This window comes from Strongylocentrotus purpuratus, unplaced genomic scaffold (assembly GCF_000002235.5).
Source record: "Strongylocentrotus purpuratus isolate Spur 01 unplaced genomic scaffold, Spur_5.0 spur5_contig_859, whole genome shotgun sequence".
NCBI lineage: Eukaryota > Metazoa > Echinodermata > Echinoidea > Camarodonta > Strongylocentrotidae > Strongylocentrotus > Strongylocentrotus purpuratus.
In genome coordinates, this window is record NW_022145567.1 from 635,327 (window position 1) to 707,415 (window position 72,089).

The 72,089-nt window shown below is 38.2% G+C and overlaps 4 protein-coding genes across 4 annotated transcripts; 2 read left to right on the forward strand and 2 right to left on the reverse strand.

Annotated features, from left to right (window-relative positions):
* Positions 1 to 2,036: 2,036 nt before the first annotated feature.
* On the forward strand, positions 2,037 to 11,656 carry LOC105441122. The gene is made up of 2 exons (XM_011671982.2): positions 2,037 to 2,128; positions 10,741 to 11,656. Exons 1-2 carry the CDS (start codon positions 2,124 to 2,126, stop codon positions 11,408 to 11,410), a joined length of 675 nt encoding a protein of 224 aa, XP_011670284.2. The 5' UTR covers positions 2,037 to 2,123; the 3' UTR covers positions 11,411 to 11,656.
* A 3,568-nt stretch (positions 11,657 to 15,224) lies between these two features.
* Positions 15,225 to 30,828, reverse strand: LOC593143 (cysteine and histidine-rich domain-containing protein 1). The gene is made up of 10 exons (XM_792633.5): positions 30,623 to 30,828; positions 25,998 to 26,104; positions 25,259 to 25,345; positions 24,598 to 24,659; positions 22,962 to 23,056; positions 21,034 to 21,098; positions 20,518 to 20,588; positions 18,673 to 18,804; positions 17,540 to 17,702; positions 15,225 to 16,270 (listed from the first exon to the last, which is right to left on the reverse strand). The coding sequence occupies exons 1-10, from the start codon at positions 30,807 to 30,809 to the stop codon at positions 16,166 to 16,168; spliced, it is 1,074 nt and encodes a 357-aa protein (XP_797726.4). The 5' UTR covers positions 30,810 to 30,828; the 3' UTR covers positions 15,225 to 16,165.
* Positions 30,829 to 31,060: 232 nt separating this feature from the next.
* LOC757293 (chromatin assembly factor 1 subunit B) lies at positions 31,061 to 52,025 on the forward strand. The gene is made up of 13 exons (XM_030998270.1): positions 31,061 to 31,174; positions 33,413 to 33,535; positions 33,954 to 34,086; positions 34,585 to 34,693; positions 39,147 to 39,250; positions 40,165 to 40,261; positions 41,247 to 41,334; positions 41,993 to 42,162; positions 43,357 to 43,517; positions 48,164 to 48,329; positions 48,759 to 48,884; positions 49,777 to 50,157; positions 51,435 to 52,025. Exons 2-13 carry the CDS (start codon positions 33,413 to 33,415, stop codon positions 51,907 to 51,909), a joined length of 2,133 nt encoding a protein of 710 aa, XP_030854130.1. The 5' UTR covers positions 31,061 to 31,174; the 3' UTR covers positions 51,910 to 52,025.
* A 1,529-nt stretch (positions 52,026 to 53,554) lies between these two features.
* LOC754004 (spermatogenesis-associated serine-rich protein 1) lies at positions 53,555 to 59,787 on the reverse strand. The gene is made up of 7 exons (XM_001184069.4): positions 59,290 to 59,787; positions 58,528 to 58,666; positions 57,802 to 57,908; positions 57,152 to 57,319; positions 56,100 to 56,226; positions 55,619 to 55,681; positions 53,555 to 55,170 (listed from the first exon to the last, which is right to left on the reverse strand). Exons 1-7 carry the CDS (start codon positions 59,333 to 59,335, stop codon positions 55,059 to 55,061), a joined length of 762 nt encoding a protein of 253 aa, XP_001184069.2. The 5' UTR covers positions 59,336 to 59,787; the 3' UTR covers positions 53,555 to 55,058.
* Between the last annotated feature and the right edge of the window lie 12,302 nt (positions 59,788 to 72,089).

Sequence of the window (72,089 nt, forward strand, 5' to 3'; positions counted from 1 at the left end):
AAAGATAACAAAGACTTGATATAACCTGCCGTCGTCCAGGGAGCTAGCTATATCCACATCGATTCATGTGACAGGATAGTATTAAATGGTGAGCGAGTTGGTGTATACGTAGTATATATCAGCAAGAATGAATCAATCGTACGCTCTACGTATAAATATCACTAAATTGTGAAATTATAGTTGTTTGAACGTACTTCCAACGTTTTGTTTGCCTATAGGATACAAACTATTATGTTCATGTATTGCAACACTTTTCATCACTGTACTTTACTATCATTATATGTGTTTGGGTAGCGAACCGTGCCAAGAAATTTGAACTTCGTCCTCTTTTTTAAATAAGAGAGGGAGAGGTAGGGAGGGGAGAGAGAGAGAGGGAGAGGGAGGGAAAGAAAGAGAGGGGAGGGGAGAGAGAGAGAGACTGGGGGAGGGAGGGAGGGATATCTAGAGGGAGAGGAAAGGGATTTTTGTTAAAGGGATTGAAGTATATTTAAAGAGGGAATGTTTAATTAGGGGATAAACATATTTGTATCCATGCAGAGCAGTTAGAGGGGACATTCTAATTGTAAGATATATATTATATTGAGCTTGCAGACTATAGCCTCATTTCGTTATGGTTTAAATAATGTTGATTTACTTGATGCCAGGCTATCAGTTCATGCATGTATGCCTAGCCAACATGACTTCCTGAAGATCTTTTTTTTTGTAGTATTGTTTTATTGTATTCATTCAGTACAAAATACAGCTTCATTGATTTACATATATCAAAATATAAAGAAAATTGTACATCTCTCAAAAAATACTTAAGATAGTTTAATACACAGTACATAATGTTTACATTTAATTATACTGAACGAATATTATAAATCAAAGAGTTACCTACAGACAGACAGACACACCACACACGCTCACATACTCAGATACACATACAAACTGACATATCCCCCTCCCCCTTCATTCCAAAGGTCAACGAATCCCCCCTTCCCTTCCCGAGCATTCACATCTACATATTTGTTGGAAATCCTGTCTCTTCCTTTTCCTTAAGACCAAATTATATATTTTAAAAAAAATTCTGAGTCTGAGAAAGAAGTTTTTGCCTCGCCGTCCTTAACTGTGGAAGTTGTCCCATTTTCTGAAGTGAAGTGTTAAAGTGCCTCTCTCCCCCGCTAATTCCTTTTCTTCTTGCCTATTTTCTATAATTCTTTTTTTTTTTATTTCTTGAGGAATTGGGGGTCTATATCTAGTTGAACTATACTTAAAAATCATATGTTTTGTTAAAAGAATAATGTGATTTAACAGTTGTTCTTCTCCCGCTTTTTATCCCGATATGGATTTCTTGCCAATGTAGGTTTTTTAACGCTGATAAAGCAAAAAAGGTCACCGCAGTCCTTCCAAATATTTGCTACCTTTTCACAGGTAAAAAACAGATGCTCATAGGTTTCTTCGTGTTTATTGCAAAAGGAGCAAAGATTGCTCACTGCATGTTTGAAAGTGTATAGATGCTTATTTGTATAAATTAAATTATATATGATATGATCAAAAGTAAGAGATCAAAAATCTGATCGGAGTTTTCATCTGGCTTCATACTCACTTTATCTCTTGTAAATACTATAAAAAAAAAAAAAAATAATAATAACAAACAAGAGAGGGAGACAGAGAGAGCTAGGGGACAGACCATAGAAACATAAGAGATATTTGCATATTCCACTATCGTAGAGAAGCTGGTGTTCAAAGGCCAAGGACTTGTGTTTATCTAACAAACTTTTCACGTAAAAGAGTCGTTCATATATTACAGTATCTCTATCAAATCGAACATGGCTGAAAAGGGTGTTATTTCTGCACGTTCCCGCGTATTTCTAGCTTGTGTGCCGCGCTCGGTTTCCACATCGCTTACGAAGTGTCTCAGCGCACTCGACGATGACCATGTGGTTTGGTTTGAACCTTACATATCGTGCAATTTTGCACTCATCGAGTACGAACTACGGATGGGGAAGAAGCTCCCACTCGACTACGAGGGCAACATGGAAGAATACCTGAAAGCTGCTACCTTCATTGAACACCAAGGAGTTGATATTGATGTCAATGATTTGTCTAATCTCCCCAAACCGTCGAGTGAACCAAGACTGATGTCGTAAGTAATGTTTGACCATTTAGGTAGAGGGGTGTTCAGGGGGGTTACATTGGCCAAGGGTAGCCTGCATGGGAGTGGTTCTTTCACTAAGGGCCCGGGTTACTGAGTGTAAAAATGCATGCCCACAAATCCCAAAGACCTCGGGTTCTTTTTCCTCCAACTTCATTGACAAGCGATGGAAAAATGAATTTTTTTTTTTCTTCATTTTTCATCGCACAATTTGGGGTGTCCTAAATATGACATAAAAGGAATTTCCAGCACCCTGCCCCTCCATATATCCTCTATAGCACCACATCACCCCGCTCTGGCCATTGTCCATGTTTAAATGATTTTTCAAGATCTATATTTCTAGATAGTTGGACAGTGTTGGTTTGCGGATTGATATTTATGGCGGTATTTTTAGATATACGTTCAACTACATGTTTTTTAAAGATATATAGACCGGTAGTGGTAAAATTGCGGTTCAATGGTTTTGGGTGCAAAATATCCATTCAATATTGTTCAAATATTGCCTTCAGAGGTCAAAATGGCAATACTTAACCTAAATTCGCAAAAAAAACAGAAATATATGCCCAAATGTTCAATGGTGAAGAGCATTAGCGATCTATTCAGGCCGGATATATATGATAATGTACCAAATATATCAATTAGTAGGCGGTTTCCCGCCAAAATTTGTATCATCACGTATTAGTCAAAACATATTCTTTCACATGATTGTTAATAAGAGCTTCCATTTCATTTTTGAGAGGGGGCGTTTCACAAACTGGAATATACCTTTAATGTGAAAAAAGAAATCCGAATGAATTGCGTGAATTCCTATTTAGCGACAAATCTAAAACGTAGAGATTATGTTAGGCTGATCGGACTTCTCGGGTTACTTGTCGCGGAGTTGTGGAGGGGTATGTGAACAGGTGAAATTGAAATGGGCAATTATGCATTTACCATATCATATGGTTGTGTTTTTAGGGGGTGGGGTATACAGTTTCGCACCCTTGGTGTCACGTGAACTCACCCTTATTAAACTGTTGCCCATAAAGTTGGAATAATGTTTCGTTGCCTCTTTTCATGTAATGATTGTGACAATATGATTTATTTTGGACAAAGAACTTTTTTATCTTCCCAGAGCTTTAGTGATCAATCTCCATGACTCGTCAGAATGATCAATAAAGTTCAGAGAAGATATAAAACTATGTCAAGAATATAACATAATTTTTATTGTCTCAATCTTTTAATGACAAGAGGTAAAGCAAATGTTTTCTAACTGTATGGGCAAAAGTGTATAAATCAATTAAGACACAGACACAAATATTTCTGAGTTGTCTTATGATATAAAGTGAAATTCAAATGTTTATTATGGGTTTTTAATCTTTATATGAAGTAACAAGGTAGAACAAATCGTTCACTTTGGCATTAAATGACAATCAAAGCACACCATGACCCTAAGGCTTAAGATAAAATAATAATTATTGTCCTAATTATGCTAAGACATCCCTTCCGGAAAATAACAAAAACATCCCGCTTTTAAAAAGAGGAAGTAAAACAATGCACTCTAGTCTAGTAGAGTGCATTTATGTCTCACTTCTCTGATTTATGACTTTCTATTTTGACAATCCATGCTAGAACCAAAGAGATACCAGCACGGAGATGTAGAAAGTAGAAAATGGTGAGAATCAATCTCTCGGGGGGGGGGGGGGGGTAAATAGGGCCCGAGTATATAGCAAGAGGAAATATACAGTTATTCATTAAGTTCACTAAAATCATGAATATCAAATGTGAACAAATCTGCGAACATTGTATTTTTCAAAATATGTGAAGTAAATGAATGTAAATACATTATTGATATCAATTTTACATAAATATTAATATTTCCATTGTTACCATAATTATTATTGTAACAATTTTCACATTATTATTATTAATATTCTTATTTTTCTTTTCTTTTTATTATTATTTTGATTATTATGATTGTGATTACTATTATCATTATTATAATCATTATTATTAGATAGGGTCCATGAGAAAGATACGGAAGAGAGGGTAAAAAGTGAGACAGAAAACGAGGGAGATAGATCAAGATCAAGAGAGACAGAGAGAGGGGGATGGAGAGACGTACATAGAGACATATAGAAAGAGACAGAGAGAGGCAGAGAGAGCGGGGGAGGGGGAGGGGGGGGGGGGGGGGTAACGGAGAGAGGTCAGTGATCGGGCATGATCCGAATCTCTAAGAACTGTCGTGCTCATGGAAAACCAGTTACCAGGAAATTGATATATTGACAACAATGATTTGTCGAAACTTCCAGGGTCGTCAATTCAGTGACCCAAGACAACTGTCGTAAGCAGGGCTCAAATTAAATTTTTGTCCACGGGGGCTCTTCCAACAAAAAAGAGCCCCCGTGAGCCTTCTCACAGGGGCTCTTTAGTGCTGACGGGGGCTCTTATTTTAATACAAATTTCCATTGGATTGGTACCCATGAAACTCCTAAATTCCTTGGTATTTTATCATCATTATTATAGTCGGCATTTTCCCATAGCTGTATACTTTTATCCCCATGATCAGTGGCGGATCCAGGGGGGGGGGGGGGGGGCGGGGGACCGCCCCCCTCCCCCCCCCCCCCCCCTGGGAAAAAGAATGGGGACAAAAGGGGGAAAGATTTTCTTGTTTTTGTTGAAAAAAAGATGTTCCTTTCCTACTTGTATCATAGAGAAACAACAGTTTAAGTTAAGTCTAACGTTAACGTTAATTTGTTATTAAAATGTAGAGTACAGCCCTTGGCCTTAGGCCTAATTTAAGTCGTAACTGTTAGTGTTTAAAAATCTAAAGTAAAATTAGACGGTTTCATGGTTAGACCAAGTAATTGAGAAAAAAAATTACCCGTCACTGAGACCAGGTCAATCAATCTGCTAGATCTATTATAAGGGTTTAACGTAAGTAGATACAAGGTAGATGCGGGCGCGGATCCAGCGGGGATGAGCGGGCCTTACCCCCCCCCCCCCCTTCCGCAAAAGGGGGAAGAAGGAGATCGGGGGGGGGGCGAAAGGGCCTTACCTCCCAGGCTAATGCCTCCTCACAACAACAAATAATAAGAGAGAAGGAAGGAAGGAAATGGAAAGAAAAAAGGAAAAGAGGAGATAAAGGGAAGGAAAATTGAGGAAGAAGTAAATAAAAGAAGGGGGATATCAGTTGCAATTTTCCTGCCAACAAGTTGCGGATGGGGGTGGGGCAAAAGGTCTTTGCCTCCCCCGCCCCCGCTAAAAAAAAAGAGAGAGAAGGAAGGAAAAGGAAAAAAGGAGAGCTAAAAGGGACCAAAAAAGAGGAAGAAGAAAAAAAAGGGTGAAAAGAATTTCGATGCGGTGTTCGAGTAGAATTCTGTGAGATGATGATATGCTTTCTCGTAGCTTGATGTGACGAAGTGTCTCTATCCAGATATCTGTTGTTAGTATTATAGAATAAAGAAGCCTGAAATGACCTTCTGTTCGTAACCGACAAGTCACCGCATTAAAATTAAATTGCAAATAGTGTTCAACAACACGATGGTGGATGAAACTTTCTAATATTCGAAGATATATGACCTTCAGACCATATTGTTTCATTATTTTGTATTCAATCAATCAACGTCAAAGAATTGATTTATCATCGCTATTCAATTTATTATTTCACCTTTTAATGTACTTTCATTCGTATGCATCACGAAAGAACACTGAATTGGATTCGTCAATGTTTGTTTTGATTAATTTCCTCCCCTTTCCTTCTCCCTGTTTAATACTGATAAAATTTTCTATTTTTCTTAATCAAGGCAATATATTATTTTCATATTTTCTTTATGCAAGACAGGGAGAGAGAGAGAGAGAGAGAGAGAGAGAGGATATGTTAAGTGAGAATTATCGAGTTAAACTATGAATTGCATCCTTTTCAATATTATTCAATTCGCTGAAAATATTCAGAATATGAATATGATAAATCCACACAATACACCAACGCTGTTCAACACATCCAACGCTCCAACCATGGCCCATATGCCAATGCACCATATTTATCAAATATGAAAAGATTTTTAAATGAAATTTGAAGAAAAATCTAATTTACAATGCACTGACAGGGATTCTGTTGAAATCATGAATTCTCTGTGACTGGCTTAGCACTAGTTTCTGAGGGACCAGTCACTGAAGAGGTGATGAAGGGAAGTAAAATTGAGGAAGAAGTTAAGAAAAGAAGGGGGATATCAGTTGCAATTTTCCCGCCAACCAGTTGCGGATCGGGATGGGGTGGGGCAAAAGGTCTTTCCCTCCCCCCGCCCCCGCTAAAAAAAAGAGAGAAGGAAGGAAAAGGAAAAAAGGAGAGCTAAAAGAGACCAAAAAAGGGGAAGAAGACAAAAAAAAAGTTGAAAAGAAGGGGAGATAGATCAGTTGTGATTAATCCCGCCAGCAACGTGTGGAGAAGGGTGGGGGCCGCCCCCCCCCCCCCCGGGAAAAAAAAGGGGAAAGATTTTCTTGTTTTTGTTGAAAAAAAGGTGTTCCTTTCCTACTTGTATCATAGAGAAACAACAGTTTAAGTTAAGTCTAACGTTAACGTTAATTTGTTATTAAAATGTAGAGTACAGCCCTTGGCCTTAGGCCTAATTTAGGTCGTAACTGTTACTGTCTGAAAATCTAAAGTAAAATAAGACGGTTTTCATGGTTAGACCAAGTAATTGAGAAAAAAAAAATTACCCGTCACTGAGACCAGGTCAATCAATCTTCTAGATCCATTATAAGGGTTTAACATTAGTAGATACAAGGTAGATGCGGGCGCGGATCCAGCAGGGGTGAGCGGGCCTTACCCCCCCCCCCCTTCCGCAAAAGGGGGAAGAAGGAGATCGGGGGCGAAAGGGCCTTGCCTTCCAGGCTAATGCCTCCCCACAATAAAAAATAATAAGAGAGAAGGAAGGAAGGAAATGGAAAGAAAAAAGGAAAAGAGGAGATAAAGGGAAGGAAAATTGAGGAAGAAGTAAATAAAAGAAGGGGGATATCAGTTGCAATTTTCCTGCCAACAAGTTGCGGATGGGGGTGGGGCAAAAGGTCTTTGCTTCCCCCGCCCCCGCTAAAAAAAAGAGAGAGAAAAGGAAGGAAAAGGAAAAAAGGAGAGCTAAAAGGGACCAAAAAAGAGGAAGAAGAAAAAAAAGGGTGAAAAGAATTTCGATGCGGTGTTCGAGTAGAATTCTGTGAGATGATGATATACTTTCTCGTAGCTTGATGTGACGAAGTGTCTCTATCCAGATATCTGTTGATAGCATTATAGAATAAAGAAGCTTGAAATGACCTTCTGCTCGTAACCGACAAGTCACCGCATTAAAATTAAATTGAATATAGTGTTCAACAACACGATGGTCGATGAAACTTTCTAATATTCGAAGATATATGACCTTCAGACCATATTGTTTCATCATTTTTTATTCAATCAATCAACGTCAAAGAATTGATTTATCATCGCTATTCAATTTATTATTTCACCTTTTAATGTACTTTCATTCGTATGCATCACGAAAGAACACTGAATTGGATTCGTCAATGTTTGTTTTGATTAATTTCCTCCCCTTTCCTTCTCCCTGTTTAATACTGATAAAATTTTCTATTTTTCTTAATCAAGGCAATATATTATTTTCATATTTTCTTTATGCAAGACAGGGAGAGAGAGAGAGAGAGAGAGAGAGAGGATATGTTAAGTGAGAATTATCGAGTTAAACTATGAATTGCATCCTTTTCAATATTATTCAATTCGCTGAAAATATTCAGAATATGAATATGATAAATCCACACAATACACCAACGCTGTTCAACACATCCAACGCTCCAACCATGGCCCATATGCCAATGCACCATATTTATCAAATATGAAAAGATTTTTAAATGAAATTTGAAGAAAAATCTAATTTACAATGCACTGACAGGGATTCTGTTGAAATCATGAATTCTCTGTGACTGGCTTAGCACTAGTTTCTGAGGGACCAGTCACTGAAGAGGTGATGAAGGGAAGTAAAATTGAGGAAGAAGTTAAGAAAAGAAGGGGGATATCAGTTGCAATTTTCCCGCCAACCAGTTGCGGATCGGGATGGGGTGGGGCAAAAGGTCTTTCCCTCCCCCCGCCCCCGCTAAAAAAAAGAGAGAAGGAAGGAAAAGGAAAAAAGGAGAGCTAAAAGAGACCAAAAAAGGGGAAGAAGACAAAAAAAAAGTTGAAAAGAAGGGGAGATAGATCAGTTGTGATTAATCCCGCCAGCAACGTGTGGAGAAGGGTGGGGGCCGAAAGGACCTTGTCTCCCACCCCCCCCCTCCCCCTAGCAAACCTATAAGAGAGAGAAGGAAGGGAAGGGAAAGGGAAAGAGGAGAGAAAGGGAAAGAAAAAAAAGGGAAAGAAAAAAGGTAGGGGAGATCAGTTGCCAACAAAGTGTAAATCAGGGGGGGGGGGGCACTGGCGTACTGATTGGGGAGGGGGCTCGGGGGAAATAAAATTCAAACGTTGTTTATTTCTAATTCCATAACGGTGGTTTACACATAATGCTGAAATGACATAATTTTCCGAGATTTTTAGTAAATTATACTTTTTTATGCGTTTGTTGTAAAATGACAAATTCCTAAATTTACAGCCAGGCAAGAAATATGCTTATTGAGATGCCTAGGGGCCTACACGTCAGGGCCCGCGGAACGGCGGGGATCGGAAGCCTCGAGGTTCCCCCTCCACTATTTTTGAAATAGTATATAAAGAGAAGTGGAAAGAAAAAATAGTTAACTGCCAGTGTCACAACAAAATAAGATATTTTCCGTAATTAAACGCCTAAAACCCCTGAGCTTCCGGGACTCCGGCCCTGGACCCAACCGAGGGCCCTAAGGCGGACCCCTTGATACTCATCTGACCGTAATTTAGTGCCTAAAATCCTTGAACCGAGTCGAGAACGGTACAGCGAATCGTCTTCTTTCTTTAATAATTTTAATGAAACGTCGCGCTTTGCGCGGGAGGGGGGGGGGGGAACCGAATTCACACAAGGATTAAGAGTCGAGAATGGTACAACGAATCGTCTCTAATGATTTAATGAAACGTCAAAGCTTCCTCGCTTCGCATGGACGGGGGGGGGGGGGGGTAAAATGAATTCAGACGAGCATTATTTTGGAGAACGGTACAACGAAACGTCTTATTTCTCTAATAAGTTAATGGCACGTCAAAGCTTCCGCATACCGCGCTCGAGGGGGAAACTGAATTCAGACAAGGTTTACGAATCGATAATGGTAATACGAATCGTCTTCTTTCTCTAACACTTTAATGAAACGTCAGAGCTTCCGCGCTTCGTGGTAGAGGGGGGTAAACTGAATTCAGACGAGGATTATTTTCGAGAACGGGCAACGAATCGCCTTCTTTCACTAATGATTTAATGAAACGTCAAAGCTTCGGCGCTTTGCGGAGGAGGGAGTGGGAAAATCGCCCCTCCCTGCATCCCCCCATTACGTCAATGCTGGTCACCATTACGTACCAATATTTGGCTCGCATAATTTCAAATTTGCCCCCCCCCCCCCTAAGAAATGCTGGATCCGCGCCTGCCCGTGATGACATTCTCTCCATTTCTTCCCGTTCTGCACATAATGTCCTCCTCATTATTCGGAACAACCTGATTTACATGCTTTACCATAATATCCTTCCAAAACACAGGGGCGGATCTAGATTTTTGCTAAGGGTGGGGGGGGGGGGGGGTAACCCAAATACGATGTGGAGCATCGTCCACGAGCCGCATAGGGGCGAGGCGATTTTGGTTGTTGCTATTTTGAACCCTCGTAAGTGATGTTTTCCTGGCATCTACTGACATCTACTGTACATGATAGCGTTTTTTTATACACATCACATATTCACTAGGCAACCCAAGGGGGATCGGGGGTTAAACCCCCTAAACCGCCTAGATCCGCCCCTGCAACATCTTTGGTCTTCTTCTTCTTCTCTACATTGATTTATTGGTCGAGTTACATTATTTGCTGGTCTTTTAGAACAACCAGGTTTCAGAGGATTCACACTTTTCACAACGAAAAACTTCTCCATGATTCAGTCCTTGCGCGATCGTCTCCAGCTCCAGCAGATACTCGGGCGTCAGCGTGCACACCGGTACTACCGGCGCAGTATAGCCACTGCTGACGGCCGCCAGCTCCAGCAGATACTGGGCGTCAGCGTGCACACCGGTACTACCGGCGCAGTATAGCCACTGCTGACGAATATTAGCTGCACTGCGAGCTTCCGTTGTTTGTATCGGTAATACTCATAGAGAAAGGAGAGAAAGCGCCATCTAAGTTCCATTTCATTAGTTTAAGGTTTGTGTTAAAGTTATATAACAAAAGATAATCTTTATTTTATAATTCCACGGGGGCGATTTTTAATTTTGCAATCTCCCGCGTGGACAACATGACGGGGGCGATTATGGAGCTCACGGGGGCGAATCGCCCATCGCCCCCGTGTATTTTGAGCGCTGGTTACTCAACTCGTAAGTCACATGTCATGTATGTCTTTTCATCAGCGTATGCCTCGTATACATTTATCGAAAGATTTCTCTATTTTTGTTTGTCCTAACGGTCATGTCTATCTAATCTATTCCTTCCAACAACAGATATCCCGAGATCAAGAAATGTCTCGACACTGCATCCAGCCGTCTCGTCATCGTCAAAGACTTCGGCGTCGCTGTCGATGGTTTCTACCAATACCTCCCCTCAGTCGAATCCGGCTACAAGTACATCTTCTTAATCCGCGATCCCCTTCTCGTCGCGATGTCGTATCGTCGATCGGTGGTTGCTTTCAACAAGAAGCACCATGGCCTCGTGGACGACAGCACTTTCGATCTATCAGCGGAAAAGTTCTACCCTGGAGGGGGCGAGGCGTTTCGAAGACTGCACGAGTTTTGGCTCTACGTACGCGCGAACATCGACCCTAATCCACTCATCATAGAAACAGATGATCTCATTGCGCATCCCGAGGCGTGCGTCAGGAAAATCTGTGAAGCGAGCGGATTGGAATACCGCGACGCGCTTCTCAAATGGGAACCTGCAACATCAAGCAAGGATTGGATGAAGTTTGCCAATACATCGATGGGTGGACTGGTAAGGAGTGGGTTTCTATCTGACTTCCATACAGGGGCGATGAAGAGTACGGGATTTACACCATCTGCATCAAGAAGGAAGCCTGATGAGTCGGAGATGACACCTGATGTACTGGGAATCGTAGAGAAGGGAATGAAGTACTACAAAGAAATGTATGAACATAGATTTATACCAGATGTGTGAACGGGCGTTTAATTGTAATGCTTTACATGTATTTTATCTGTATTGATATTCATCAGATACCCATCCTATATTATTGTCCTCTCCCAGACACTAATTGGGTCTCTGAATATCTCTCACTCTCAGTCTCTGCCTGTCTGTCTCTCTGTTTTAGTTATACTTTTACTTCTTCTTCATTTCTCTTTTGCCTTTCTCACTGCTTAATTGCATCTCCCCGTGGCTCTTCTCTCTATTTTTGTGTTGCTCTCTCTCTCTCTCTGTCTACTTCCATCTCCTCTCTTTTCCTTCTTCCCACCCTCTCCTCCGATCTTTCCACCCTTTCTCCTACCCTCCCTCCATGCCCGACTCTCTCTCTCTCTCTCTCTCTCTCCATCTCTTATTAAACACACCTATTTTCCTTTCTTCATCCTTCACTCACTTGATATCTCTAGCTATTTCTCTGTCGAGTTTCAATGTTGTAAATAAGACCTTCCAAATTTGACGCAAAATTATAATTGTCGAAGGGACCTAAAGAGTATGACTAAATTCAAAGAAATGTCAATCAAACTGAAGCTTTCATTTTTTTGTCCCTCATTGGATGTTAGACTCAAATACCTTGGCAAGTAGCCAATCAGAATCAAGGTTTGTACAATGGTATATCCTGACTTAGTTACTTGCAAATCACAATGAGTTTTAGAGAGCTTTCAATAAAAACGATCAAACAAATGATTTAAAATAGAGCACATTTATTTTAATCCGATAAAATTTATCCTGGTATAATGCTCAACATTTCCTTTGAAGTTCAAAATCTGTACGTGTATTGCAACAATTCCTATTTGCCACTCATTATAAGAAACCTTTCTTTCACAGTTAAATTTGTTTTGTTTTACTCAATCACTATGTTACAAATAAGTTAGTGCATACAGGTGAACATGCCTGTTGATTGTAGTCTTGAATGAAAATAGAAAAAGATTGTAAAAAGAAATAAAAACATAATCATGTTCCTGAACGCTGCAATACCAGTACAAATGAAAAAACTAAAATAATTAATCAAGGACAATTTGTTGCATATTGAACACGTTAAAGACCCTGTCGGAAGTAAAAAAAATAAAATAGATGAATTATATATCAAAGCCATAGATTACAATGATACCAATTATATGCTACTTTAGTGTTCATTCAGCTTTTCACTGATATAAAGTTGTATTTTCATCAGATAGGGTCTTTAAGTACATACATGAAAAAGATGTATTGTTAGGTGCAGTAAGAGAGAGACTGGTTTGAATTAAAATTGTATACAGTATTACAATAAAACTGAATGCATATTATCAAATATTAATCTGAATACATGCTACCAACATTTAGATGTTCTTCCAGACGTTAACAAATGCATGTTTAATAAATGAATTGGTATTTTATCTATAAACTACCAAATATTTATAAACTTTCAAAACGAATAACTCGCAACACAGATAAGAAGATGTTGCGATTGCCAAAATGTAAAACAGAATTTTATAGGAAGTCATTCATTTATTCAGGGAGTGAAATTTGGAATGAGCTTCCACTTAAACTTAAAGAAGCACAGAGCCTAGCAGTCTTTAAGAGAGCTCTACAACAAATTCTCACATGATACGGTGTTCATTCTGCATGGTTGAATTTTATCATTATCTATAATGATTCAGTTTGTTATCATGTTACTTGACTCCATAACCATACAATGCGTACAATTATCATTACTTAACTGTTGTTCTTTTGTGCAATATTATATTCAGTTAATGTATTTCGTGAAATATTGCATGCCACCTCATTAAAAACATTGTTTGAAATGATCTAATTGGCTGACCAGCATGTTGAGAAATGCAACATCTTGGAAAACCTTGTATGTGGCAAGGTAGTTACATGATTAGAGATGGGTGGAGATGGGAGTAAAAAGGGATGTGCATAGAGAGGAATGAATGATGATGGTGGTGGTGTCTAGCTGATATGGGAGTACAATCTCCCACTATAAGTTATAAACACTCCCTATATCCTAGGACATTCCCCGAACTTTCTCCCGACCCATGATAGAAATGCCCCCACCCTTGGAGCCTATAACTTACAAAAGATGAACATGGGCAAAATAATTGCTAGAGCCCATTTTAGAAATTAAGTATACTCAGCTCAGATCAGTCAACTACGCCTGCATGTTACATCCCAGCTGAGGAGTTTATGCAGCAGCCCACCAGAACATGATCCAGAAGTATTCTGTTTACAGGCAATACTGATGTGCCTTCATTGCATCTATCTACTTTAATAAACCTGTTTACTAATACATTTCAGTTTATGCGTGTTTCTCTCCCTACCCCCTAGATTAACAGCCATTGTATGCATCTGCATTGAATAATGGCATCTCTGTGGATGGAATCCACTTTGCATCAGTTGGTGTGATGTCAGGCAATCCTCTGGCAAGCACTGTAGTCGTCAAGGGGAACTTTTGTTTAAAAATTTCATAAAATCAGTAAAACAGGTCTATTGGTACTAATGCACACCAACTATAGTAGAAAGGCATAGCATTATCGTCATCTTCGGACTTAATGCCCACCAAGTTGTATAAACAGTTATCTGACATAGCAACAACTTATGTATGCAAGGTGGAATTCCTTCATAGAACACCACGTCAAAATCGGTTCTGGAATAAATATACATGTACATGTACATTGATTGAAATGGATTTGTAAATTGTTCAAATGAGTTGGGCATCCACTGATTATGTTAACTTACAGACTCCTGGGTAATAATATGATTCTAGAATTGTAAAAGAGGTAACAATCTGCAAAAGGTAAAGCACATTCAATCTCTGTTCATACCTTTGAACAAGTTTACAATGTATATAACATGATTGATTGCTAAGACTTTCACGAAATTAGAAGCAACTTCAGTGGCTTGACACATTACCTACTGAGTTGTGCAAGATGCAATGACCAGCTGTGGTATGATAAGAACATCGTACTAATGAACCAATACAACAGGATACTAATTTCTGAAGAGTGCATTTCTTTAAAGTCTTTGCACACACTATTAGTGCGGTATATTATGTAATTCCGTAGGATTTTTTTGCTGTTTTGGCTTCAAAAGGGTCCCAATTGGCCAAAAATGATGGGGTTCAAATTTTCAGACCACTCCTTCATTTCCTGGGGGTCCATATTGGGCGCCAAAATGGCTTATATAAAGCGCAATAGGGAAATTTGGTGTCTTCAGGAAAATATGAACCCCATCAATTTCTGATAGCTTGGACCCCAATGAATCCAAAAATGCAAACAAAAATCAACTTTGGCACAAAAGTCCTACGGGAGCTATTTCAGTGACATACTGTACCACACTATCTGTTAGACATTCAATCCTTGAATAAATATTCTTTAAAAAAAACCTACACTAATATGACCAAGTTAACCCCTTCATATAATTCCTATTGCATCAAGATACTATGTTACTTGAAAAAGTATGGAAACCGCCAGGCGCATGGACTGGGAAGTGACATTAGCAAAAGGACACTTAAATGCATTGTATGCCCTATTAAGAATCGTCTAGACATGATGCAAGAAAAAAGGTGTTTTTGGATGAGGTAGAGTGTTATATGCTTCATGTTTCTGTATCTCATAACACAGAGCGCGCTGTATACATGTAAGTCCTTTGAAGTATGCAGTCGCCATTCATTAACATGTTAGAAACCTGCAGTGGCTTTTATGTGGCGGTGTACGGCGCCATATCTGAACAAGTCTTTACTACACAACTAAAGTCAATATTGAGAAGTTGAGATGATTTAGTACCCCCCCCCCCTCCCTCCCCCCCCCCCCCCCCCTCCCACTTACTTTATGGATGGATAATGATCTTTCACTGATACGTTGGCAATAAAGCAAGCCTCAAAATGACATGTAACTCATTACATCAGAATACAGATGTGCATCTAGGTACTCAATTAAACTTAGGTATGCCATCTCCATTAACGTTTCCTGATAAGGGTCTGTATGACACACATGACAAACATACAAGTAGTAAAGGTCACCTCAATAGTAATATGATAACGGAGAATGCCGTGTTCAACTAGTATAATGACATTACAAGACAACACACCATATTTCTCAATGATCTAAGAGTTTCTCAATGCTGATCTCAAAGTAGTCATATTTGATAGAGTGCACATAAGTTCTGCATGTACAATCTGCTTTACATCAACATCAACAGATTGGTTTCAGACCTGATGAGCTAGCTACACCTACTCTATACACACCCACAACCTGCCCTGCTTGCATCAAATCCTCTTCACATGACAAGAACAATTTCATTTAAAAAATAAAAAATAAAACATTAAAAAAAAATGTTTACATATGGCAGGTGGAGGTCAAAAATAAGAAACGTGGTCAACAAAACCCCTGTAGAATACTAACTTATCTGTGTGTATGTATACACAAATGTTAAGCAGGCCTATACTTACGGTGTGTCGTATCATTTTGATGCCATGTATTGTTTTGTTTCATTTCAGGTTGTGTTTGTTTGTTTCCTATTGTCAGATAGTTTACAGTGTCACTTGTAAAGAAGGCTATCTCTGGTGAATTGATCAATATACATACAAGAATCAGGGTATCCTTCCAACCTATTAAAACCTGTGTATTAAACTAATACGCGTTCCACTAGGATGTTGGTAAACTTGTACATATGACGGTTTCCTGAGAGGACGCCTAGGTTGTGTGTGAGTGTGAATGACGTCTCGAGGTATAGTCCTACGTAGCCGTTGTTCTCTCGTTATTCCAGTTCAAACTTCTTCCATGACATGGACTCTGCTTTAATGAGCTTGATCTCTACCTTGCTGCCGAACATGTTCACAACACTCGAGCCTGGGTCAATCACCTATACGATACAATCAAGATACACATCATTATATTACAGTTCTCCTACACATCCAAGCACAATTTATTTAGTCTCGATTTGTATTGTTTACATCAATATGTTTGTAAACTTTGTATTTATGTTGTAGGGCCTCGACGGAAAACAGTATTTAACTGCTGCTGATGGAGCCATCCTATTAAAAAAAGACTAATAAATAAATAAAAATAAATAAATAAATTCTATGAAACTTTACATACATGACATTGACGATAAAGATATACTGTACATGTAATCAAATTTTGATTTCACATGAAATAAGGAAATATGGTTTATCAAATACTTTGCAAGTTTGCATCCAAGAAGTTAATACTTTTTGTGGTTTGAAACATAAGCAATCGGATCCTATATTCTTATCCAAGTCATTTCTAAATAATCATTTTCATTCCCATTTTGTAATTATACATTTTAGCACTGTATGGATTTCATGTAAACGACAGCAATTACAAGTACCAGTAACTACAATTGATGAAGTAATCTACAATTACAAACGATAGAATCACTAGCAAGAGCTTTAAAAAAAAAAAATGACTCCAAACTGGTAACGTTTCCAATTTCTTTCCTTCAGTAATTGATAGGTTTTTAAAATCATTGCTGTCCTTAAATCCAACTTTCATATTTTCATCTGAAATTCATTATCACTCTCTATAGTATTTCCTTGCCACTCCCGTCTACCTCTTATGTTCATTTTATTCTCTCCCCCCCCCATCCCTACCTCCCTTCTTCATTCCCCCCCCCCCCCCCTCCCTCCCCCTCTCTCTCTCTCTCCCTTCTTCATCCCCCTTCTCCCTTCTCTCTCTCTCTCTCTCTCTCCCTTCTTCATCTCCCTTCTCCCTTCTCTCTCTCTCTCTCTCTCCCTTCTCTCTCCCTTCTCTCTCTCTCTCTCCCTTCTTCATCCTCCCTTCTTTCTCTCTCTCTCTCTCTCTCTCTCTCTCCCTTCTTCATCCCCCTTCTCCCTTCTCTCTCTCTTTCTCCCTCTCTCCCTTCTTCATCCTCCTTCTCCCTTCTTTCTCTCTCTCTCTCTCTCTCTCTCTCTCTCCCTTCTTCATCCCCCTTCTCCCTTCTCTCTCTCTCTCTCCCTTCTTCATCCCCCTTCTTCCTTCTCCCTTCTCTCTCTATCTCTCTCTCCCTTCTTCATCCTCCTTCTCCCTTCTTTCTCTCTCTCTCTCCCTTCTTCATCCCCCTTCTCCCTTCTCTCTCTCTCCCTCTCTCTCTCTCTCTGTTGATCCTTACCCCTTCTAGTTTGATTGTTTTCCTGAATTCACTCTTCTGTTGGTTGAATGATATCTGTATATCTAGAGAGACCTGGTTAGCTTGGACCACTGTAGCACTAGGCTCAGACTTCTTACAATACACAGATAAGACCGCCATTTTACCAGTTTGATGCCAGTCATGCCTGCAAAAGAATACATGTTTTTATGATGAAGACAATATTACGGTAGCCAAAATATCATCCCAACAATGGTCACATTGCAAATCAATCCACAAGTCATGTCTTTCATTCTTTATTCCTTTTGGAGTACCATACTTATTGTACAAAATAGAAACAGACATTACAGAAAGATTCAGCAGATAAGATATAAGAGTGTGCATAGATATTTGAATATAACACTTTTATTTATTCATATTGTACCAGAAAAAAGCTCTCCCACAACAATCATTCCAGAATAACTGGCACCCCATCCCACTCCAATCCTCCATACAGCTTCATCTCTATAACTCTATTCCACTTGAATACGCCCTCATAGAAACAGCCTTCTAGGACACGTTGGACATCCATCCTCTATACAACTACTCCTTTTTATGTCGTCATATCAATAAGGACAAAATTGAATGGGCAGGGTATACTGGGGGATGGGTAATTGTTGATGAAGAATTTTGTTTAAAGGGATTGGGTAACTTTGTCTCAGATTCTAAAAAGAAATCCTGGATTTAGCTCATGCTGCAATGATGATTATAAACCTTTAGATCAGTCAGGAATCCCATTACTTTGACAAGCCGATCACCTGTCTGATTATCAAGATATTTATGATTGGAAATCAAATTTTTCATTTTTCTTTTTCCTAACATTTTTGTTATAACACTACAGTCTATTGGGGAAAATGAGTATGGTAAAACCGGTCACTCAAAGATTTTCACTTATTTGAGGCACTTCATAATCATTTTGAAGCGCAATTTGTTTTAGAGCTTCAATATTACATCATATCACAGACACTGATAACACGTAGGGCCATGCATCTCAGATTTAACATTGTTAAACGATCCCTTTAAGGGTAAGCTGTCCTAAATACTGTCCTACAGAAATTGTTGTCTGGAGGAAGAGGGTGTTTGGGTAGTAGGTGAGGGAAGGTCCCTCTGTCCCTTACCTGCATGCAACCAGCTGCTTCTCCTCGCTCTCTGTGCTCTTAAAAACATGGCTGCCTGTGGTACAGCCTTCCTGATTTAGAAAGTTATTGAAGTCAGACGTCTTCCTATTGCAACACGACCAGTACTTCATTCTGTGATGAAAAGAAAGAGGGACAGTGTTAGAGAGTTGGAAAGGAAAATAGATGATAATAAAACAGTGCTTAAAAGCGCTTTCCACCAAAGTCTCTAAGCCGAAGACAGTAGCAAGGGAACAGGGGCAGAACAAATTAAGAAAGGTGATAAAGTGGAAAGTGAAAGAATAGAAAATAATAAAGTTGGTAAATGATAATCAAATCTGTCCATTTTGTATACCTTTACCACAGAAGTTTTCATAACATTGCTTTAAAGGCCCCCAAAATAGGAATGGTTAGCGGCTATCAGTGAAAAAAAATACATGGGGGCTCGGGGCGTATTTGCCCCCGAAATGCCCAAAAGAGCCCCCGAAAATCAGAAAAGAGCAAAACAAATTTTAGAGTGCTATTTTCATGCAGGCAAGCTTGAAAAGTAGCCAAAAAAAAAATATTAATTTTTTTCCCTGGAAATGCATAACAGCAACTAAACAAAATGGCCCATATTCTGAAGTCGTGTCTAACTTAGCCACGTCTAAAGTTAATCAACTGTTTAGTTAGACACGACTTAGACAGGACTTAGACGCGAGGTCGTGTCTAAGTCCTGTTTAACTAAATTTCGTATTCTGAAGTCGTGTCTAAGTCTCGTCTAACTAAACAACTGTTTAAGTCCTGTCTAAGTGGTGTTTAACTAAACAACTGTTTAAGTTCTGCGCAAGTCGTGTTTAACTCTTAGTCACGACTTCTGGGCATGCCCAGTAGGCGTTAATTCTGACGAAAGACCCAATGCGCATGCGTGCGCGCACCGGATAAATAAATTAACGCGCACAGCTAGCTGTGCGCGTGCTGGTACCATGGTGATGTGATCGTGACGTAATGACTAGACTGCATGTACTTTGTGCACGTACGTACGTAGTACACGTACTGTACACTGAGATTGACAAACACACTACTTATCGGTGCCTCAGTGCTCGGAAGAACCACAAAAGAAACTTCTCCAACAGAATGGTTAGTTTATTATAGATTATGGAATTTCCAAGATGTCACCAGTAGATAAGAATAGTTAATATTATCGAGAAAAAAAATTAGGCTACACGAGAAAAAATCCTGCAAAACATATTTGAAATTTTGGAGAATGCATGTACCATCGTTGTCCCCCGCAAGTTCGGGGTCAGCAAGTACAGTGTACCGTCGACGTTGAAAAGCAGCAGAATCGCGCCCTTAAACAGGACTTAAACAACCCCTCGTAGTTGTCTAAAGTTAAACAGGACTTCGTGTTTAACTTTATTTAAACACGACTTCAGAATACCAAAAAAGTTAGACACGACTTCATGTTTAAAGTTAGACGGGACTTAGACAAGACTTAGACAACTGTTTAGTTAAACAGGAGTTAGACACGACTTCAGAATACGGGCCAATGATGTAACAGAAGAAAATAGATATATACATATAAACACAAATTATTTGGTATCGTAACAAATGTGTATTTTTTAAAGAAAATACAGTACATAATTTGCAATAACTTCTTACATTTATGGACAGTTATTAGTTTCTAAATAAATTGAAATGTTATCATAAATGTTATGACATTTTTTTTTTAATAGCCTTGTATACCTGAAGTTTTAGAAAATCATAAACAAAAGTATTCAACCCTTTTGGTGACTGCTCTCCTAGAAGCCAAGCCAATCTACCTCAAAAATCGTTAGACGAGAACAGAATAATGGCCGGAGTGCTTACCCTTCATGGAATATAGCAGCCCCAGGATGATGCTTGCATCGCTCTGTCAAACTCATCTCACCTTCATAAGGCTGTCATCAAACAAACAGGTGGTAAGAGAAGAGTAATAAATGATAAAGTTGAGTTCAGGGGGGCGTTTCACTAAGCCTTTTTTCAATGACAAATGACAAAAACCAGTGACAAATCTGCTGATAACCAATCGAAAGCAAGGATTTTAGTAGCTTATATCAAAAACTGTCATTTGTCACTGATGACAAGTTTTGTAAAACGTCCTCTGGTCATGCGATTGCATTGTGAAAGAAATGGTGTAGAATCGATCAGAAAAAGTTGATAATGTCACATGTATGAACACTCTTCATTTTGTTGTTGTGAGCTAAACAAAAGAAGCTATATGTAAATTTCAACAAGTGATGAGAAAATGCACAACATATAATTTGGGTGTTCATGACTGCATTTATACAATATTTTCACATCCTTTACAGACCTTTCTTCCAATTTTTGCCCATGAGCACTTACCATCCGACAGCCCTTGTTCTTGCATATTGTTCCTTTCTTAATATCTTCATCACCCTCAGTCGTACCTGAAGGAGTAAATAGAACAACATTGTGAAATATTACAGGTTTAAAAATCATGCAAAGGAGATGAAAATAGTAACTGATATCAGAGATGGGAAGATTGTAAAAAAGATGTAATGACCCTGATGAGTATTTTCTGTTTTAAAACTATACTACACTAGGCTAAAGTGTAAATAAATTAATGCTTCACTATGAGTGACTGGCTCATCATGAATCTTAACTCCACTCCCTCCCTTTCTTCATTGTCTTTTCCTCCCTAATCCTAACCTCCCCCCCCCCCCCCCCGCCACCTCTCACTTCCTCCCTTCATCCCAAAATATTTTGTAATACCCTTAAACTTTCACATGATCAAGGGCTTGTACGACAAACTGTTCAACATCAATTTCTATCTAAATCCTGCAATTTCTCACTTCTACCCCAAGTCATTTATTAACTCTGAACCGTACATTTGATGAAATAAGCCTGAAGGAAAATGTCACCATAGCAAATGATGGACCACCATCAGCGCTCAAAATACACGGGGGCGGTGGGCGATTCGCCCCCATGAGCTCCATAATCGCCCCCGTCAGGTTGCTCACGGGGGCGATTGCAAAATTAAAAATCGCCCCCGTGGAATTATAAAATTACGTTTATCTTTTCTGATAAAACTTTAACACAATATTGAGTATTCATTTTCAAACCTTAAACCAATGCAATGGAACTTAGATGGCGCTTTCTCTACCATCTCTACGAGTATTCCCGATACAAACAACGGAAGCTCGCGGTGCGGCCGTCAGCACAGTGGCTATACTGCGCTGGTAGTACCGGTGTGCACGCTGACGCCCAATATCTGCTGGAGCTGGAGATCGACAATCGCGGAAGGACTGAAACATGGAGAATTTTTTTCGTTGTGAAAGTTTGAATCCTCTGAAATCTGGTGATTCTTAAAGAGCAGCAAATAATGTAACCCGACCAGTAAATCAATATTGAGAAGAAGAAGAACGCATAAGATGTTGCAGGGGCGGATCTATATGTTTAGGGGGTTTAACCCCCCCCCCCCTCCCCCTTGGGCTGCCAAGGAAAAATGTGATGTGCACAGAAAAATGCTATCATGTGTCCAGACCTAAACAGTATTAGAAGATGTCAGTAGATGCCAGGAAAACATCACTAACGGGGGTTCAAAAAAGCACCAAAAAATCGCCTCGCCGCTTTGCGGCTCGTGGACGATGATCCGCATGTTAGTAGATGCCAGGAAAACACCACTTACGGGGGTTCAAAATAGCAACAACAAAAATCGCCTCGCCGCTATGCGGCTCGTGGACGATGCTCCACATCGTATTTGGGGTACCCCTCCACCCTTAGCAAAAAGCTTGATCCGCCCCTGTGTTTTGGAAGGATATGGTAAAGACTAAAAGTAAAGAAAGAATGTAATAAGGTTGCTCCGAATAATGAGGAGGAAATTATGTGCAGAACGAGAAGAAATGGAGAAAATGTCCTCACGGGGATAAAAGTCAATAACAGCTATGTAACAAGTAAATTTCTAAGAGGAAAAATACCGACTTAGATAAATGATAATGATAAACCAAGGAGTTTCACGGGTACCAATTCAATGGAAATTTGTATTAAAATAAGAGCCACCGTCAGCACTAAAAGCGCCCCCGTGAGAAGGCTCACGGGGGCTCTTTTTTTTTTTGGAAGAGCCCCCGTGGGCAAAAAATTAATTTGAGCCCTGACCACCATATTTCAGCTCTGACAAAGATTGACTACTAGAGATATCAATGAACGGTTCTCAACTTCTCAGTTGGCTCATCTTAGATTAAGCACCATCAGACAGATCAGCTATTACATATTTACTACATATGATGCACATTGCTTCACAGAACACCAACCTTGCTGTGTTTGTGCATTTAATGACATTCGTTCCAGAGCAGCTTTTAATGATGGATCGACGCATAGAGGTAGCTTAATCATTGGTTCATCTAAGCTGTATGAAAAGATAAGAACAAAGAAATAAAAGGTCATATATGAAATATGCATAATGAATATCAGGTGTTATTTTATTATTACTTAATTACTTATCATGCTGGCTTTGCGATCAGCCACTGATCCTCTCCGTCTCACATATTCAGTTACTGGCACATAAGCAGGTGATAAAACATTTACTGTATCTGCTTCAAAATATCAGTTATTATATCTCTTATTGTAAGATTGTTTCATTAGGAAAAGAAAAAGAATAGTTTTACTATAAAAGACGTTTTCTGCCGACTACATCGGAATAGTTCATTGTTTATTGGTGACGTCACGCATAGTTCCCTTTTTCCCTAGGGAAAAAGAGAACTATGCGTTTACCCAGCGAGCGTACAGGATTTCAAATGCCTCAGGAACATTGTTGGTACATTTCTCCCTCGGGCCGATGGCCCTCGTGAGAATAGTACAGGTTGAGGATCCTTTGATGCGAATAGTTTCAGCTAGATCCTCGAGTGTCATTGTATATATGATATATTACCTTCAGAAAAACCTTGAAAACACATCTTTTTTGCAGTTTGAAGATGTGAGATTGTTTTTCTCATTACATGTATTTATATAGTTGTCATTTACTGTAAAAATGCTGTCGCATGATATTTTTGCATATCAGGCAAGCAGTAAGTTTCTTAATATTTATTATTGATAGCGAAGATGTGGGCTTTTCCATAATAATGATGTATTCTCATCTCACTTCACTATTTGAAGAAAAAAAATCTGCTGAAAAAGCACAGACATTAATGTATAATGGTGAACAAAATACTCTTTATATCCTGATGTTGTGACCCTAAAATAGTTAATATGTTTTATTTACCAAGCGTAGCTTATCAGTATTTAAACAATGTTCTCTCAATCATATTATTACGCAGCTTTAGAATTTCTACCATATGAGGCATAAACATTCCAGGAATTTCTTCCTAACAAGAACCTCTCCTTCACCTGGGTGGAGAGTGGGAAATGTGGATAAATGTCTCCCCAAAGGACATTAGTAGAATGTGGAAAGGAAAAGCACTAAACACATTTCAAAATGAAAATAACAAAACACACATAACATTTAAAAGATAAAAACAATTTTGACAGGCAACTTCATCTTTAGAAAACAAGATGTGTTGTTTAAATCTTATGGGGTGTTGCAAGGAAGTTGCAATCGATTACCAATCCCCCAAATCAAGCGCAAGTCTTGCGATTAATTGCGAATTTGCAATAATTGCTATTGATCGCAACTCAATTTTCTTGCAATGCCCCATTAGTAAGAGAAAGAGAGAGATAGAGGAGAATAAAAGCTAGATCTAGTAAAATCAATTTAATTGTTAAAACTTAAACCCTAACAAAATCCTAGGAAATTTAGGAGACTAGTGGAGCGTTGCAAGAAAGTTGAGTTGCAATCGAGTGCAAATGTCAGTTGCAAATTTTGCAACTTGCAATCAATCGCAACTTTCTTGCGACTCCCCATTAGAATCTTTATCTGTATTCATATGAAAAGGTTGATAACATTTGAAATACCTTGGTCTTTCTTCAGGATCAGCATTTTGAATTGGCTGGCGAGGTGGAGGTACTACTGCTTCCTATAATCAAGAAAACAAACAAAAGTACTCTTATTGAAAAACAATCACAATTGGAAATTCCCTGATGACTTTCACACCATCAAACATATATTGAATAAACAAAACAAGATTAAGAGTAAAGACTGATGATTAAGATACATATTATTCTTCAAAAAATATGGTGTGATGAACTACTGAACAGCACATAAAGGGGGATATTATTCACTTCTTGCATTCAGAAAGTAAAGTGATAAACTTGTGTTGATTAATGCACTTCAAATGTGCTTTCGATGACAATAAAAAGGTTTGATAAACACAATCGTGTTATTTCAATATTCTTCGCTTTCAAATTCAAACATTTTCTCACTTTCTGTTTACTCTTTCCTGTCTACTAAAACATGTGAATTTTAAATACACTTAAAAATGATGTGAATTGAATTGTTTACTGAATCATTAACCAGAATGCCAACCCATAGAAGGAAGTTGTTATTTTATGTAGGTCATACATACAAATGTTCATTTCAAAATGGCAGTGAAAATGACATTCTTATCTTAAGAAAAATTGTACCCACTACCCACTCCATCCCCTGAGAGGAATATGACATGCCTCTAAATCTTACCTCAGGCACAATATCATCTGTGTTTGTTGATTGTGGTTTAGGTTCTTCCACAGGTTTTACTGGATTGTGTTTAGACCTTCCACACCCCTGTATAAAAAAAGAAACAAGGGAAATGACTCAACAGCACAAACAAGAAGGAATGCCTTCAACTGATCATGAGAATACCAGATGCACATTGTGTTATTACCAAGAGTTAGTTAGCTTATGAAGGCGAATAGTGCATGCACATGTATCTTAATGAAATACTTGCACTGTTCATTGTCCATTTATTTTTTGTACTGTGTCTTCTCACATTTAATAAAAAGACCAAGTCAGACGCCGGCCAATGAAGCAGAAGAAGATGGCTGCTCCCTCCCGTGCCAAGGGCATTACACACCTTCTTTTATGCAAATGAATAATTAAAATGTAGCTTGAATAGAGAGACTGTCATTCCATACATAAAATCTATGAAAATCTTAAAGATACACAAAATACAATTTTCTTTGAAAGGAACAAATAAAAGGTTAATATGACATCTTGTTTGGTGAGAGAGAGAAGGGCTTTCACTCACACAGAGGAGTGAAGTGTCCTTCTAGCTCTTATAGTCACAGCAATCACAGAGACTGATCAAAAACTCAGAAAAGCAATACTATCACAATATCCTCATATCCAACTTGAAGTTGAAAAATTATTTTAACTGGTGAATGCTAATTAATTACTATGAGTGCAATGCCCACAATTAAAAACATTATTGACATACCGGTATATTGAGGAATTCAGTGAAATCGGTAGTTCTCTTCTTGCAGCATGTCCACCCCTTCAATGCATCATGGAAAACAGGAGCTCCAGGATGATGAATGCAGCAATCTGTACAATGAATCAAGAATGAATAATTTTGAATTCAAATTAAATGTTATGTTATTATTATTAACTATAAAAGCAAGTAAGTAAGTTCTTCTTCTTGATACACCTTGTAGTCCTGACTTGTTTGATTCTATTAGGCCACCTAGGACCTCTAGTCAAACATGGGTATTCATAGGAAGAATTATACAATTCATTTTTCAAAAATCACTTTTAAACATAGGTGAATAAAGTGAATATAAAGGAAAAATCATGACTTTTTAGAAATAGTGTCATATTCTAGTTATATGTGCCATAAGCAGCCATATACCTCTAGTTATGAGATTGAAGACTTGAAGTCGATTCTCAATGCCAAGTAAAACTATTTTAGCAAATGACAAAATAAAAAGTTCTGAAATCTTCTGATCAATTCCACAATAAAGAATTTCACTGACAAGTCAGTGGAATAGCCATGTGTCTGGCAATTTTGAAAATCTTTCACTCTGGGGAAATTTTCCCATCCTAGGCCTTTATTTTAGAGAGAAAACAAAATTAATTCTCCTCTTCTTCTCCTGCTTCCCAAGTTTTTCCCTGATCCGGTGTTAAGAAGATTTCAGTCTCTTATCAAGACATTCTTCATTTCTTCTCATGTTGTCCAATGTCTATCCTCATCATCAATTTTAATTTCTTCCTCTACTAAATTATTTCACATATAGTGTACCTGCATACTCCTTTTCTCATTATGATTTCCTATTCTCTTTTCTTCTTCTCTTCATCTTCTTTATTTTCTCTTCATCTTACCGGTACTCTTATTCTTCTTCTCCTCCTTAGGTTGCAGAGGTCTGTCCAACTTTGTCTTCAACTAAAATCATGCATCACATCACTAACACCATCAACCAAGTATCAGTATCAGTCTGTGTTGTTGTTAGTGTTTCTAAGTATCAAGTATTATGTTGTCTACCGTTTGTTTTCTTCTTGTCTTCTTTCCGTCTGTCTTCTTCAATCTTTCTTAGATCTACTTACATTCTTTCTTTCTTTCTCTCTTTTTCCCTCTTTTGTTTAGTTCTCTCTCTTTTCCCCCCTTTTGTTTTGTTCTCTCTGTCTCTCTCTTTCTCTTCTTCTCCCAATTTCTTTGATCTTTTTCTTTCTGTCCTTCATTTTTGTAATGCTATAAAATATTGGCATTTAGGTCTAGACCTAGACCCTACTGCTAATCTGCTTTTATTTAGGGTCGATTTATTTTAGATTTACAAGTAGTAGGGAGGCCAATGCCCAAATCTAACTTTTTAATTACTAATTTGTTTATACTAAAACTAAGATTAAAAGAAAGCATTTACTTTCACTAAGAAAATCCACCCATCTGCCGACTCCATAGGTTCCATCAAATAGGAGATATCCAGCTGGTTTGTAGCCATTTCCTTCTACGCCTTTCCGTACGTAAGAGCCTTGAAACAATTATACAGGGCGCGACAAACCCGCTTGCCCGACGTCCCGGGGCAACCAAATTGAGCCGTCGGGCAAGTAAATCAAATTATCACTTGCCCGATTCGGGCAAGTGATACTTTTACAGTAATTTCCTAGTGTCCAAGAACTCTACCATTCACCCGTCAAGTTCTTACCCGTCGTCAAAATCCAGAAGCAAAAAAGCGATCGTTCCGATTTCGAAAAAACTTCACAGACAGCTAGCCAGCTCAGCTAGCTCAGCGCGCATGCAACAGTGACACTTCAAGCCATGAATGCCGCTCCGCCTCCACGCACGGCCGGCCGTGAGCTAGCTAGAGACAGCTAGCGCGATCGTACCAGCTGCGAGCTTATTCGCGCTCTCTCTCTCTAGCTCTGCAGGCCGCACCGACAGGCCTTTGCTATTCTCTGATTGCCGATTGGTTGAATCACGCCAAATATGACGTCATTATTCTAGGGAAATGAACACGTGCGAATCGGAATGGAATAAACAACAGGGATTTTCTAGTAAGTACAAAAAGTCAAATGTTTGATATTTATTCATAATGACTGTTAATGATTGTGAACATATTATTTAAAACTCGCTGCTCATATAAATCAGATGAATGTTTTTGTCTCGTTTTCAATTTATTACTGCGGTCTCAAGATCCGACCGAACGAGTCATTTTGATAATAGTATCGAGACCCCCAGAATATAAGCCGTTGTTGTTTTGTTTTCATGGTTTTAGCGACGTTGTTTAGTCTAGTTTTCGCATACTTATCCGAGATTTATCGTAAAATATCTTCAATATTATTATTTAGTAAGAATTTACAAATTTTGGCATGATATTTATAGCAGTGAATGATGAAATAAAAATGTCCGTACTTTATTTAAAATAGTCGATTACCCATTATTTACATGACGTTTCTTGATGGAAGAGTTGACCCAAATTATTAACAGCTGAAAATTAGCCTACGTTTCCAAATGACAGCGGCTTGCACAGACACACATGTGATGTTGCACCATGGTACATGTGGCTACCATTAATGACATGTTTGTATCATATTTTTTACAACAGGGTCATTATGCTTTTTTACATGACTGAATATTAAAAACTTAAACCTGCTTGAACCATTCTACCTTGCCGAGATTCATGTGAATCTGATTATTTATGGAGAATCAATAAAATGCGTTTTTTAAACCTTCAACCATCCTTTGTTGACCATTTTCTTTGACATATTAGGTTATTATTCAGTACAGTTAAACTGTACATGTATGTGCATTAATTTGCTATCTAAAACACTAACTTATCATTACGAGATAATAAATGCTTTAACCTCGAGTCCTTTTTCGCTTTAAAGTTTTGGGCAAGTGGAAATATTGTTTGGGCAAGTAAATTGAAAACCCACTTGCCCGACAGGGCAAGTGGTGAAAAAAATTCTTGTAGCACCCTGAATTATATTTCATGTCGCAAAGTTACGTTCATAATTAGACAGGCCCGAGGGACAAAGTTCATGATGAAGTTTAAAATTTCGCGCGAAAGTGCAATCCCTCAACAGCGGCTAGCCTTGAATCGGTCGCACACGTACACACCTTCTTCTTCTTAGTTGATCCCTCCACCGACACAGGCAAGCCCCGATGCAGGCTGAAGTCCAGCCATCAATGTGCGAACGATTACATCTTCTACTAATACGAGCCGAAGACGATGGTTCAAAAAAGGAAAGAAATATATATAATTCATTGATATTTACCTTAGATGTGTATTCCAATAATTTGATTTCCTCATGAGTATTCCTTATTATCAACGATCGAGAAGTTACGAGGTCCAATTAAAATCCATCTTGCAGCGAACACAATCATAGCGCACATCCATGCATGCAACGTACGTGTACTAATATTTCTCTCACTCTCTCTCTCTCTCTCTCCCTTTCGCTATACGTAACATACACTCACTAACCATGTATCATACAACACACACCTTCAAATCATGGCTTTCATTTCAATTCTCAATTGGAGTATAGACTGCTCACGTAGACTTTTTTTTTTACTGAAATATCTTTTTTAACACTTCTCATACATTACTGCACGACACTCGTATCTAGTGCTGTGAGAATAAGGTACTAGGGTCTATAAATAAGACTACGCTTTGCGCACGATCTGACCGGAGCTCAGATTATGTCGCAATACCCTTTATTTTTGGCGCGAACAATGACGTCACTGTTCACTGTTTTCCTTCTCATTTTGAGATGGATGTAGCTATAGGGCTCAAACCAACGCAAGATTGACAGAAACATCGTACTCTATCTACTTTTGAATGTTCAGTTTGTAAAAATCTGTATTTAAAAAGATATAATCTTTTTTCTTTATATTTTCTAGTTGTTAGAAGTGGCAATTGTGAACATCTGAAATGTTGATCTCTATCAAAAGTTCTTTACTCAAAACGGATCCCATATTTTTAGGGTCTACCTTCTGCCAATGAGAAGGTTTTTAGTGAGCAAACCTCTACGCCCTCTAGGATTTTCTTAGTCGGTGGTGCGAGTGCGTCAAGGTCGTCTGCAACCACAATTATTGGATTAAAAAACGTCAAAATCTGCAAGATTGTCAACAAATGGTGAAAGACTGTTACAGATCCGTGATTATAGGTATGTTGTGAAATGTATAATTGTATTTTCTTTTCATATTTTCTTCAATTTTTATTTTTACATCATTTTTTTCCCTTTGCTAATTTTTTGAAGTGGGCGACGAGCGCACAAATCGTAGGTGTAGAAGCCTTACGCCCGGGCATTGGCCTCCCTACAAGTAGGTACATATGATTGATGATGAAAAGCTAGTTACCTAGGTCTATCAGACATATATTTAAGACTAAGTACACAACTTTCGCACTAGTCATGCATGCTGGTATGAACACATTAAATGCATGCGCGTCAAAACATGACATGACTCACTCACTGCACTGCCAGACGGCCTGAGCAGCGCCTGGCACTGTGGCAGTAAAGCCCACAGCATCATACCACAACTCACGCCACCCCGCTAGGGAAGGCAGGACGGCGCGGTCAATACCGCTCACATCAACTCGCTTCAAACTGGAGTATTTTCAATCTCACCTGGAACGTCTTCCTCGGGCGAATAAACGCGTCCACATCCCTTGTTGTAACACTGAAGTTTCTCTGGGTTTTCAGCAGACATTATGCTTCTTTTTATTGAAGGTTTATCGAGAAAAAGTACAAAATGTTTCCGTAATCTTAACAGTAAGAAAAGTTTTGAGAGGAAAATTCTAGTACGACAGTTCATTCATTAAGAGTTACCGGAAGTTGCGTGCTTTTAAGGCCTGTGTATAATAGTCTCAAAAATTTAGACACATAAGCAATTTTGTACAATCTTGAGCATTTCATTGATATTATTGTAGTCCTAGACTTAGCACAGTCATATATAATATAAATATATTGGTATTTTATCTTTATTTCCCCCTGATAATATATTTGTGACAGATAAAGAGAATATCTAAGCATTCTTTTGATAATTTATGTCTTAATGTGCCTAATATTTAAGACTACTCAATTCTCTTACTGCCCTCTCTTGTTATAATTATTTTATTTCGCGGGAACTTTTGAGAAATTTTCAATAACATTTTGACCCACTACCTCGATCAAAACACGGTAAGTATTTACTCTATGTGTATGATTTCTGTTTTGAGGGTGATGAATAGTAAGTATTCGTTAATAATTTATATGTTTAAACACTTGTGGGAATTGAATACACATTCTAACTATGATTTTTAAGTGACTTTGACTGAGTGATAGTTACGATGTTTTTTTCGACCTCGGCCAGTACAGTACGCGTACAGTGCAGTACCGGTACAGTCCTGGCATGATGACGGGCCGGGTCAGGTACGTGCAGGCGGCAGTGCAGTCCAACTCCAAGTACTACATGTAGGCCTACATAGTACATGTAGGTCTAGATCTATTCAATTATCGAAAGGCAGGCCTTTCATATGGATATGAATGATCAGTGGCGGGGGGGGGGGGGGGTTGGCCAGAACCCTAGCTACCCCTGGTAAAAAAAAATGGTAACCACAAATGCCTTGAATACGGCTTAACTGAGGTCTAGAATCTACTTTTGTTTGTTACTGTTACTGTTAGCAGCCGGGGGGCCGTTTCTCGAAACCGTCATAACTACAAGATCAACGACATCTCGCCACTGTCACGCAACTTGTCAGCTAAGTGTTTCACGAAGCCGTCTTTGCCAAGATGAGCGACAACTTCCGCGACAAGCGAGTACACTGCTCCGAACCTGTCATACATAGTCATAGATCTATCTTTTTAATTGCTGTAACTGTAAGGCACCATCACAAGTCAGTTTGTTGCCATTCCATGGGTCGCGAAATGGACGATTAGTTTCACTATCATTTTGAGAAAAATATAGACGGGTTCGGTACGTAATTATCTGGGATGCGAAATGCAAATGTACAAAAGTGACAATACAAATTATACAGAAACTTTAGAAAGCTGAATAGACCCTATAAACATTAAATCACAAATCATTAAACTATAACATATAAATAAGAGAGGTAAGAATGTTACACACCGTTTTCTATAGTCGATCCATAGTCTTTTTTTCGGATACCACATACCGTTGGGGCCAAATTCCAAATTATATTTTCAATATCAAATCAATTATATAACGAGTATTTATGAGACTCTAGAATAAAAACTGGCTGAGAAAAGGTATTTTGCCTAAAATTCCTCGTCACAATAAAAAAAAAAGTATGTATTGATAAACTATCACATTACGGTATCCTTCAACTAACTTTTCATTCGACTGTTAAAAAAAAAACACTCACCGGTTTTTCTTCAATTTAAGAATCTTTACAGAAATAAGAAAATCGTTTGGCTATCTACATTTGATAATGACACTATTTATTATTTATTTTAGGAGAATTTATGTGTATATATTTCTTTTTGAACAATTTTAGCCCCAAAACTTGTTTGGGGTTATTCTTGATAAATCAAATGGATCGTGACAAAGACTATGTTCTTGAGCTGCTAGTATCGCGATATATCGATATCATGTCTGTCACATGCTTTGTGAAACGGTTTATCCGCTTCATGACATCTCCGTAGGTCGCCGACAAAGATATGACTGTCATGGAGTTGGTTTCGAGAAACGGCCCCCAGGGCCGGGGGGAGGCACTCCAGCAAAGCATGATAGAGAGTCAAATGCAATGCTAAGAATGCGTATTGACCTCTAGATCTACTAGCACTTCATGCTTGCTGTGAGGCAGGTATTATTAGACCCATACACAAATATACACACCACACAATATATCACATAGACTCTAGATCTACACCAGTAGCATAGATCTAACAAGTTAGATCTACGCAGGATTTTTTCAAGGGGGGGGGGGGTTAAATTTTTTGTAATCGGGCCAAAAAATCGCAACGACTCAGCCAGCCACTGACTAAGCATGGGGGGGGGGGGGGGACACTATTTAAATTTTTTTTTTTTAAAACACCAAAGGGGGGAGTTTTAGGCGGGTTTACTCACATAAAAATACCAAAGGGGGGGTTCAACCCCACAACCCCCCCCCCCCTGCTTTTACTACACAGCCAGGATCGATAGTGATGCTCCTATATGTGTCGGGGGGAGGGGTTGCCGGGTGTCCAGAGTCTACTCATACTCATAGGTTTCTAAATTCTAGTCAAGTGAATTTTTTTTAATACAATTTTATAATTAGACTAGTGCTCACTAAGAAGAAATACAAACAGAAAACAAACTGAGAAGGAGAAGCAAAGGAGAGTACGAGGAGGAGAAGTAGAGTGAAATTGTATTGTATAATTCTTAACATTTTCCACCTTTTTTCTTTGTTGTTTTTTCTAAATTTCTTGGACTTACAGATGAAGGTAGAGACTCCTGAGATTTCATGGCATGGACGCGATCCTGTCTACAGTGCTGACTTTCAACCTGGGAAACGTTCATTATGCAGGATAGCAACTGCCAGTACAGACACAAATGTTTTGGTAAATATAGAAACTCCTTTCAAGAATAGATGGTAGACAGATGTAGGAAACTAGAAATTGTTTGTTGTCTAGCCTTGTCTAGGGCTAGGCTATTTCTCTGTTTCCAACAAGACATTGGCCTGGATCTGATTCCAGTCATAACTTTAATTGTAACACTTTATAGACATTGCAGTGTAAAGAGTGAAGGCAAGTTTGTCGTGCGTAAAGCCATAATGAGATGCAAAGTTGTTGTTTTCCCTGTTCAGAATTTTTGTCATTACAAAAAGTGTCTTTATTCATGTTCATCCAATCCTTAAATATTTCAAATGAAGCATGAATTGCAACTTGCATAGGAAAATGCAGGGTTGTTGCAACTTTTCTTAACTTTTGTTCATAATCTATTTTATTCTCATAATCTCTGTATTTTCCCCATTGATAGGTATGGTATGTGAGTGTTGATAATGATGGCAAGGCACAACCCACCTTCGCTGCTAGTCTCTCCCGCCATACCAAAGCAGTTAATGTGGTCAGGTTCTCACCAGATGGAGAAACCTTAGCATCAGGGGCAGACGGTAAGATAATCAAGAAGTTTCATGATCTCCTTGGAATTTGTTTAGTCATTAACAATTCACATCAGTTCCCTCCTTTTATCTCCTTTGTAGTTTTCTTCTTGTGCTCACGCTTCTTCTCCATCTCCTTTCTTCATTCCTCTCATCCTTGTATTCCACTATTCTATTTATCTTTGTCTATAGTTTCTCTCTCTCTCTCTCTCTCTCTCTCTCTCTCTCTCTCTTTCTCTTTCTCTTTCTATCTCCCTTCCTTTTCCTCTCCTTTCCTTTCCCTGACTCTCTCTTCCTCATTGTTAATCACCTTCTATTCTTCTAAAAATTAGAAACAGACAATTAGAGAGTTTTTAGAGTTAATTGTTTAGTTTCAAACTAGACCCTACTTTTAATTACCGGTAGTCAAATACATATTCTTCTCCTTTTCCCCCTCAATGTAGTGAATGAGATTTAATACAAGAGAATCATTTAAGTAAAATGTTGTTTTTTGCATGTTGTGTTTACTAGATGGGTTGATAATCCTTTGGAAGCTGCAGGAGATTGGTTATGTAGCAGCAGCCTTCGGCAAAGAAGATGAAGATTGTAAGGAGACATGGGCTACACTCAAGACTCTCAGGTGAGATTTGAATGTTCTTAAATGCTTTTTTCATAGATAGATTAATATAGGATGGAACCCTCGATAATTAAGACTCTAGGGTATGCCTATTCAGAATTTATTAATGTCCATTTCACTCCAGTGTTCTGATTTGAAAGGCAAATGTCAGTTCCTGTGTTAGCTTTCGGTTTCATTGAGACTAGCTTGTCCATTTAAGGGAATTCTAAAGACTTTTCTGATAGTTATTTACCAACGTTGTTTGTCTATTTGGATATCCCCTAACCCTTATCCATGGCTGACATAAAGAGGCATCCGTGACAGATGGGCCTTAAAGTCTGAACCCCCCAAATTTAGACAATTTTAAATAGGACTAATGCATATAAACTGTAAACGGGTCAATGTGGACCCCCCTCCAAGTTAGTGAAGCCCTGCTTAATCTTAAACAAAACGTTGAACTGGATTGCAACCAAAGCCATAACCTTTAACATCTTGATTGGTATTGGTGTGCACCTCTATAGGTAGCCTCTCTCATTTTGAGCTCTGTAATTTGTTTCATTTTTCACCAATTTTGGTTGGATTTAGTATTTGTATTTTCAACATTGTGTTTGATATTGGTCAAGGAACAGAGGTAATTAATTTGTAAGGTGTATTTTGGTGTGAATTTGCAGTATTTCTGTTAAGTTTAATGTTTGATGTTCTTGTTCAATTTTACTGTACAGGCATGTGCATTAAGCTTTACTGGTACTTTGCTTGTATACCATTTGAATGTACTGACATTCACAATAGTCTCTTTTGTATGCTCCTTTTATGTAAGCTATTCCTGCTTGTACAATGGATGGAAAGCCATTGAAAGTGTTGTTTTCTATAGGGCTTGTTATTTCTATTCTGTACACTTTGAATCAGCCCTATATAACCAAGGAATGTTTCACTTGTACTGGCTCACACATGAAGAGCCCCCACTGTAAACATCTCAAATATTGTAGTCAACCTATACTATACTACTGTAATTCGACAGCTACATTTCGATGTCTCCTTAATTCTGGAGATATCCAGCCCAATCCTGGTCCAGTGAATCGCACTGAGAATGTTTCCAATATTGGCCATATCAACTCACCTCCTTATTCAGCTGATTGTACAGCTTTACATATTTCATACAACTTGAATGATCTCCATCAGATTAATAACCAGCCACTTAATTTACTACCCATGAATGTTTGGAGCAGGATCTGCGATCTTGGCATCGGTCGCTGACGTCGAACTCATCGCGGACGTGGGCGGCGTACGATACAAGGCCGGATTTCCCTCCACCAATGTCGGTATCATCCAATAGCCTCAAACTTGGCCTTTGGAATGCACGTTCCATGACCAATAAAACACACGCAATTACTGATTTGATTGTTGAACATGATCTAGATGTTCTAGTCATCACCGAGTCGTGGCTCTCTGGAGACAGTAAGAGGGATGGTCTCATATTAGCTGATCTAAGATCTGGTTTGCCTAATTATGATTTCACCCATCGACCCCGGTTATCTTCCAAGGGCGGTGGGATTTTGCTTCTCTATAGATCCACGGCTCGCTGTACCTTGAACAACAACTATGATTTTGCATCTTTTGAATTACTGGATGTCACACTCAATCTGACACCTTCATCTGCTGTAAGGTTGTACTGTATTTATCGACCACCCCCGTCTGCCAATAATAATCTCTCCAACGGCACATTCTTGGATGAATTTCCAACTCTCCTTGAAGGTGCTGTTGTAGATGATCATGTTCCTCTATTATTGGGTGATTTCAACATACATGTTGATGATCCCAATGATAATTTTGCAAAATCTGTTATGACATGTGTTGATTCGTTAGGGTTCAAGCAACATGTTCGTGAACCAACCCATCGCGCAGGTCACACTCTAGATTTGATTTTCACAAGGAATTCGGATGATGTCTGCAACGTGAACTCGCTATCTTCCATGCCTTCCGACCATTGTGCACTTGTCACCACTGTCAATATCGCAAGGCCGAAGAATCCCAAGAAAGAGGTTTCCTTCAGGAAATATCGCAGCATTGACAAGGACTCTCTACGCAACTCTATTGACACAATGTTCCATTCACTTCCTGATCTATCTTGTCCATCTGCTTCCGCGGAGCATTACAACTCATCTTTGCGGACGTTGATTGATGAGCACGCTCCAATCCAGGTCAAGACTGTATCAATCAGACCTGATGCGCCATGGTTTACCGATGATATCCAGGAAGCCAAGAGGCGAAGGCGTCGTGCGGAACGTCGTTCGATCAAGTCTGGACTTTTTGTTGATAGAGAGCTGTACCGCCGTGAATGCGAGTCATATTATGAGTGCATCTTCAATGCGAAGTCAGCGTATCTCAAAGATCTCATCAAGAATGCTGACACTAAAGAACTGTTTCGTCTTGTGAAGACACTCTCAACGCCCACTCAATCTTCACCTCTTCCAGATCATTCTTCTGATAGTGAACTCGCCAACAGATTTGCTACATTCTTCACGGAAAAAGTCGCCAAAGTTGTATCCTCTTTCCCTAATGTAGTACCAGCACCAGCTTCAAGATCTTTTGCTCCAGGCCCTCGTCATGAACTCTCTGATTTCTGCCTTGTATCCCTCTCACAAGTCAGGAAGCTCATCACTTCACTTCCTTCTAAACACTGTAAGCTAGATCCGATTCCTACCTGGCTTCTAAAGGAAGTCCTCGATGAACTCCTTCCTCACATAACCAAACTGTTCAATCTCTCGTTATCATCCGGAATAGTTCCAGAGTCTTTTAAGACTTCTCTGCTTCTTCCCCTCCTAAAGAAGCCGAGTCTCGACACGAATGGACTTAAGAACTACAGGCCCATCGCAAACCTGCCATTCCTTGGGAAGGTTTTGGAACGTATTGTGTCACTACAGCTGAAAGCCCACATTGACAATCTCGGTTTGTTTCCAATCCACCAATCTGCCTATCGGAATCATCATTCTACTGAGACTGCAACTGTCAAGGTCCTAAATGACCTACTTCTAGCTGTAGATAAGGGTAATGAAGCTGTCCTCATCTTGCTTGATTACACTGCCGCATTTGACACTATCAACCACGACCTGTTACTCCATCGCTTAGAGAACGACTTCTCCATCACCGGCACCGTACTTCAATGGATTCGCTCCTATCTCATGCACCGAACTCAGAAGGTGATCATCAATGACACCAACTCGGAATCATTTCCCCTCATCTGCGGCGTTCCTCAGGGTTCCGTGGTCGGCCCCCTCCTGTTTATTCTTTACACCAGCCCTCTCTCAAATGTTATTAACCTTCATCAGAATATTCAACACACTATGTATGCAGACGACACCCAGATTTATGTAACTCTTCACCCAAACAGCAGGACAGTAGCCGCGAACAAACTCACCAGTTGCCTCAATGAAATCAAAACCTGGTCTTTTCAAAACTGTCTCTGCCTTAATGATTCAAAATCTGAAATGATTCATATTACTTCTAAATTTCGGAACTCAGACCCCTTTCCTGATCTTGTTATGAGTGATGGCTCTCTCAGTTGTTGTGCTTCTGTGCGTGACCTTGGTTTAAATATTGACAGCAATCTTACTTTCAAACAACACATTAGTAATATTTGTAAGTCTGCTTCCTTTGGTATATATAAGATCAGTAGAATCAGGAGGCTACTTGACCGACCCACAACTTCAAAATTAGTCCATGCTTTTGTCTCGACCCATATCGATTACTGTAATTCTTCTCTTTCTGGCCTCCCTCAGTCACATCTAGTCCCACTTCAAAGGGTACAGAATAGCGCTGCTCGGCTTGTGACTCTCTCGCGTAAATCAGAGCACATAACTCCAATATTGAACTCACTACATTGGCTTAAAATTCACCACCGCATATCCTTCAAAATTCTTCTCCTGTGCTACAAAGCTATCAATGGCTTAGCCCCCTCTTACCTTTCCGATCTCATATCCTTACGTTCCCGTACGTCGTCACGAACACTTCGTTCATCTTCCACATTACTGTTAACACCTGGACCCCGCACTAACACCCGGTATGGTGACCGCGCCTTTTCAGTTATTGCCCCCGCTCTCTGGAACAAACTGCCCGCCTTTATTCACTGCGCCCCCTCTGTATCTCAATTCAAATCTCTACTCAAAACCTATCTTTTCAAATTTTAAATTGCAGTTGTGCGTCGGTCAATGGAGGTGCGCACCATATTTGTCTTTATTTAGTTGATTGCCACTGTTTTTCTTACCTTATCTATGTTACTTTTGTATTTTTGCTTTTTCTTCTAATTTAATTCTACGGGTTATAGTCTTCTCTTAATCAGAACACTGTGCGCTTAGAAACATCAGTATTAAGCGCCTAATAAATGTTATGTATTATTATTATTATTTATCTTTGGCAAATGAAAGCCCAGTGCAAATATTGAATCAGACTGAGATTGTAAGTTATTATCTGTCTTTTACAGGGGTCATCTTGAGGATGTTTATGATATCTCCTGGTCATCTGATGGATCTAGAATGATCTCAGGTTCGGTGGATAACAGTGCTATCATCTGGGATACACAGAAAGGTAAGAAGTACATGCAATCCTCCCACCTTCTGATTGTAAGAACAGACTTACATTGCTCTGTCCTCATGTCCTTGTATTGTATTGTATTGTATTGCTTTTGACAAGAACATCTTTGAAATGTCTTTTTGAAATCTTGTTATTAGGCCAATTTTAAAAGCCACATGGGATGGAGGGGGGGGGGGGGAGAATGGAGAGTAAACATGTACTTGCAAGTCTTTGACAAAATACTCCTTTATTCTTGTAGCATATAAAACACCGCTAAACTTTAGTACTACCTCTTTCTACAGTACATTGATTTCTATGTTGACTGCTTGGATTAGTTATTTATAAACAGGAAAAAACAATAAATTGAATTTTCATCAATTCACAATAAAAAAGGTTATTTTACCTGTGAGACTTTCGTTGCTGCAGGCATCATCAGACTGACATTTTATTGCCGTTAGATGAGGTAGTACGACAGTGGATTGTGATGTAATGAAAATTTAATTTATGGAATAACTACCGATCAGATGAACGTCTTCAAGTCGAAATTCAAGTTGCGTATTCTTGCCACATATATATATGACTTCCCTGATGCATACAATTACCATATAGATTATGTCGTTCTGTATTATTGTTGTGTTTTAGTTTGTAATGTCCTGTATACGTCTTGCATTGTTTTATTGTGAATTTTAATGTTTTGTATTTTCCACATTTGTCATTTATGTTATGGGTCCACCCACTTCTCTCAAGCCATCGGCTTTAATCGGGTGATAATGATCCAGTACACTTCTCAATGTATATATTGTATGTGATTTTTTTTATGAAATAATAAATTGAATTGAATTGAATTGAATTGAAGGATCTAAGGAAAAAAAAACGCTTTGTAAAGGACAGTCGTTCTTATTATTGAATTCTTTTTGTCTATCTTTCAGGAGAGAAGCTGTTTCTTCTGAAGGATCACAGGAGTTTTGTTCAAGGAGTAGCTTGGGATCCCAAGGACAGATTCTGTGCCACCATCAGCTGTGATAGGTATATATATATATATACAGAAGTATTTTACCCTAATTATGTCAGAGCTTAAGAGAGATTGGGGTTTCTACATTAATTTAGATATATCGAGGGTTCAGTGACACAAAGACGTAACTCCACATTTTTGCCAAAATGAGTATTTGATATCAAAATGTTCAGAAAAATGTGCGCTTTCCAGGAAACAAAGACTTAACTCCAACCAACACCCCATTGAAGTCAATGGCTAGTGAAACATAGACTTAACTCCTTAAGGCCCAAGTGCTCAGTGACACATAAACCACTTTTTTCTCAAACTGGCAAAAAGGGAGATACGTCCTTGTGTCGCTGACCCATCGATATGTTGTTTATAAATGTTCTTTAGCCTAGGTATAAATGGTGTTAGTGTCATTTTGAGATAAAGGCCAGCATGTAGATTGCAGTGAATATGATTACCAATTAAGATTCAATAACAGAGGTCTAATGAGCATATGTCATAGAGCAACCGTTACCTGCCAATGAAATACAGGAGAAGCATGTAATATCATACACTTAATTAAGGAATATGCTAAACGACATTTTGGCGTGGGTTCGATCCCACCGCTGCCACCAGGCAATTAGAAGAGGAGATGTCAGTCAGTCAAGCAAACTGTAAAGCATTTTGTTAAACACACATCAAAGAACCTGAGAGGTCAAGCGCTACCCAAGACAGAGCTGAACATAGCCGCACAATTAATAGTAAACGACAATTAACAAGTAGATGCCATTAGGTGATGCTAAACCAAGCAACTACAAATAACATAATGGTGAAGCAAGGTTCTCTTAGATTTTAGGAAGTGTCACCTGCACCAATAATTTGGTATTATGATATTGATCATTTAGATAATCTACCCATGCATTAAAACACAGATCAGTATCTATGCATTTATTGTTTGGAACAATGTTTATAAATATGTAGCTGATTGGTAATACTGATATTGTTTACTTGAATTCCTTTCTGAAACCACAGATCAATGAGAGTGTATAATCTGAGCAACAATCGATGCATTCATCATGTCAACAAGCTGACCTTGGCAGCAGCCGGTAATAATGGAGAGGTTAGTAGCCAGAGGGAACAAAATCTTTCTACAAGAAAATAGTCCTATTGTCTTTTGTTTTTTAAACTTGTTCAGTTCTGTTACTTGCAGTTGCAATGAATCTATGCCTAAGGGCCCTGGATCTAAGTGTAGTTTGGGACAACATAAACATTTGCAGCGTATATGATTAGAAATGGGACAGGAAACCTTTAAATATGATAGAATTAAGGCCTTATTTTCTTTAGACCAGAAAGAAGTTAATCGAGCACCACGACTGAAGGAGGAAAAAATGGGTGTATTCTTGGTATGCTTGGCATGATAGATTGAATGACATCTTAACCTATTTCCTATTGGAATGGGAGGATTCATTATAGTCAACAATTTAACTGGAAAAGGAACCAAAGATGTCTTTGAAGATGAAAGAAAATATTTTAAAGCCCATCTGTACTAGTTTGGCTGAGGGATTAGACCACCCAGGAAGGTCACTTACAGGTGGCTATCTCATCAACTCAGCTCTCAATTAACATGAGAAAAAGAGGATCATGGGGGACCAATGGTCACCGATTAGGCATTGTTTTCTATATAGAGGGAGCAAGTAGCTACAAGTAGTACAATGGGCCTTTAAAGGTAATTAGGAATCATACATTTTTTTTTCTTCCTTCACTTGATTTGTTGTTAGGGTGTGACGAAGCAGTATCGTATGTTCCATGATGACACGATGAAGTCCTTCTTCAGACGGCTCGCGTTCAGTCCTGATGGTGAGCTGCTCATTGTCCCTGCTGGTATCCTGGAGATAGGAGACAGTGTACTCAACACAACATATGTATTCTCTACTTCATCCTTCTCAAAGTAAGGCAGTGTTTTGTTCTTTTGTTACTGCTTTGATGTTTTGATGTAACATTAATTTATTTTGATATATTTTTTCCCATTTGCTATGTTTTTTAATGCTCTTTTATATGATTGTATGTTTGATGTAAACTCACATTTTTAGGCTTAGGAATTTTTGACAAGATTGAATAAAACTTAAATTGAATTGAATATTCATTAGCGAATAACAAAGACTAGGGCTAAATGATATTCGCCTACAAATGTATTTTAGAAGTTCCTAAGTGAACGAATCCATTTTTCATTGGACATGACAGCAAAGTCCGGTTTAATGTTAAAAAGCCACCCTTGACAATGATATTTTGTTTCTCTCTTGTACTCTCAGATGTGAATTTTGATAAATAAATAATAATAATATGGTTATTTATATAGCGCCGGTACCCACCAGGTTCTGACGCTCATGGCGCTTTACACATACATGATGTGAATCTAATTGGTGAAATTCATTGTTTCTAAAGTGAAAATGCTTTTTGCTGAGGAGTCACCATCTTATTTCTAAAGGATAGTTGATTTCTATGAATTCTAGTCTATAGATTTACAATGGTCTGAAATGCCATGTAGATGCTCTACCAACCCCTTGTAAATATAATCCATCCCCCTTCTGCTGGACAATTAGCATCCAGACATCACAATTACCAGTGCACAATGACAATTATCACTTGGCAACATCCATACAACTTCCCCAGAACAATTAATCTGTAGGACAGCCACCACTCAGTTCCCGACTAGACAATGTCCACTTGAATGATTACCCTTTGAACAACCTCTCAATTTGAAAAATGACCATGATCCTAGATAGGCCCTTGGGAGTTATCACAGGATGGTATCATCATGGTGTGTTGGCTCAGTCAGTAGAGCGTTCGCCTCGCAACCGGGAGGTCGTGGGTTCGAACCCCGGCCGCGTCATACCAAAAGACATTAAAAGACTGGAGTTGCTGCTACCTTGTTTGGCGTTCAACAATAAGGGATAGAGCAACGTCGATCTGGCATTGCTCAGTGGCTGCCGGGTTCACGATCAATTGGGCAAAAAGAATTTCCATTTTCGGTTTAATAAAATTTGGAGTGGACTTTAAAAAATTATTATTATTAGTTGTAGCTATGGAGATGCATAATTCTGGTATTCAAATATTAATTAGTGAAATCTTTCCATTTCTCTAGGCCTGTACTACACTTGCCATGTCCCACCAAGGCCACCATAGCTGTTAAGTGTTGCCCAGTGTTGTTTGAGTTCAGACAGGAATCAAGCGACGCGGATTCTACCACAGCAACGCCGGAAAAGAAATCAGAGAGTACACAGCAGAAAGCTGAGCAAAAAGATGGTAAGATTTGACAAAAAGTGGATCATTTCATTAAGATTCAAGATTCGAGATATTTTATTTAACCGTAAAGCATACACAAAATAATACAAAATACAGTATGGAATATGGAAAGGACTGAAAGAAAAGCACATTTTGTGAGGAGGAATGGCCCTGAAAGAGAGAGAGAAAAACAAGAAAACAAAACAAAATGTATTGCACTTCTCTGGCCTTGTGTATGTGTGATTACAACATGCAAATTATTATTATTATTATTATTTATTTGGCATTTCAAACGTACAATACAAGGTAAAATAGAATGGCACATAGGATACAAGCTATGAAAGAATAAAATTGGCTTCCCCTGCTGCACCTCCCGAAGTTGCCGGGAAGAAAAAAAGGAATGTAAAATTCCTATAACCTGTAAGTCTTTTCTTCCGACTCCAGGAGATGCATCAGGTGATGCCTAAAATATTATACATAATTATAATTTAAAAAAATATAATATAATATAAAAAAAACTTATTGATGACAATGCATAAACTTTAGCTTAAGCTCGATAAATTGCAATATGTTATTTCAGGTGTCACTGGCATGTCTGTTAAGTGAAGCAAAAAAGAAAAGTAAATAGCAGATATTTGAATGGAATTATAGTTATTATGTTGCACTTAAAAAAAAAATTGGAGAATAAAATTAAGCGGTCAAATTGAGATGTGCGATACAATCAATTATAATGAGGGAAATACAAATCAATCTCCTAATATTCAAACTATATATTCAATCAAAATTATATCCAAACATCAACTGTTGATGTTTGTAACATGTGTTCATAGTTTATTCAAAGTAAGATTTTAGTTGATTAAGAAAAGAGGGTAGTGAGACAAGGACAGCCGCATCCCTGAGTGAGAAGGGTAGGTTATTCCAAATTCTTGGGAATCTTCGGGTTGAGAACAGGAATAAGACCTGGGTTCTTGATGGGAGATGAACGAACGTAAGTTGATCAAGGCGCCTACAATTGATTTGTAGATTATCCGAAATTGATTCACATCTGATGTTTCCAGATAAGCACTTCATTATGTATGCACATAGAGCATACACTACGACCATGACGAACAAAGAAAGCGGACAAAATATACAGTTCCTCAGGTAGACAAAGGAACATCCCTTCACTGCTATTATGTAAAAAGGTGAATATGCATGTGACACCTGTTCTACACATTTTTACATAATAGCAGTGAAGGGATGTCCCTTTGTCTACCTGAGGAACTGTATATTTTGTCCGCTTTCTTTGTCACTCATGTTCATAGTGATAATCCCTTCGGGACTGGAGTGAGGTCCAGTGGCGCCGAGAGAGGCGCTCCTCATACGGCATATCGCATCTCCTTTGGTGGAGTGCAACTCTTGTAGCAGTTCGCTTTATCTGTTCGAGTTTGTGTTCTTGTGCAGCAGTATGCGGATGCCACGCAGGAATACCGTATTCCAAAATGGGAAGTACCAATGATATGTACAAGCAAAATATTGCCTGCGTTGAGGCCCCACAGGTAATGGTGCGAATGAACCCAAGAAGTCGATTGGCACGAGATACGATCAAGTCAACGTGTAGATTCCATCGGAGATTAGATGATATGGTCACCCCAAGGTACTTGTAGGGACACTGATTTTCCGCGATCACGGAAAACGGACGGAATTCACGGAATTGACCATTTGAAACGGAAAATGCAATTTCGAAAGGAAAATCGCGGAAAACCCCTTTTACCTCAAAACTTTTCATTTTTCAAGAAGAAAATCGTAAAACTTACACTATTTTTGTGACTCGTTATGCAGTGAAAATATATTGGGCCTCAAATCATGGTTAATAATTCCGAATATTCAGCGATATTCGTCAGATTCTTAGGAGACCGGGCGCTGCCATTTTGTTTCGCTGGACCAATAGAGATCGTGACACAACACACGGTACAAATAACAGCAAAACGATCCTATTATGCCAGCTAGGCGACTAGTATTACGTAGACGTAATACTAGGCACACACACGCCAGCAGCGGGCGCTACGTGCGGCGAGATTGTACACACGCTGTTGTACAGTTCGAAAAAGGGGCTGGCATGTGCGCCTAAAATCGATCGATCGCGGACATGACAGCCAAGACTGAAATGTTTTCGTTGACGTCGGTACTCATCCTTTCCGTCAGGAATATGTCGTGTTCTGACACATTCCGCTGACTTTAGTCTGCTTTTCTAAGTTCGAATTTGAAGTTGGTAAATCTAAACATTTGATAATTTTTTCGTAGGTCTAGCCTAGACTCTAGGGCCTGTAGGGGTCTATATTTTCACTAGTATTTTGCATCAAGTTTATCCAGTCCCGTCCGTATGTTTTTGAGTGGTTATCAGTGGCTTGTCAAAGGTGGCGGCTTTAATAGAACATTTGTACCCTACAAGTTCATGTTTTAATGAAAATCTTATGTAAACGGAATTTTAGTTTTTTCATGTGTACAAAGTCTATGGCAAAACAGAATTTCCGTTTTTCAGCCCATATCTGAAACGGAATTCCAGATTTTCTGAAACGGAAAAGGCCATTTTTTAAAACGGAAAATCAGTGTCCCTATACTTGTATGATGATGTCGGTGCCAAAGGTGCATCATGTAGAGTGTAGTCTGGGTATTGGTCAGGTTTTCTCTTTTGAGTAATGTGCATCACCTTTGTCTTGGTTACATTCAGTGTCATTTGATTTGATGAGCACCAGTCATGAACCCGGTCTAGGTCTGTCTGTAGAACTGCCTCCTCACAGGATGAGTGTATTGTTCTGTACAGAAGGATGTTATCTGCAAAGATGACCACGTTGGATTGTGGTAGCACCAGAGGTTGACTGTACAGAGATCTTCTCACTCGGCTTATCTCATTAACCAGAAGCCTCTCGATGTGATCTCCTCACTCTGCTGATCTCATTTACCAGAAGTCTCTCGATGTGATCTCCTCACTCTGCTGATCTCATTAACCAGAAGCCTCTCGATGTGATCTCCTCACTCTGCTGATCTCATTTACCAGAAGCCTCTCGATGTGATCTCCTCACTCTGCTGATCTCATTAACCAGAAGCCTCTCGATGTGATCTCCTCACTCTGCTGATCTCATTAACCAGAAGCCTCTCGACGTGATCTCTTCACTCGGCTTATCTCATTAACCAGAAGCCTCTCGATGTGATTAGATCTAGGCCTACTTGCAGCTAGTATTTCAATTCAATTCAACATAATTCAAATGAACATTTATTTTCTTCCAAACAATACAATTTATAAGTAGGAACATAAATATAATTAAAGAACTTGTATTACAAGGAAGAAGGCGCGAAACCCGAAAAGCATAGCTTGTAGTGGGTACGCCCGAATACATAAATACAATTATACATTATAAATGGGAGAAAGGAAGAAAGGAAGAAAGGGATAGGCAAAGAGGAGAGGAGGATAGAGAGCTTGGAGAAAGAGAAAAGAAGAGAGGAAAAGAAGAGGACTGCAACATAGTGTCAATGGAGTGTATGGCATGCATAAACAACATAATGGCAAGATATAGGTGAAGAGTGTAGTGTTGAAATATTTGACATTATATACATATATATTTACTTTGTTACAAGTACATGCATTTATACAATTTAGGCCTATACATAAACATTTAAACATTTCATTTATTTTCCATTAAAATTCAAAATAAAATACATAACAAATTAACAGCAAAATCGGAAGGACCCCATACATACATGTATGTTTACATAATTATACACATGAATACAACACATATAATATACTTATACATCCATATACATCCCTTATACAATATTAATATACACTCATCAACCTAATTGGGTAAAGGGATAATACTTATGCATTGTAATTTAAAATGATACATTTTTTAAGCTTCCAAGAGAAGCTTAACAGAGATACAGATTTCCTCATAGGTTCAGGTAAATCGTTCCAAAACTTAGGACCGGTGAAACGGATATTATTACGTTTATGGTGTAGGAATAGATTTCTTCAGATGATCTGGTACCATACTTATGTATATCTGAAACACGTTGGAATTGGCCGCAGAAATGAGAAGGTAGTTGTGCGTTTAGACATTTATATAGTAATGTACATTGTTGAAGTTTATTTATATCTTCAAAACGAAGCAACTTAAGAGATTTAAATAAAGGATCGCTACTGGATCGTGGGTGAGAAACTGAATCTTGAATATGATACGTAAAACTTTATTTTGCTGTGCACAGAGCTTTTTTAGACTCGTTCGATATGTATTTGCCCATATAATATTACAATAGGATAGGGATGGGAGAATCAATGAACAATATAAAGTAGGTAATATCGTTTTCGGTAAAAAAATACTTAGGCGGTAAATAACACCTGGGATAGGCTTAATGGCAATGCTTCTGCCTTATTAACAAGTTCAGCCAAATATGCGCTTGTTGGCCTCTCTGCCATTAGGGGAGATTCAATCCAGTGGAACATTTTGTTATAGTTTGCTGTCAGTGTCAGTCCGGTCTGGATACGTACTGTGATTATATTACATAATCATTTCCTTTGTTAAGATGAACATGAACATTCAAGATACTTGATTAAAGAATATGAAGATGAAACTAATCTTTCCTCATGATACCATAAACAAGAATATAATGTTTATTTTCCCCTGTAGAACCAATGGAAACCGATGCTGCGGCTCCAAACACATCTCCTGAGTCCAAGGAAGAAGGGCAAGAGAAGTCAGATTCTAGTAAAGAGGTCCAAGATAAATCAGCTAGCTCCCCCTCAAAGCCTGAGACCAAGCCTGAGACCAAGGACCAAGCTACACAGCTATTTGAGTAAGAACCAATATATATTTCATCCTCTAAAAATGTACTCAAATATAAATATTTAGTATGTTAACAGTTTTAAAAATATCTTTGATCAGATTTGCAGTTTGTATAATTTGATCTCAAAGGCATATGTTAGATATCTGCTTTCATGCAATTTCCAATTTTAACACTAACTTACCAGTATCTTTTAATTGGACTACTTGCTTTCATCTTTTTAATCAGTGGAAAATTGCATAGTGCAATAGTTGTCTGCATTAGTGCTATTTTGCTCTATTCATCTATGTTAGATCTATTGATATGTGTTACAATTTGTTAACTTTTATCTCATTGTACAGGAGCTGATGTTACAAATCTTGTACAAACTTCCAAAGTATATAATTCTATCTATAATGATACAAAGAATGTTTAATCTATTTGCTTGTCTATTCTCATCAGCTTGCCTTACCGTATGGTGTTTGCCGTAGCAACTGAAGACTCTCTGCTCCTGTATGACACCCAGCAGAGCATTCCATTTGGTCTCATCTCAAACATCCACTACCATCAGCTTAGTGATGTCACATGGTAAGTGATACGTAGGACTGTCCATATTATCAAGAAAGGGCACAACTGTAAAGCCTTAAAAAAAAAGAAGTTGTATTGCCCTTTAGGTGCCAAAACATGGATCGGTCGGTCGAAAATCTTTCTCCTTTTTTTTTTTTTTTTTTCTTTTTTCTCCCTCTTTGGGCTGATATTTATTTATCTAAAAAACAGAAAAATAAACAAACTTTTTTAAAAGCTGATCGTATATTTCAAGATTTTGGGGTCGGTCGCAAAGGGCAATACAACATCTTTTTATTTTTAGGCCTAACTTGGAAATATTTCTATTTTTAGGGGGGAAATTATGGACAGGAATGTCTCGTTTAAAGTTATTCTGAAAGGCATGTTGTGCCTAATATTGAAAATTAGCATCAGTCATTAGCACATCCTTCAGTGTGCATGTACTTGTTTCCTGCTACAAGGTGGAAATCATTTGCTTTTATTTAGCCATTCTAGGGCAGAGTGTACAGTGTATTTGAATTCATTTCTCAGGACAGCCGAATAATCATAATGTTCCTTCAGGGGGTGTTTCACAAAGATCCTAAGTTGAATTTATCTCTAAGTTGGACTTAACAATTATGGAAAGCCGTTAGCATCATTGAAAATATTTTGTAAAAGTTATTTTTAAAGGCATAAAATGTTGATTCAAATCATTCATATTGTGTATTATCAAGGGGATTTCATGTTCTTGATGTGGAATTTATGAAAAGACTAAAATACTTGAATTTTTGCTTTTGAACATATTTTATTTTAAGGTTACAAATGGCTCTCCATAATATTTAAGTCCAACTTAGAGTTAAGTTTGACTTGGGATCTTTGTGAAACACCCCCCTGGAATGAAGCTGTCATGTTCTGTGTTTGATCATATACTTGACAGGTCATCTGATGGCAGGATATTGGCCGTCTCATCGACGGATGGCTACTGCTCCTTTGTGACCTTTGAAGCTGGTGAACTGGGCGTTCCCTACGTCTCTCAACCTGTCCCTACCTCTGCACCTAACCCTGCTGCACCTAGCGCTACCAAGTCTTCCCCCTCACCCACTCCTGCAGTGTCTATTCAGACATTGGCCAATCAGAATGCAGGGATTTCAAAATCACCCAATCAAAATACAGGAATTTCAAAATCGCCCAATCAGCAGTCTGTATCTACTGGTGTAGCAGCAGGTGGTCCAGCCTCTATAACTGTCAAGCCTGTTGGAGGAAATAGAGTGAAGGAAGCTAAGAGGATCACCCCTGTCATGATATCAGGACCACCAGGGTAAGTTGAAAACAAAAAGCAAGACTTTGGCTCTGAGATGCCCCCCCCCCCCAAAAAAAAACAAACAACAACAACAACAGCAGCCATGCTGTTTAAGCCTCGGTCACAAATGCCATTACGAACTGCTATGAACGCCGTACCAACGATTTTCAGACAATGGAAATTTGGGAAGACAATGGAAAACGGAGAATAGTACGAAATTATCACTCGTACGAACCTTTGTGACCGTAGCATTAGATAATGATAAAGAGGATTGATTTCAATTAAATAGAGTGTATCTACTAGTATGTCATTCTGTGATGATCTTAATAGAATTAACTCATATGAAGCCAAGGATATTGCTACATTATTGTTTATAAGATTCCCAAGGTGTGAGACTATAAAGGATTCATAATGCCGTTGCCTTGTAAAGGACTGTAGCACATTTTGTTTACCATCGGTATTATGAGGCTTCCAAGACCAGTCACCTATACATGTAGTCCCTCACACATCAAAGAGAGTAAGCTCCCTCCCCCGCATCCACATGGGTAATTCCATAAATTAGGGACCCACTTTGTGACATGTGTGGTGTCCCTGTTACATAAGGAACCCACACATATTTGTGGCTCTGAGTAAAGACTTAAATAGTTGTGAGATTAAAGGTAAAGACTAGTTATGGTCATGCGATTGCATTGTGAAAGAAACGTTGTGGAATCGATCAGAAAAGGTTGATCATCTAGCATCTAGCATCTGCAAGGTTCTGGAATCATCAAAATGATAAGAAATTTGGCCCATTCTTCGTAAAGTTACAAGCACTATACACAGAAAGATGTATATGGGACTACCCTATATCTCTCACAGACCATGAGAGAAACAAATTTACCAACTATATGAATTAGTAGGCGGTTTCCCGGCAAATTTTTTATCATCATGTATTATTCAAAACATATTCTTTCACATGATTGGTAATGAGAGCTTCCATTTCATTTTTTGAAACTGGGGCGTTTCCAATACTGGTCTTTACCTTTAAATAGAGTGAGATTGTAAAGTGATTTCCAAGCATAATATTGCATCCTCATACCTAGAATCACTTAATAACCATACTCAATTTATGGAATTACCCACATCCTCATGACATACAATCATTATTCAATGGATTTATATCAGAAAATCACCCTCCTATGCTTCTAGCCCCTTCATAGCCTTCAACAAGAAATCCTTGCCATTCAAGTATTCAGTATTTAATCGTTGCAATCAGTATTTTAAAATGTTGATATTTTGTAAATTTGCTAATTCAGATCAGGGCCAGCGCCAAGGAGAATCCAGCTGACTACATTGTCCTCGCCACCGTCCAATCAACCCACAAACTCTTCATCCTCACCATCCTCCTCCTCCTCCTCCTCTACACATCAAACATCCAAAGAAGATCATGCATCATCATCATCATCTAGTAGCATCCAGACCACATCCACACCTAGTAACCAGACCACAGCCACACCTAGTAACCAGAGTCCATCTCAGAACGGTGGTTCTCCTGTAACCGCCAAAGACACGGTACCCAATGAAGCCATCGAAGAAGAAGAAGAGGAAGATGATAATGAGAATGAAGACGTGATTGACTTGACGGCGGAGAGTGATAGCGATGAAGCTGATGAGATGGAGGTGAAAGAGGAGGACATTCAGGTGGTTCCTATGAAGAAGGTTCAGATGCCTCAAAAGCCTGTGGCTCCTGCTCCTAGGAGGATGACGACCATCAAGCTTCTCAGTGATTGATATACCGGGAGGAATGACGACGTCGAGAATGAGTTCCAGTGAACTCTGATCCCTGTAATGAAGTGACTTTATATACAGTCAAACCTGCTTCGGTGACCACCTGTCTACAAGGACCACTTTTTGTGTTTCTCTTAGGCGGTCGCTATAGACAGCTTTGACTGTATAAGACTTTTTGTAGACCTACTAGAGAGAACCATAAGGCCAGAACTCCTTCTTGGATCGCAGTAGTTCTGTACCAGAACAGTCTTGAGCCTGTATTTATAAGGTTGATTGAAGGATCACTGTGCCATTGATGTACATCATGTTAATTGTAACATCTGTCAAACTTCTTAGAAGAATTGAAAGATCTGTTTCACAAATTTGGAGGTCCATGGAACCATATTTATAAATCACTGTCGAAATTTTTGTTTACAACAGTTGCTATATGAAATCAATGAACACAAACTGAAATCTCTTCATGTGAAGTTGGTTGGTTAACTAGTGCTTTATATGCCATGAAGCCATGAAGCCATGATGCCATGAAACTACATGTTATTCTCTGAAACTTTGGTAAAGATCTTTAGTACTTGGCATCTCATTCAAAGACAGAGTAAGTGCTGATGTGTATAAGGATATTAGAAGATACAAGTAAGACAACCACACACCAAAAAGCATGTTCAGATATGACACGGTGAACCATCAGAAAAAAGCCACTCTTTTCTTCTTCTTCTTCAGTTGCAGTACAGGCCACCGTCAGGTGTATTGTCGCACTGTTGATGAATGGCAATTGCGCACGTCAAAGGTCTTGCGCATATTCACTAAGCTCTGTGTGATAATACACAGAAGTATGAAGCATATTATAGTTCATGTCATCAACAGAAAACAATGTCGCTGTTATGCCGAGTCATATCTGATCGAGACCTAAGGAAGGCCTTTTTTTTTACTGTATATACGTGTATAATTATAGTCAAAATGCCTGTTATAATTTCATATATCTATGAAGTGAATGCTCTTTCTAGTTTCGACCTTGTTGGATTCTGTGGGACTTTCACATCCTTACCTTAGTTTCTAGATCAAAAAAGTGCTTCTGTTTCTGCAAATAATCTTGATCTGTTTCAGAATTGTGTGTGCAAAACATGGGTTTTGGGATTTCGTGTGCAAGGGGAATCGATCAAAGAGAATAGATATGTAGAGGTGGATGATGCATCAATTGAACATTTTGAGGGGTCATTGACACAAAGACGTAACTCCATTTTGAGAAAAAGTGGTTTATGTGTCACTGAGCACTTGGGCCTTACGTAGTTAAGTCTATGTTTCACTAGCCATCGACTTCAATGGGGTGTTGGGTGGAGTCAAATCTTTGTGTTTCCTGGAAAGCCCACATTTTTCTGAACATTTTTATATCAAATACTCATTTCGGCAAAATATGGAGTTACGTCTTTATGTCACTGAACCCTCGATTTAAAAATGAACTCTTTGCAAGTCTTGCTGTTTGGGCTATTGTGTAGAGATGCTTGGTCAAGTTACAACTATGCATGTCTTCATGTTGATTGTGGCATCCCATTTGCTGTTTTGTACAGAGAAAACAGCATTGTTTAAAGGTCAAACTCGGAGAGAGAGAAGAGGAGATATTAGCCATATAGAAGAAAACACAATGTACATAGAGTTTTATACATTTCAAACATATTTATTGTAATAAACAAAAGAATGTTTTGTCCAGTAAAGAATATTTACAAGTAAAAAGTGACACTGACGTGTTATTGTAGCATAACTTATAATACCTACATGGTGTATATGTACAAGGTATAAAAAAGAAGTTATAGTGACGTGAAATCATGACAGATGTATAAAATAAGAGTTGATTGGTAAGGCAGAGTTAGTACTATTGAAATATTAAGTCTAATCTAAAAACATATTACATTTCAGTGTAAAAATAGAAAAATAGAAAATACAAGATGACTTATTGTAACCTACAAAACTAAATCTCTGATAGTTATTGTCTAATCAATCAGTACATGTATAAGTTACATGTATTGAACAATGTAAATCAAAAAAGCATTTATATTTCATACTCAAAATAAAAATGGATTTCATTTAATACAAAAATACAATGACGGAAATTTATTGGACATGATGTATAAGGATATGCCTTGTTTACAACTTATGTAAATATCAGTGTTTAATAGAGGAAATTAGAATAGCAATAAATATGACAAGTCTTTTCTAAATATTACTGATTGTCATTTGTGATTATTTCAGCTCACGGCCTATTATCAGTTTGTAATAACGAGGCTTCTAATTTGTAATGAAATATTTCAGAGTAATGAAATTCCAAAAATGAGTGTCTGTAATTCTGTATTGACCTACATGTAGGCATTTGTATCTGTGATTAAACACTAACCCTAAAGCCATATGTTTTGTAACATTTTAGAGCAAAAGGCCACATGGAAAGGTAGGATAAATACAATGCACAGGAAAAATATCTGCACCACAGTGTATAAGATCATGTAGGGAAATGCAGCTTTTTTAAAATGCAAGATATCAAAAATGAAAAACTTTGAGAGCCAAGCTGCTAACATGATAAAAACAGCAATTTTGCATTTTCATAGCAGTTAAAAGAAAGAACAGATAGTGTAATCGTCTTTCTGACTCCTTCATTTACAACATTCCACAAAGCGTTGGGATATTAGTGTAACATGAAAGGATTTAATTTGATAACAGACTTTACACACATCTCATTGCCCGTGAATAGTACAATAGTACAGAAGGCCAATTCAGATGGTGAATAACTTAGACAAATGAGCACAGCACAATGAAATGAGAAGGGGTAGGATATTCTTATTTTCTAAATCATAAGCGATTGTCTTTTAAGGCTATTTACCACACCTTTTCTGAATGGCACACATAATAATACTAGAAAATCTCTGCATTTTATGATAAATTTTCTTACAAGAAGAATGTCAGATATACTTTGGTGTTCATCCCTAGCATAATATGCTTTGATACGTACATCACACACTTGTTACAATCACAACAATATGCAACACTGTTGCCAAGTTTTGAACTTTTTACACATCACACATGATATTAACATTAACAAGACAGGGGGACTCTCTGGATTGGTACAGCCATTCATCATTGTAACGGTCCAATGATTTCCTTCCTTCAATTCAGAAGGAAAGTGCAACGAGTTGTGGTGCAGGTTTCCAGTCGTTCAGATTCATCACAGAATCTACTTCGGTTGTGTATTTCCTTCTCCTCTCCTTTGAATTAAAAGGTTCACTGTGCAAAGAAATAAACAGATGAATAATAAATTTTAAATATAAAATCCTGGAGAATTTTTTTCCTTCTGTATCTTTGAATTTTCTATCCTTAATCATTGCTGCTGTACATACATGTACATGTACTTCTGAACCGTTGCCTCTTTTTTTCAACAATTTTCCCCCTCCTATTTACTTTTTGAGATCACAAAACCCCAGATCTTCTTTCATATTTCTTTTTCATCATTTCAGCTCTACAATCCCTCTTGAACTGTAGATCCTATTCCAGTTTGTCTCACATTAGTCATACCACAAACTGTCAAAAATGCAATTTGGATTAAGATCCAATTTCCGGCTACTAATTCCATTTCTATTACTCTTGAAGAGAAAATTAGAGAATCAAATTATTTCCTCATAGTAACTGTTGCACAATATTTTACATATCACCAGAGAAAAAGAATATTACTCACCAGTATTCTGTTGGGAGTTCCTGGAGTGGAACGAACGTGTCCGGTCTTAATTTGATTGTGCCACTGTAAAGTATTAAGAATTGTTGATACAAGATGTTAGCATACTATGTTGGATATCACTCTAATACTCAAAATGCTTGTTAACCCTGACTTTCCCTATCACCACTCACCACCCCCCCCCCCCCCTTCTCAAAAGGTCAAATTAAAGCTTATTCTCCATCTTACACAATGTCATTCATGTATTTTTTCAAAGATATTTTACCATAGAATGATACAATCCTGTACATTAAAAGAATTTAAAGATTCTAGTACTAGTGTTTGGAATTATTAAGATTATACTTTCATAATTCATATCAGTTGTAATTTCAATGACACAACTAAAAGGCATCATCAATATACATGTACATTCTGACATTTACGTATTCATACATTCACAACATGGCATGAGTAGACAATGGTATCAATGCTAATAGAAACTTACCCAAAAGTTACGACTGGCCTTGTGGAACCAAAATGGTGGAAGTTTGAGGAATACTCTGGGGCTTGGTAGCTCTTATCGCCCCCTGAGGCAGCAGGAAATTCACCCCTTCTCTCCCATACAGAGGTCACTGTAACAAAGGGTTCATGAAGAATAAGATTGTCAATATGATTGACAATATGTCCCTACAGCATCATCATACACTGTAGTATATTTCAAAACATATTTTTATCATAATATATTTTAACATTTCTATAGGTAGCAATTTATGCAAAAGGATCTATTTCTTGCATTGTATATTGTTTCATCTGCAAATGTCGGAATACATTCACTATGAATATGATGGACAAAGAAAGCGGACAAAATATACAGTTCCTCATTCTACCCTCAACAATTGCTATGGTAGACAAAGGAATTACATCCCTTCACTGCTATTATGTAAAAATCTGTAGAACAGGTGTCACATGCATATTCACCTGTTCTGCATATTTTTACATAGTAGCAGTGAAGTGATGTAATTCCGTTGTCTACCATAACAATTGTTGAGGGTAGAATGAGGAACTGTATATTTTGTCCCCTTTCTTTGTGCGTCATGTTCATAGTGATTATGACACTATGAATATGGCGGACAAAGAAAGCGGACAAAATATACAGTTTCTCAGGTAGACAAAGGAACATCCCTTCACTGCTATTATGTAAAAATGTATAGAACAGGTGAATATGCATGTGACACCTGTTTCACACATTTTACATAAAAGCAGTAAGGGGATGTTCCTTTGTCTACCTGAGCAACTGTATATTTTGTCCGCTTTCATTGTCCGTCATGTTCATAGTGTGACATGCTTCAAACAGATTTTTTCCTCTTTTTTTTTCTTCAGAAAGTTTGTTTACCAACACATCTGTGCAATGTTATTTGTCAGTACTTCATTTCTATTTCACTTGTTCCATTGAAGGAACTTTAAACAAGAAAACAAAATGGTGGGTAGTATTAAGTAATCACTTTGCTTTTGAACTGCAAACAAAATTCATAAAAATATAATTGATGAACATCTTACATTTTCTATTCTTGCCCAGCATCATAGAATGTGTGATTTCTGCTTTTGATGTAGTACTGGCTATGTGCTTTAGTTCCTCTTTCTTCACAAACTTGGATCTCCTTCCGATATGAAAACCCTCGGGGTACGCTGTCCATTCTGCTCTTGACGTCACAGAGGAATTTTTATCTGTAGAAAAAGAGAGGGAAATAATGTTATTTTTGATAAACCCAAGATATAGATTACTACAAGGAATGAGGATTAAAAGAGTTCTTAGAAACCCAACCCATTCACATTCACGATAGATCTATTTGATAAACATAAACTGAATTCAAACATGACCCAAATAATTAGCAAAAGCTGTCGTCCAAACACTTTCTTGGTACAAATATAAATTGTACTGTTACCCTAACCAACTCGCTGTGCGTAATGACGAAAAACTCACAAACTTTCAAGATACAACTAAACTAGATAAGCATTTAAAAAGCAAACTCATATCATATATATAATTTTGTGATTTTTACATTTTTAGCTATCATCACAAACAAATAATCAGCAAAAGTTAACAGCACTATGCTTATCAAAGACTGAAGTGACAATAAATGTAAGATTCACTATCAAAAATATAAGTAAGTGCATGAAAATGGAAAGCTAGCTAGCTAGATTCTTACGTGGAAAGCAACGTAGCTTTGGTAGTGTAACCTCCTCTGGATACTCTCCTGTGTAGGCCTTTGGAGGAGGGATGAACCTTGCTCTTGAGCTCCAGTCAAGACCATGGCTGTTGGTCAAGCAATCAAAGCAATTATAAAACCTGACCGGTCAGTATACTTTCTTGTATAAACGAGCCATCAAAAGGCAAGAATAACCTCAAAGCTTTAACAAATATTCAATTAGGAGACATAGTATTTACCCATTGTGTTTAGCTAGGGGTTCAGCAATGAAAGAGATATTGAGCTCAATTATTTTTCCCCAAAGTTAATAATTTCTTTGCTACATATTTTGATTTTTCATTGATTTTCTAAGTATACTTTGTTCAAGATATATTGTAAAACAGCATCTGAGGAACTAATACTTCAACAAGCTCTGCTTCTAGTTAGTTTCTCTTTTCTTGTGCTATTACTATTATATTTGTTGTTTCACTGTTATTCATTGTTTTATGTTTTGCATGAGAAATTTTTAAAAAAAATCATTTGAATCTTGAAAAGGAAAGAGGAATGGATTATATCCTCCACATACTTTGTAAATAAGAGTTCATGCTGAAAGACTCAAAGGAAATTCATTTCAAAATTTGTGATAATCACTACCGGTAATACAACTAAAGTGTAGAAATACTCAATCATAAACATGTCAGTAACAAATTGTAAAGTTACCACAAAAGATATCTGTTTTCTACTTACTCTGTATATTTGACATCTTTTCTTGTTGCATGTGGATTCCATTCAGGTTGGTCTCCATACCCGGGGTCTAGGTATCTTCTGCCTCTTGCTTCTTCCTCTTCATAACCTCTACGCTCATTGTAATGTCTCCTCTCCCTCTCTGCATAGAGAAAAGATGATACATAATTGCATGAACTAACAGTTTCATCAACAATTTTCAGGAACCTGAGTAACTACTTGATGGAAACCAGGCACATTTTGGTTACAATATTTGACTGCTAATGAAATATCTTGCAAATCAAATGATCAAATGATCTTAAAATAGAATGTACACTATAATATTAATAATTAAAACAAAAATAAAACAGGTTCCTGTGAATCGATGCACTTGCATGGGCTACTGTGCCTGGATTACGCGACAAACAACATGCAAACAACGGCAAAAAAGTGATGATTGAGTTATGCAATAATTACTATAGCTCAAATTATGCAGACCGCAGCAATTTGACTTTTCTAAGCTAACTTTGCAGTTTCAAAGTTTAATGTCTACACTAGTACATGTATAACACTGCAGTGTACTTGTTTGGCAGATACTGGAACTTAACTTAAGTATCAAAAGGTTTAAGCTTTGAACAAACAAAAGTAATCATGTTACAGGACTCTGCAAGTGTAAGTTACTTGAACTAAGATGCAAATTCAATCTCTCACTTTAGATTTCTTTGTTAATAAAGAAATCAGTATGGTATAGAAATTAGACTTTTTAGAGGTTTAGATCTAGTTTACCTTCGCGTCCAACTCTTCCAATTTCTGTTGTGACATGAACTGACATATCCAAGCTTTCTTGTTGTTTCCTTCACTGGAAGTCGACCTTTAGATTAGAACTTAACCTCTGATTTCTTGAATGATGTTAATTAGTCCGGTCAATGCTTTTGCGTTATGTGGGCGTTGAATTTGACCTTGCCTTGCGCCGTCTCCAGGGCCCATGCGAACCTGTACCTAGGCCCACAGCCCCGGCTAAAACTCTGATCGCGAACCGCCCGAAGTAAATCACTTCCAGGCGTCTTTAGATCTATGATGAAGGTAATTCCAGGAGTTCTTAGACAAAAACAACCGATCCCGGTACGAGGTCCAATGTAATCCAACAAATTAAAGAACTTCTGGATGATTCCTAAGATAATGAACGTGATATTTCTACTGATTTATTTAAGGTTTCAATATTGTTTACTTCAGCAAGCACGGAGAGCTGCGGTCAGTATACACGAAACCAATGAGCGTTTACTGTTGCTATGCACTCTTTGTATGCACTAGGCGTAAACAATAGAGGGTAAATCCACCTGTTGCCCGGGAGCGAGTGTGGGGGGGATGTAGACCGGGGGAGTAGATCATTGGTATCGACCCTTTCAAGGTCTCTTCACATCGATTCTCCTAATTATTTAGAGGGAAGGGTGGGTAGAGGGGTAGGGACAGGCGGGACGTCTTAATTCATGGTTAAAATGTCATGCAAACAAAATCGGCGAAAGGACTATTCTAGAAAAATAAAAATCTTAAAGAAATGTTATAGTAAATAATGGATGTTATTGAGAAATTAAAGCAATTTTAAAATGCTATTTTATATATGAAAATGTATTTCACGTTATGTGATTGTATGCATCTTTAAAAATTTGAATGTTGTAAACTTATCAGTAGATTAAAACGATTGTTTTAAAATTATTACGCTATGTAAGATAAGGAATATGAGCTTTTAGAAATACATGACATGTGTAAATGTTAAAAGAAAATCCCCAATAAAAATCTACGACTAAACTCACCATACAAAAATGATTAGGAAGAAGGACTGTATTGAAAGGTTTGAAAGGTTTGTTATCTTTCTTAAACAGCCTCACCTGGGTCATGGAAGAAATACAGATAAATGGTACAAAGATATTTTACAACAAAAACATTGAAAGAAAGAAAAACATACATGTATCTTACTAAAGAAAGGTTCTTTGGCAGCAAACAACACACAATAAATTGAAAGCAAGATTTCAACAAAAACTGAACAACAACAACAAAAAACTTAAGTAAAACTATAAACTCTATACATGTATAAGATATTGTCAGTGCTAGCAGCACTTTTAACTACGCCAAAAAAATGTATACAACATATTATTTATATAAATATATAAATTTACATGTAGATATACCAAGGGTCTAATGATTTGTATGATTTTCCCATGATAATTTAGTTCACAATTTTCCTCAAAGTCCAGGCACCTCAGTGCTAAAATAGGATTAGATTAGTTGGACACCTCACACAAGCATTAATTGCCCTTTATTGGCCCATATACATGATACGTAGCGTTTTCAAAATGCTCCACGATGGCTGCAGCCCCCCCCCCCCCCCCTCCCCCATCCCGCTATGAATTGGAAATTTTAGATGTATGGAAAACTGGAAAGACACAGCCTAAAGTATTTATTTATCGGGATTTTATTTTTTTGGACATAGAACATTATAAATGATTCAAATGATTTTATTTCTCATACAAAACATAATACAAGAATGATTATATCACAAAAAATATGCAATGAAACGATAAACATAATGTAAAGAGCACGAGAAAAGAGGAACTAACTTGAACCAGAGCTCATTTAAGTGTTAGTTCATGTGAGGTGATTACTTTCGTGGAAATTTTCATATCAAATCATGACTTTAAAAGATTAACGATCTGTGGTATAGGCCTACATAATATAGTTATGTTCCGCTCAAAGAAAACATTGTTGGCCAACCCTTATGGCATATAAGTATACATGTGAGCGGTGGGGGGGGGGGGCATGCAGAAAGATCAACAAGAAAGAGAGAGATAGAGAGAGAGAGAGAGAGAGAGAGAGAGCTAGGGGCCCAGAGGGTGCGTCACGGTTGAAAAGAGACTGAGAAGGGGGGGGGGGTATGGTTGAAGATGGGGAGAAAGAGGGAGAGAGAGGGGGGGGGACAGTGGTATGGTTTAAGAGGGCCCGCGACAAAGTGAGAGAGAGCTATATAGGGCCCAGAGGGGGCGTCACGGTTGAAAAGAGACTGAGAGGGGGGGGGGTATGGTTGAAGATGGGGAGAAAGAGATAGAGAGAGAGAGAGAGAGAGAGAGAGAGAGAGAGAGAGAGAGAGAGAGGGGGGGTATGGTTTAAGATAGCCCGCGACGCCGTGAGAGAGAGAGAGAGAGAGAGCTAGGGCCCAGAGGGGCTGAGAGGGGGTATGGTTGAAGATAAAGTAGAAAGAGAGAGAGAGAGAGAGAGAGAGAGAGAGGGGGATAGGGAGATTGGTTTCATCACGGTTAGGACATGAAGCAAGCTATATGGGCAGCGACTCAAAAACGGGGAACGGGCGAGGGGGTCTCAATGGACGTGACATTTTACGAAGGCAACCGAGCTAATAAACGAAAAAGAATGGTTATAACGATAATGCATATTTGCAATATAAAAATACAATTTTAGCGACATCCCTCAATGGCTGCGAGGACCCTAGACCGAAAACTTCAGTCTCTCTAATCGTCGGTCGTTCCATTGAGACTACGTCTGGCTCCACTAGACCTCCGATTATAGGAATGTCAACAAATGTCAATTTTATTAAAGAAATGACCCAATCAGACGGTTATTTCTGTCTACTCTCTAAAAAAAATCGAGTGATCACGGACGTCACTCCTCTGGAGAGTGAAAATGTGGTGAAAATAGAGTGAACATTCACTCTCTTCTTCCTAGAGAGCACTCTAAAATCAATCGATTTTCACTCCTAAACAAGACTGATCACGGACGTCACTCCCAAGAAAGTGAAAATAGAGTGAAAATTCACTCTCTTTTTTTTAAAGAGAGTACGAGGACCCATGCACGCCACGCCACGATTACTTTGGAATCTGAATTATTTGCAATGTAAAAATCATATAGGATTGGTGTAGTATAAAAACAAAATTAGATTCCTCAAGGTTTTAATGTTAATATTCATTAGCTTTGAACTTATTTGTTTTAAATTTCTTGAATTTAATTGGTACAGAAAAAAAAATGCTTTAGACACAAGCTAAAGCAAAATGATGTGGGAATGGCTAAATCTTGGTAAGCGGCATAAACATTGAGATAGGAACTATATAGATATTGAGAGCAGGGGTGGATCCAGCCGTCGGCTAGGGAGGGGGCCCAATTCATGAGATGACAGCCGACCGGCAGAATAAGCGGAGGGGGGAGAGGAGGCGGGGAGCTCTATTCATAACAACACCCCCCCCCCCCCCCATTTGAGTAACAACAATTAATTACCATCTTATTTTTTAAAACTGTTTTTTTTTTGCCAGGGGAGGGGGCCCCTCCCGGCCCCTTCCCCCCCCCCCCCCTAGATCCGCCCCTGATTGAGAGTTATAGATCAGAAGAAAAATCAATTTCTTTAGTTCTGGAATTGGACCAACAAATGGTATATTGTCTTAGAAAGAATTATAGGCTATGCTAGTGAGATGAAAGAAAGCAGGTTTTAAAAAAAGAGAAAAAAAGAGAAAATAAGAGAAAATATGTAATGGTGGTGACTGTTGTCGGTGTGGTGGTGGTGGTGGTGGTGGTGGTGGTGGTGACAACGGTGGTGATATTGGTGGTGATGGTCGTGGTTTTCGTCGTGTAAGTAGTGGCTGTGGAAGTAGTAGTGGTAGGATTCCAGAACTTGACTGATTTTAGATTTTATTGTATGAGTATCTACTAACTTTGCGACCTCTACTTCCCTATCCTGAGCTGAAGATGGCGCTATCCTGGTTTTGTAGTTGAGTACAATCGAGTGCAAACTCTCAGAAGGAAAAGGGCGGTCGTAGAGCTACGAAATTCCTGTTCGAAGAACAATATAGAGCATTGATGTACAGATTTAATAAAATGCTTTGTATCTCCCACCAACAATAACTCCTGCAAATCAAACGCTTGTCCTAAGACTAACCGACATGTATTGAAACAACCATTCAACTGAATGGATTCAGTTGTCACACTCAAACTTACAAATGTGTACATATATTATGTAAAATATAATATCGTACTTTCTAAGCTAGCATAGTTATTGATCATTATTCATATATCTGATTCGGTCCTTTTTCCGTCTTCTTCTTTTCACTCATTTTCCCCTTTTCGTCAGGTTATTAATATAAGCTTTCCCTTTTTGCCTTTCCTTCTCCCTTCTTGTACTTTTTTATTAATTGTTCTTTGACCATGTTAGCTCCTTCCCTCCCTCATGTAGTTCGTCTGATTCCCCTGTTCGTGCACCCCTCATTCTTCTTCTTCTTCTTCTTCTTCTTCTTCTTCTTCTTCTTCTTCTTCTTCTTCTTCTTCTTTTTCTTCTTCTTCTGCTTCTTCTTCACCATCTTGCTCTTCCTTCTCAGTCCGTTCCTCACTGACCTAGAGCACATATTTATTTATTTTTTTTTATTATTATTATTATTTTTTTTAATTTATTTATTTATTTATTTATTATTATTATTTATTTATTTATTTTATTTATTTTATTTATTTATTTTTTTTTTTTTGGGGGGGGGGGGGGGGTTGTCCCCGAAACTGGAAAATTATGCCAACCGATTTTGCGTTCAGTAGGGGGGGGGGGGGGTCACTTTTTAGTTGTCACCCTTTAGCACACACACAAAAAGGGGGGTTCCTCCAAACACACACCTAAAAAAGGGGGATTAATACCCCCCCCCCCCCCCAGCCCCCTGCGTACGCGCCTGATATTGACACACAACATACACATTGAAGAAACCTGCTACAGGTTAGCGAGTTAGCAGTCATGAAAATCATTAAAGCTTTTACCAGGTAGATGAACATTTCGAGATATTGAGGGTCAGCTATGTAAGCGAGCATGAAAATATTTCACAGTTGACAAAGAGCTATCTATATTCTACCCATAAAACGGCAATGGAGCAAACAATAAAACTGAGTCTTTGATCTCAGACTACGAATCTCCTCATCCCCCAGCACAGGCGCGGATCTAGGATTTCTTAGGGGTGGGGGTCCAATTTTTTGTCTTGATGCTCCCGAAAATTTGAAAATCGCGCCGGCCGAAAATGCGCTGAGTGGGCGGGGGGGGGGGGGGGGAGTGAGGGGGACCAACTCCCCAAAAAGGTAAAATTAACGTGTTTTTACACGTTTTTTTTTCTCAGGGGCCCGGCAGCCCTCCCCTCCCCCTCCCCCCTGGATTCGCCACTGCCCCAGCATGTTATAGATGTCATTTATTCAATTGTTTTTGCTAATCTATGCTCGAGGGACTTCAGTCCCAGTGGATCTACAAAAGCGAACCATTAAATGCCAGATAGTTTATTTTGTATGAAGTGTAATCTTTAGCTTATTACTGGTAAAAACCTGTGGTTAAAACAATTTTTGGTTGTATAGTTTTAGAGCAAGTCAGATTTTTAAAGGTAATACAAAATGTTGGTATGGGGTCATGAATTTGGTTCAATGAACATATTGGAAGCATATGCGATCCTACAATATTCAGTAATCGTTGTCGCGGTTGAAATCGAGTCTAAAGAGATGAAATTGAAAATAATAAACTCTTTATGTTGTATAGCGCCCTCTCAAGGTCAATATATTAATTTAGCTCCACAACTAGGCGTTGTGGCGTGCGCCTGTAATCCAGCTAAAAAGTGGAAGTTACAAACTGATTCAGCCGAGGACGCAGGTTCGAAACTGAGTCACGTCTTTCGGATGGTGACGTTAAAAGGTCGGTCCCAGACGTAAATAATTATATCTGATTGATACACGTCTGTAAAAACCCAATACACACACACACACACACTCTAAAACATTGTTCTTTGAATAAAATTCCAAAGAATCACTATCCAGCCATTTTTCAAAATTTACCCAAACTTTGTAATACCTTTAAGTTTAATTTATCAAACAGTGAAATTGAAAGAAGACATTTTTTATAAGATAGTTGTTATAGGCGAGCAGAAATATACAAATTAGGTGCCTGTCAAAGTCAGTGGAAGGTCATACAATACATTTAAAGTGACAATTCAATATTGAGGTTTTTAGAACGAATTTATGCTATATGCAGATAGATGTGAATAATCAAGCTTGTGTATGGATGCAAGATAGAGAAATGTACAGTTATTTTGGTTCATGCAAATTGGCAATAATCTGTTTAAAGGAAAGTCAGGTCAGTTTTGAGAAACTCTGAAAATATGAGTTTATCAAAGTAGTGCATATTAGGAAATGCAAAAGGTATTGTAGCCATCGGTTACTCTGAAGTTTTGACAGTTCAAGGACGAAGTCAAGATTGACAGTTTATAGTTCAAAAGAAAAATTGGTTTGAATGAATCTTTATAGATACAGCTATTTAGTTTATTCAGATATTTTGTATTGTATCTCGTGTAACATGAATGATTTACTCAATTTGTCATTGTTATTTTTTATTTGTATTTGCAGATCGAATCAAAAAGCTCATAGGCCCATAGTAGGTCGGTGACTACGAGTTCAGAAGCAAAATGAAAACGAAACAGCTCGGATATATTGAAGTCCACTTTATTATTTATAAACTCAGCCGAAGCTCCAATAGTTCAAACGAAGATGATTTATTTAAGGACATTTTAAAATAAATTCTCTCAGAGGCTGGGCCGCCCTATAGATCGAGCGAATTAAGCAGGACATCTCGCACATGGCATTTAAATACTCAGGCGCCCGACGAGGCTTCGAAGTCACATGACCTTATCAGCCAATCAATTACAAGATAGGATATATAAAATGACCCTTAGGTCACCCAACCTCGAGATCAGTTCAATATACCAATCAGAGAGAAGTTATACATTCAATTAAATATAAAATAAATATAAAATCACAAGGCACAATAGATAGAGTGGTTAGGACTATGTACCGAAGAAAATAGGAGGAGCCTACAGCCCCGCGAATACAGAGTACTTTTTCAAGTACCCAAAAAGTGCCCCTTTTTCCATGGGAAAAGTGCCCCTTTAATTTTGTAAGAAGCGCCCCTTTTTACATAAAAAGTGCCCATATTACTTTGATTCGTGCCCCTGTTAATTTTAAAAGTGCCCCCTCTCCTTTCCACCTCTGATATGTGCCCCTTTTATTTTTACACGTACCTCTTTTCCCAGACAAGTTCCCAGTTTCCTTTGCAATAAGTGTCTATTTTCCATTCTCATAAGTGCCCTTTTTAATCTCTAGTAAGTGCCTCTTTTCGGATACGAGAAGCGCCCCTTTTCACTTTTGTTAAGCGCCTCCTTCACATCTGATAATTGCCCTATTCAAATCTTAGAGGTGCCCCTTTTACTTTGACAATTGCCCCTTTTCCTTTGTAAGAAGTGCCCCTTTCCCTTTTAATATCTACATCTTTTTAACTCGGATAAGCGCACCTTATATTTTCACATGTGCCCCCTTTCCTTTCTAATAAGTGCCCCTTTTCATTATGATAAGTGCCCCCATTTAAGAAAGAGCCCTTCGCCTTTTCATAAATGCCCCTTTTCACCTATGAAAATAGTCCTTTTTCATTCTCCTACTAGTGCTCCTTTTCATGTCTGGTAAATGACCCTATTCAATTCTGAGAGACAAATCGTTTTATTTTGACAAGTGCCCCCTTTTCCTCCTGATAAGTGCTCTTTTCATCTCTAATAACACCCCCTTTTATTTTGACACGTACCCCTTTTCCTTCCTAATAAATGCTCTTTTTCCTTCATAATTTCCGCTTTTCATAAAAGCCACCTTTCACCTCCAATAAATGCCCCTATCAAAATCTGATCGGTGATCCTTTTCTTTCAACAAATGCACATTTCCCTTTATTATAAGTGCCCCCTTTTCATTCTCATAATTAACCTTTTTTAACAATGATACGTGCCCCTTTTCCTTTCTTATGAGGAACCTATCCCTTTTTCATAAATGCCCCTGTCAAAATCTGAGGGTTGCCTTTTTTCCGTCGACAAATGCCCAATTTCCATTCTCATAAGTGCCTTTTCATCCCTGGTGAGTGCCCCGTTTTCACCTCTGATAATAACCCTTTGTACTTTGACACGTGCTCCTTTGATTTTCTAATAAGTGTCTTATCCCTTCGATAAGTGTCCCCTTTCCTCTCATCATTAAACGTGCCCCTAATTTCAAGCGACTAACATCAATATCTCCCAAAGCTCGCTCGCTACACTCGCTCACATTTATAGATGTTATAATTATGTTACTTATCAAAGAATTTTTCAGTTTGCTGTTATGAAAATGTGCTTATTTATAACCCGATGAAGATTGGTTTTTCCTCTTTATAAGATGTAGTTTTCGCACTGTGACCTCACAAATCTTATATTTTTCCTCGCTCGCAATGATTTTTTCGACCATCACACCCAACTGCAAGGTATAATGCTTTAAAAAGCAATATTTTATACGATGTATAAAGAGAAACAAATATTGAAATCATCCCTGATAATGTAATCAAAATTTTAGGGGTATATACCAATGTCTAAAAATTGTTTATTTTCGCTTTGAGATATCCCTTTGTATGTGCCTTTTTTTCCTCTTTATAAGATGTAGTTTTCGCACTGTGACCTCACAAATCTTATATTTTTCCTCGCTCGCAAATGATTTTTCGACCATCACACCCAACTGCAAGATATGATGCTTTAAAAAGCAATATTTTATACGATGTATAAAGAGAAACAAATATTGAAATCATCCCTGATAATGTAATCAAAATTTTAGGGGTATATACCAATGTCTAAAAATTGTTTATTTTCGCTTTGAGATATCCCTTTGTATGTGCCTTTTTTCCCAGAAAGTGCCCTTTTTTATTGGTGCCCCCCCCCCCCCCCCACTTTGGAAGTCGCTCCGCCGCCTCTGAGGCAGAATGTCAGATCCCCGGAGAACAGTCTATTGTGCATGAATTCAAGTCCAACGTGTTTATCGGAAATGAACACCTGTAAATCTAATGTAGAAATTCAAGTCCAGGGGTTGTTTACCAGTTCCTGTCATACTATCGGGAACATAATTAATGCTGTTCAACTTTTAGATGTATACAAAGTCAAACTAATAACTGTACAAATGGTCAACTTAACCCAACTCCTCTATTGCTATAGCGCCCCCTTAGGTCAATGTTTTGCCCAAATCAGCGTATATCACCATTTACGGCTGGACTCCCAAACTTCTATTTTTCCTTTTCTTCAACTATTCATACAGGATACCCTTTTATAGCCTGGGTAGAGAGAAGCAATAGAAGCAACAATGCCGGCGAACCCGGCACGTTATATATGGATTATCTATGGTAGATTGTAGATCTACGGTAATTTTGAACTATTTTGTATCTTAATTGTGTTAATGTATTCGATTTTGTTCGTTGAGAAAAAAGAATAAAATAACATTCCAAATCTATAACTACAACAAAATCAATCCCCCCAATACAAAAACACACCAGCCACTATGAAATGGACAACTCCCATGTACCATGCACACTGTTCGAGGCACCTGTAAAATTATGGATCTTCAGTGATAGGTCCCTCAGAAACTAGTGCTAAGGTCATCACAGAGAATTTATGATTTCAACTGAAGCCTCTCAGTGCATAGTGCATTAATTTTTGTTCAAATTTCATTTCCCCCCCCCCCCCTTTCATTGTGTTGTTGGTACTTGAGCTATCGTTGGATCAATGGATGCGGTTAACAGCGTTGGTGTATTATGTGGATTTATCATAATTATTTAGATTCTGAGTATTGGCAGCGAATTATATCATATTGAAAAGGATGCAATTCATAGTTGTACACAATAATTGTCAGTTAATATATTCTCTATTTCTCCATATCTCTCTCTCCCTCTCTCTCTCTCTCGGGCATAAAGAAAATATGAATATAATATAGGGCTTTGATTAAGACAACTTGAACATTTTATCAGTATTGAACAGGGGGAAAGAAATGGGTACGAAAATAATCAAAACGAACATCTAAGATACCTACTAAATGTTCATTCGTGATGGAAACGAACGCAGGTATGTTAAAATTTGAAATAATTATTTATAGAGGGATGATGAATCAATTATTTGACGTTGATTGATTCGTTGAATATTACACGAATATGGTGACGTGTCGATTATGAACGGCGGGCTTCGACATCTACTCAATCCATCAAAAAATAAGAAATCTAGCTGTAATAAATGCACAGACAAGAAAGTTTAAAAAAAAAAAAAAAAGAAGATAGATGCCAGAATGATGACATTGACGAGGATTCAAATTTTGATTAAAAAATAATCAAACTGTGTTCGGAGGTCATATGTATTACAATTTTTAGAAAGGTTTATCCACCAGCATGTTGTTGAACACTTTTTTCAATTTCAGTCGGTTATGAGCATATGGTCATGGCAGGTTTCGTCCTTGTAGAACCTTTACACACTCTTGCAAATGCAGCAGCAGTAAAACTACAAACTATATTTCATAACGACCACCCCACCGAAAAATCCTTTCACATCTTAGGAACCTCCTAAGATACAAGAATTCGACATAGCAAAATACAAAGAAATCTTATAACCTTTGCTTTTGGCTAATCCCTTTTCGCTACCAATGTGCCCTCCCCGGCCTCTCCGTGAGGTTAACAGAAAAACAAAGGTAGAGAGATAAACCCTACTGTTCCTAGAAGTCGCCCCAGTATTTCTTCCATGCATGATTCCGGTCTCATGTTGAGGTTTCGGAATAAATATTAAATACTCTATCCCGGCTAAGTCCAACAGTAATTCCAGCCAAATCCCAGTTACGTACCTGAAATTTCAGTATAAAACAATACAATTTTGACCTGTTACACATGTATCAAATATACAGTTGTTATAAGCTATTACTTTCATATATTGTATTGACGAGGTTAGAAGTAAAGGCTAGTTGTATTAAGTTTCCTCTAATATAATGTTGCACTATCTTGTAAGTTGTATCTTAATTATGCAATTAATGTTTTTGATTTTGTTTGTTGAGGGAAAAAGTATTTAAAAAAAAAAAAAACACATTTCGAATCAATCATAACGTCAACAAAATCACCACCCCCCCCCCAATAAAAAAAAACGCACAGCCACTGTGGAATGGATAACTCTCTTTGCAGGCACAGCGTGTGTGTATGTGGAGGGGGGGAGGGGGTGGGTGGGAGGGGAATTGTGTGTATTTTGGACAAAGGTGTGAATTGATCATTGGTTTCCGATTTATTTCTTTATAGTTTACATTCTTAGTTTTTCATTTCTTGATGAAAGATATAAATCAAATGTACCATGCAATTATAGTGTTCGAGGCACCTGTAAAATTGTGGATCTTCAGTGATAAGTCCATCAGAAACTAGTGCTAAGCTCGTCACAGAGAATTTATGATTTCAACTGAAGCCTCTCAGTGCATAGTGCATTAATTTTTGTTCAAATTTCATTTTTACTCTCCATGTTTGATCATCATGGTGTTTTTTGCACTTGAGCTATCGTTGGATTGATGGATGCGATCAACAGCGTTGGTGTATCATGTGGATTTATCATAATTATTTAGATTCTGAGTATTGGCAGCGAATTATATCATATTGAAAAGGATGCAATTCATAGTTGTACACAATAATTGTCAGTTAATATATTCTCTATTTCTCCATCTCTCTCTCTCCCTCTCTCTCTCTCTCTCTCTCTCTCTCTCTCTCTCGGGCATAAAGAAAATATGAATATAATATAGGGCTTTGATTAAGACAACTTGAACATTTTATCAGTATTGAACAGGGGGAAAGAAATGGGTACGAAAATAATCAAAACGAACATCTAAGATACCTACTAAATGTTCATTCGTGATGGAAACGAACGCAGGTATGTTAAAATGTGAAATAATTATTTATAGAGGGATGATGAATCAATTATTTGACGTTGATTGATTCGTTGAATATTACACGAATATGGTGACGTGTCGATTATGAACGGCGGGCTTCGACATCTACTCAATCCATCAAAAAATAAGAAATCTAGCTGTAATAAATGCACAGACAAGAAAGTTTAAAAAAAAAAAAGAAGAAGATAGATGCCAGAATGATGACATTGACGAGGATTCAAATTTTGATTAAAAAATAATCAAACTGTGTTCGGAGGTCATATGTATTACAATTTTTAGAAAGGTTTATCCACCAGCATGTTGTTGAACACTTTTTTCAATTTCAGTCGGTTATGAGCATATGGTCATGGCAGGTTTCGTCCTTGTAGAACCTTTACACACTCTTGCAAATGCAGCAGCAGTAAAACTACAAACTATATTTCATAACGACCACCCCACCGAAAAATCCTTTCACATCTTAGGAACCTCCTAAGATACAAGAATTCGACATAGCAAAATACAAAGAAATCTTATAACCTTTGCTTTTGGCTAATCCCTTTTCGCTACCAATGTGCCCTCCCCGGCCTCTCCGTGAGGTTAACAGAAAAACAAAGGTAGAGAGATAAACCCTACTGTTCCTAGAAGTCGCCCCAGTATTTCTTCCATGCATGATTCCGGTCTCATGTTGAGGTTTCGGAATAAATATTAAATACTCTATCCCGGCTAAGTCCAACAGTAATTCCAGCCAAATCCCAGTTACGTACCTGAAATTTCAGTATAAAACAATACAATTTTGACCTGTTACACATGTATCAAATATA

Excerpts from the sequence above, each read along its gene's own strand:
- LOC754004 (XM_001184069.4), bottom strand. The coding sequence starts at position 59,335 with ATGTCAGTTCATGTCACAACAGAAATTGGAAGAGTTGGACGCGAAG. Across the intron at positions 58,667-59,289 it reads TGGAAGAGTTGGACGCGAAG|AGAGGGAGAGGAGACATTAC; the intron begins GTAAACTAGATC and ends TTCTCTATGCAG. Across the intron at positions 55,171-55,618 it reads GAACTCCCAACAGAATACTG|TGAACCTTTTAATTCAAAGG; the intron begins GTGAGTAATATT and ends TTCTTTGCACAG.
- LOC593143 (XM_792633.5), bottom strand. The coding sequence starts at position 30,809 with ATGAACTGTCGTACTAGAATTTTCCTCTCAAAACTTTTCTTACTGTTA. Across the intron at positions 24,660-25,258 it reads CAGATGATATTGTGCCTGAG|GAAGCAGTAGTACCTCCACC; the intron begins GTAAGATTTAGA and ends TCTTGATTATAG. Across the intron at positions 17,703-18,672 it reads AAGCAGCTGGTTGCATGCAG|GCATGACTGGCATCAAACTG; the intron begins GTAAGGGACAGA and ends ATTCTTTTGCAG.
- LOC757293 (XM_030998270.1), top strand. The coding sequence starts at position 33,413 with ATGAAGGTAGAGACTCCTGAGATTTCATGGCATGGACGCGATCCTGTC. Across the intron at positions 48,330-48,758 it reads CAAGCTACACAGCTATTTGA|CTTGCCTTACCGTATGGTGT; the intron begins GTAAGAACCAAT and ends TATTCTCATCAG. Across the intron at positions 50,158-51,434 it reads ATGATATCAGGACCACCAGG|ATCAGGGCCAGCGCCAAGGA; the intron begins GTAAGTTGAAAA and ends TTGCTAATTCAG.